Source organism: Globicephala melas, chromosome 8 (assembly GCF_963455315.2).
Source record: "Globicephala melas chromosome 8, mGloMel1.2, whole genome shotgun sequence".
NCBI lineage: Eukaryota > Metazoa > Chordata > Mammalia > Artiodactyla > Delphinidae > Globicephala > Globicephala melas.
Window position 1 is genome coordinate 98,307,789 of NC_083321.1, and position 55,703 is coordinate 98,363,491.

Below are 55,703 nucleotides of genomic sequence, written 5' to 3' on the forward strand. Positions count from 1 at the left end.
GGTGGAGAAGTCTGAAAGGATACTGTGGGTGAGAGTGAAAGGGAAAGAGGAAGCATTAATTCACTGTCCTGGTTCCACATGCCTGGGTTCCTGCTACTGGTGGGAAGAAATTATGTCTTCATTTCTCTGTTTATATAAAATGTCCTCTCTGATCCCCTGATACCATAGTTCCTTTTATTTATTTTTCTAGTTTTACTGAGATATGATTGACACACAGCGCTGTGTAAGCTTGAGGTGTACAGCATAATGACTCAACTTACATACATTGTGAGAAGATTAGCACAATAAGCATAGCTTCTTCCAGTAGGCTAATGGGAGTCCTGCATCCTTCACATATAATAGGCTGACAGGCAGAGAGTCCAGTCAATGAGCCCTTCCTTGGAGGAAGCAACTGAGAAAGGAATTTTCTTGGCTCCATTTCTTACTTAACTGGGCATTAATTAACATCTGTTCCACAGCTGCCCCATCCATAAGAGAGAGGGAGATCATCCCAGCTCAGCCACGTCCCACAATGTGTGTTCTAGTCCACAGCACATCAACACACAATGTACTTATGCGCCCCGAGGACTGGAATGGCAACAGGGAACTGGTAGTTACTCATTTTGCCCTTGGGTGAATTTGGCCTCTTGCCCCATAAACTTTCTGAACCTCAGTTTTTAAATTTTCACAATGGGGAGGTGGACGCTTCCCTCTTCAAGTGGTTGTTAAGGAGTACAGACAGATAGAGACATAAATAGATAATGAACAGAAGCAGAAATAGAAATCACTTAGCTCAGTGTCTGGTGTTTAGCAGCTGCTCAATTAAAGGAAGCTTTTTATGTCAGTGATTAATATCCTTTTTAGCTCATTTCTGAGTTTGCTCAAAGTGTATCTACCGCTAGTTTCCTCCCAGATCTGAGGGAGCAGAGTAGTTGATGGGGTGACTATAATTGGCATAACCCTGTGATGGGGGAGAAGGAAGAGGAGAAGGACTGAGCTTTGGGGTTCAGCAAAACTCAGCTGTATCACTGTGCTATCTGTTGACAACTAAGTGCCACAAGTACTCTACCATACACCATTGTCATTCTTAGTAATACCGCCAGAGTTTTGGGGTGCTTCCTCTGTGCCAGGCACTGTGCCAGGGGTTTGAGTGCACTATTTCCATCCAGCATCATTATGCTAATTTCATAAATGAAAGAACTGAGGCTTAAGAGGCTCAGCAATTTGCCTAATAAATATCCAACAGCTAGTGAGAAGCAGAGATGGGACTGGTACCCAAGGACTGTCTAGCTCAAAAGCCCACGTTCAAACCACTGCGCTCTATAGCCCAAGCAGCCTGGAAACTTGCTCTGAATCAAAGCAGGGAAGGAAGAACTGTGTCCTGATAGCTGTGATGAGTCTGTCCCGTTCCCCACGCCAAGCAAGTTGCTCAGGGAAGAGGGGACCCATGGCGACTCATGCCCCCTTCATCTGAGGATCGCATCTAGAAGACAAGCTCCTAGACCTCGAAAGGGGACTGACAAATGCCCAGGATGTGTTAACACTAGACTCTTCTCTGGAGGTCACACAAACAGAGCAGTCACATTGGTTGGTCGCATTTCCAGTGTTCATCATCGTGTTCCCTAAATCTGTGTGTTCGATCCCTAGTTCCCCAAATGCTTTATGAGAAAGGGTTTCCTGACTGACTGCATTGAACAAGTGAGGTGCACTATATCCCTTGGAAATTCACAATGCTCATAAACATAATAAAGGTTCTGAAAAGTCTGTCAGGAAAAACAAACAAACAAAATAAAACTTGGTTTACTTTCTTTAACCCATTATTTCTCAAACACACTTGACCATAGAACTCTTTTTTGGAGTGCCGCCTATCAGCATTCCAAGGAATTAGTGTTCATGCAACAGCTGGCAAGAACTGCTGTTCATGAAACAGTTTGCATAGTTCAAAGAGCACTGGCTAAGGAGGCAAGAAACCACCATCTTTAGCATTAAACTGTGTATAGATCAATTATCCACTCTGGGCTGTAAAATGAGAATGTCAACCAATATAATCTCTAGGTCTCCTTCTAGCTCAATGACTCTCTGACTATGGCTACATCTGTAGGAGGTGGTGAAAGATTAAAACACGTTCCCAGCTCCTGGGAATTTAAAATCATTCAAAAGAAATACACGCATGTCAGAGCAGAGCACAGTGCCTGGCGGCACGTAAGTGCTCAAGAAATTTTTGCTAAATAAATAAGGGGATGTGAGAAAAATGTAAACACATTTAAATGCAACAAAATTGGTATAACTAAAGAATGCATGAGATCATGAGTGACTGAGATGTGGTGGGAATGCTTCCAGGTAAAAATAAATTTTGAGCAGTTTCAAAAGGAAGCGAGGTAATTAACAACATATATTCAGCACTTACTATGTACCAGATAATATGCACGTGTTATATGAATCTTTGCTGTCCTATGAGGCTTAGAAAAGTTAACTTGTGCAGGATTACACATTTGGTTAACTGGAGATGAAGAGGCTGGAACGAATATATTATCTTGGATGTTCTTTATGTATCGGGTACCCTGCTAGGTGTTTGACGTGCATTATTTAATTTAATCCTCTAACAGTCCTACAAAGGACATGTAATTATCCCCATTTTGGAGATTAAGATAGCTTGGATTAAGAGAGAATCAGGGAGGGATTAAGCAACTTGGTCAGAGTTACCTAGCTAGTAAGTGTAAGTATGAGGTCGCTAAGAGGACTGTCTGGCCCTGAAAAGCAATATGAACAACATGAATAACAGCTAAGACGTATCACAATCCAGGCAGTGTGCATTCAGAATCTCATTTACTCCTGGGGCAAGGTTGGTTACTTTCTCCAGTTTTCATGTAGGGAAACTAAGGCTTAGAGAGGTTAAGTAAATTGTCCACGTTGACAAATCTGGTCAAGGGTGGTGCTGGGGTACCTACTCAGAGTTCACTCTTCCTCACTCTGCTACCTCCTTCTTAATGGCATTTGACAAAAGGACCCCTTCTTGATTTACAGTATAACTCCTGGGGAGGTTTCATTTTTCTCTGAGTTACCTCGGTGCACATACTTGTGAGATAGCTGTCATAACCTCCCCAAAGAGAGTATATGAATGCATCCAAAATATTGGACCCCACCTGGCCAGAAGTGGGAAGCCCTTCCAGAGGAGCTCTGTCATTGAGGTCGTGAAATGCCCGAGGGAAGGACATATGTGAGAAGACTCTGCCAGGCATAATAACATCTTCTGGGAAGGGAATTAATGCTATGACCCCCTCACCAGTCTTCCACTGAGAAAGCCCCTTTGATTTATAGGCTGATACTGCCAGGTAGTATTAGTGTAGGCGTAAGAAGTAGATGGGGAAAAATGTGTTTTCTTTTGTGTGTAATGTGTAAATATCTGTGTCAGAGAGTGATCAGAATGATGTGCAGGATGGAGAGGAAAGTGGAAAATATAAGTGGAAAATGGGGGTTTTAAAGCAGATCTTGTTAGCCGGGTCTCTGGAAGACGGCAATGAAGAAGGATTTGCCATTTCACTTTTTTGTGGGTTAAGCATTGCTGCTCCTTTGGTGCTTTTCCTTCTTCACAGCCTTCCTGGAAGACGGGGTGGCTTTAGAAGTGGTTCTGGTGAGAATGGAGTGTTAACCTGTAAATTGGCTAATTATGTTTTCTTCCTGGGCTCAGGTGAGCTCCCTGAGACACGGGTGCCCTGGGCAAGAGTGAGTGAAAGAGACTGACACTGTCCCTCTGGGGCCCCTCCACACCCAGACAGTTCTTTTTTAGGTACGGAAACGTGAATGCCCTGACAATCGCATTAACTAAAGGTCTCCACTTCCCTCGCCAGCTGTGTGACCCTGAGGCAGTCAATGCACCTCCTCTGAGCTTCAGTTTTCTCAGCTGCAAAATGAGGGCTTTGAACCCGATGACTCGTCAGGTCCTGTCCTGCTTTGCAGTACCCAGATTCCCACACCATCCATCCAGATTCCGCCCCATTCTGGAGACCCTGCAGGTCACCTGTGGACTCGTGCAAATCTCTGCCATTCGCCTTCCTCACATGCCTGCTCATAGCTTTGCGTGGAACGCGGCGATCTGGCTTTCAAACGGGCTAACATCTCCTCCCAGCCACGGGGAGCTGCACTTCTGGGCTTGGTTTCCGCACTAAATTTGATGGTCTGGTTTTAAAGGAACTGTCTGGTCGCGTGTCCCCGAGTTACACTGCAGTGCTAAATGTTGGAGCGAGGCAACACCGGGAAAATCCAGGCAGGCGGCCGGCTTCACCCGCGGAGGGAGGGGGAGGGGAGGAGGGAGAGAGTGAGGGGAGCGGAAACCACGGAGGTAGAGTCGGGGACGACTCGCAGAGCGGCGCAGAAGCGCCGGGCGCGGGCAAATATATATTTATAGAAAGCGGGAAGGCGACGCCGCGACACGTAGACGCCGAGCCAGCGGGAGCCTCGCGGCCCGCGGAGGGGGAGGGGGTTCCTCTTCCTCCGCCGGAGCCCCCGCCCCCCGCGCAGACGGCCGCCCGCCCGGGTGCCCCGCGGCCCCAGCCCAGCCGGGCTCCGCGTCCTCGGGCTCCGCGCCCTCCCCTTCCTCCCCCAGGTGGCACTGGCTCTCCTGTCCGCAGAGCCAGGCTCCCGGGGAGACGTGCTGAGCGGTTGCTGGCAGCCCAGAGTGCCTGGGACGCCGCCGACCGACGCGCCCGGCCCGCCAGGCCACATGAGTGCCTCTCCCAGCAGAGCCAGGTAAGAACTTCCTGACCTTCCTGAGCCCCACGAGGGGCACACCTGGATGCTGGGGGAGAGGCTGAGGGATCCCCGGGAACCTGGAGGCTGTGGGAACATAGGGTGGGGCGGGGGTGCCGTTCTCTTCTGAATTTTCTTAGAGCGACCTCAAAGTTACCGGAGGGCACAGTAAAGCTATTAACATGGATTGTGGCACGGCTGTGGTGTCCACGCCTGAGACTTGGTGTCCCCAGGAAACCCCTGGGAGCGACTGCTTCTTCATGAATTTCCAGAGAGAGCTAAGCTGGCTTCATGGTCCATTCAGTTCTGGAGACGTGCTCAGGCGGGTGGTGAGGGCAGGGCTGTGGGCACGGGGTTGTGTCTGCTCCTCTCCAGATTTCTGGCAAAAGTTTGAACTGGGGACACTGGCGTTCCTTGTTCTGGGCAGTGCCTCCCTGACCCCACCTGGCCACCCCCATCAGTCTGTGCCTGTTCCCCTCGCATGGTGAAAGTCCGAGATTTGGAAGAAAGACAAAGTAGACATCATGAGGTTTATCTGCTGGTACGTAATAAGACTAGGGAGAGGTTCTGCTTTTCCTAATTTCCTCGTAGGGTGGAGGTGGAGGTCTAGTAATTGGAGGAATTCCTGGTTTGGACCGAGGGATGCGTGGAGTCCCGTTCTAGAAGAAACGGAGTTACTCTTACGCAGTAGATGAAGGGATGAGAGGGTGTGGCCATTGGAATGAGGGTGATGGAGCCCAAACAACTTGTTTGCAACCATCAGACAGCCTTATGCGTGGAGAAACTTCATTCACCCCAGAAGTTCCTTAGCAGGTGCCTAGGCTCCGAGGCCTTGTGTGAACCAACAGCTGAGAGCGTACTCCCAGGCTCTGAGTGCTGGTGGACAGAGCAGCTTTGAGAGGCAGCTCCATCACACACCCAGAATTGGAGAGGGCTAGGTTGGGAGGACTGTGCACATCACATATACTTAGAAGATCCCTAGCTTTATCCAAGGAGGAAAAAAAAAAAAAAACTTGTAAAAAAAATAATAAAATGTTTTCATGACAGCAACAGATGTAAAACTCCCACCACTCTGGGTGAGAACGAAGACATTAGTGCAGAGGGCTGAGCTGTCTCCCCTGCCAGTGCCCACGTGGGCACATCACCTTTTGGAGCTACAGAAGGATGGCTTATGGATGAAGAGCCCTCTGCCTGGGGGCTTTTCAGGAGGGAGGTATCTCAGCTGGGGCTGTCCCTTTGAGCTCAGGAAACTAATGTTGGAAACAAGTTGGAAATGCTGCGTTTCTGTCCCACTTTGCCCCAATCTGATCTCGAGGCTTACTGTGGAACAGGTGCACTCAAAGAAGGGTGTCCACACTGTTCTGATGTGACCCATTCCTCTCTCTCTCTTTTTTCATTAAACAGCGTTTAGAAGGTTAGAGGGCAGCGTATAGACGTGTCTCTCTTGTGTGAGTTCAGTCTTGTGCTCTGGCTGAGGATAATGTTTATTCTGCCTGTTCAGCGGTGCCTCTGCCTCTGTTTCTTACTTGAAGATGAGGTCTCTTGCCCGTACCAGATGTCCCTATCCATGCCACCTTCGCTGCTTCTTGCAACTTGAACTGGCTGCCGTTGATGGTGTATAGTGAGGTCACCAGTGTTTGCCTGAGGCCCCTGCCCTAGACGCAGGTACTTTGTAACTTGCTCAGAAGGCCTTGTCCTCAACTTGCAACTTGGGCCAAGAGCTCTGCGGGGCATCTTTGGTGTTCAGGAGATCCAGGGTCTCCAGTGGACATGGGGAAGTTCTGGTTTCCCCTGTCCACGCTCAAAGGCTGCTAGGTTTTGGAGATTTGGGGCCAGGCTTTGGTGTTAGTGGTGGAAAGAAACCATTATGAGCAACTGATCGACACTTAGCCAAACTGGGGCGCTACTATAATACCCTGATGTGCCCTCGTCACCAAATGTGAGTGCCTTATTTGGTTCCTTGCTCAGTTGTTTTCAAGGATGATAGGCCGTGAATGAAATCTCGTCTGTATAAGGAGACCACATAATAAAGGGGGTCCCTGCCACCACCTTCCTGTCTTTGCTTTTGGACCGTCACAGTCACATGATGTCTTTGCAGTTCAGCTCACTGTTGACTCCCCCATCAGGGCTGTGCGGTCAGACACATCTGTAGTGTGTACATCTATAACTGAAACCACCAGCCCAGGGCTGCAGCTGCCGTCCAGAGGCATTTCCACTGCTCTGCTTCCACTGTCTGCTGCTTTCACGCAGGCGGCACGTCGTTTTCAGCTGTTTGTGGTTTGTGGCTGCTGTTTACAATTTTGCTAGGAATTATCACCCATTCCGATTGCCCGGCCAAGAGGGTGCTTCCTTTCTCTTGGGGTGCCTGCTGTCATTTATACTCTGTTTTAACTTTCATGGTCCTTTAACCCTGATCAGGAGCCTTTCTTTCTTCCTCTCCTTTCCCCCTTTTGCACCTGTGGATTGGTACCTCGGGAACCACATTTCATTTTCTGCCTAGGCATGATTATTCTTCAAATTGTGCTAAAATCATCATGTCCTTGACTTGGCCCAGAGCCCTAACAGGCACAAAGCAGAAACACCACATGTATCTCTGAGATGTCAGGGTTCCATACACCCTTTATGTTGGTGTATACAGGACTCTGGCTTCCAAGCGGTGCCCTTGTACCCACTCTGCTTTGTGGATACACGTTGCACATCTGCCTATCAATGAACATGGCCAGTAAAAGGCAGGAGGATGGAAACAGTGTTACAGCAGAGCCGGGTGTTTTAGGAAATGGGATATGCTGTTACGAGGGTCCCCCTGATTTACTGAAGCCTCATTTGGTGTGTGTGAAAATGAAGTTCTTTAGATAGGGGAACACTTGGCATTGGACTCGAGTACAGATCTGGAAGATAGCAGTAAAAATAGGAGTGCTTTTTCAGTGGGTTGACGTTGATGAATCTGTGAGTTAGTGATCCGCTAACCAGCTTTTCTGATAGGCTTTCCCCAGAGCAACTGTGAAGCTCTGTCGTCAGAGAGGAGGTTCCTGGCAACCCACCGTAGCAGAGAAAGATGGCTCCACAGGCGAGGGGCCCGTTCTGGGCACAGAGAAGGAGCTCCACTGCGTTGGTTCCATTAGCCGTCTTAACAGACTTGAAACAGCCTAATCCTTTGGTTTGAAACTAGGTCAAATAGTGGGACCATTCTGAGACCCCAGTGGGGGTGAACGGAGCAGGAAGCATGTCTCCCCTCTCAGCACCTATGTGGACTCTTCTGGCGCAGCTCTGGAGCCCCTGGTTAAAGAGAAGTTTCCCTTTCTGAGCCGGGATTGCGCTAAGGTTGATGTGGAGGTGGCTACGGGCTTCAGGGGCCCGAACTGGAGAGGGCAACTTGGGCATTTATTTTTAAAAACTTAATAAAAGTAAAAACTAATTTGTCCAGAACGCAAGACCAGCGAGGTACCTCCCGCCTGCCCACCTGCCAGGAGCTGCTGAGCTCCGTGAATAATAAACATATTTGTCTAGATGAGGGAGTATGAAAAAAGGCAGTCCCTGAAGCTCACCTGCCATCTGATCTAACTGGCCTCTGAAATTCCACCTTTCTAAACATTTTCAGTGTCTGGGACTTGGTGGAAGGGGTAGGGGATAAAGAGGGGAACAGAGTATAGGAGAGCAATTCCTAGAAAAGTTGATGAGACCCCGGGAGCCTGGCAGCCCGGGGAGGCAAGGGCAGCCCCCGTGAGGGTGTGGAGCATGGGGAGGAGAGCCAGTCCCCGGGAAGGAGAAAAAGAAATGACACGTAGAAATGATGAAGGAGGGGCAGGCGAGTGGGGCGACGGAGACAGGAAGCAAGCCAAGTGCGAGGAGAGAGAGGGAACAGATGGAGTAAAGAGGAAAATGTGGAGAAGCGCAAGAAAGGGGGCAAAGGGGGAAAAGAGCAGAATATCGTGAAAGCTGTACCTCGCTTTCAGGTTTCTTCTCTTCCCCTTTTTCCTCCGTCACGGGGAGGAAGCAGGCGACCCAGCAGAACAGCGTGGCTTTTGTGCTGTTGGAGCCTCTTCTCATTGAAGCTGTCAAGCCTCAACCCTTCATGGCAGCTCGTTCTATTTTTACATTGTGCAGAATTGAAATTAAACAAATGACCTGCGATGGCAGTTTCATGCAGATTTTATCCAGCACACCCACACAGCCAGTGCCGGGGTGGCTGAATATTTCGCATAATATTCCCTTTAATCAGATAAGAAGGCATCCTCAGGAGAAGCCTGGGCTTTCAGAAGAGCTGCTTGGAGGAGGGTGGACAGAAGCCGGAAAGGAACCTTGTCCACTGGCTCACTTGGGCTTCTTAGCAGGAGAAATTCCAGTTAACTGAATTCTGGAGGTGCCCAGTGTTTCCCCTCCCATACCTTTTTTTTTTTTTTGCACTGGCTTTGATTCCAGCCTTTGTGAGACTTGGTCCAATTCTCCTTGGAGATCTCATTGATGGCAGAAAAGGGTTCACTTTGGCTGATCTTGCCCTGAGTGGAAGCCTGGCTTAGAATTTGGGTGCTTGCCCTGTCTGTTGCTCAGGTCAGGGAAGCTCGTGTGTACTTTGCTGGTGTGACAGTGCTTAGGTGACAAGAATAACGATGTTGTACGTCTTGTTCCTGGTTAGAACACAGAGCAGATAATGCTTTGTTGGTTTAGACATGGTTGGTTTAGACTTACTTCCTTAAGTCCCGGGAGGTTGAGTAGCAATTAAATGCACGTCCCTTTGCACATAACCATTCTTTTTTTTTTTTTTTTTTTTTTTTGCGGTACGCGGGCCTCTCACTGTTGTGGCCTCTCCTGTTGCGGAGCACAGGCTCCGGACGAGCAGACTCAGCGGCCATGGCTCACGGGCCCAGCCGCTCCGCGGCATGTGGGATCTTCCCAGACCGGGGCACGAACCCGTGTCCCCTGCATTGGCAGGCAGACTCTCAACCACTGCGCCACCACGGAAGCCCCATAACCATTCTTTTGTAGGAAAAACAACAACAACAGCAGTGCGTGTTAAGGGGACTAGTTAATAAGACAAGGTTGGTTGGGCAGATGTGAAAATGACAGGCTATTCAAAAGACTTGTCCCTTCCCATGCACATGTTTGTATCTAATAGGGTATTTATGAGCTCTTTTGCCGTACGCATTGAATGTTTATATGATTCACCATCTATTAACCTCTAAAATGCTGTTTTGACAAGTCTAGCAGTCAAGAGCGGGTAACAGTAAAGACTGCGATTGAGTCAGTTCTGACTTCAGAAGGAAGGATGGATGGGACAGTGGGACTCAGAAAGGAACTCTTCTTCCTGCGGCTAGCCTTGTAGAGACTGATCTTTCCCTCCAGAACTGAACAGGCTTACTAGTCAGAGAATACTCCCTGCAGCGACCGTAAAAAGGTATCTTCGTCTCTGAAGCAGAGAGCAATTGAGAGCATTGACATGTGCCATATGGATGTATGTTCAAAGACCTGGGGAAACGAAGGATTGACAGTCCATTAAGAGAAAAGCAGAAGCCAGTTTCCTTCCTTTCTGTCTAATGGGGCGTCCATGTGTGTTTTCTCTCTGTATTCTTTTTTCTTGTCTATCTGGTTAGGGCAGTTTACTTGGCCGGGTTTTGAAGCCGAGGACACTTTTATGCATCTTGGGGAAAAGGGAAAAAAGATGAACTCAAGTCAGGACTTCTTTTATTACCATCAGGTTTAAAGTACGGCCTCCCAGATATAAAGCCCCTGTCTCTCAGTCAGGCCTCTCAGCTGCGTTGTGCTCACGGTTGAACACAATTCCACAGTGTCAGCCCCATAGCCATTGTAGCCGGACATGAGGGTCTCCATCATTGCTTTGTCTTATGTTTTCCCCAGACTTCTATGCTGGGACCCTGAGCTTTTCATGCTCAAGTCTTTATTCAATTGAATCCTCAGAACAAGTTCCTCAAGTTGTTTGGAAGTAGAGAGCTGATACAAAGTCTTTATCCAAAACTTTCCCCTTTCCTGGTGAGGTTGACATAGCCATCTCATGAGTGGAAGTAAACAAAGTACCTTGAACGCCTCATCCTTATTATTTTATTACAACTAAAATATCATTTGTATCATATATTATAGAGCTTTATTATTATTTTATTTAATCATCATGAGAACCTTATGTGGAATAAATTATTATTATCCACATTTTATAGTTGCAGAAACTGGGACATACAGACATGATGCCAGAGATCACATAGACAGGAAGTGGTAGAGCCAGGACTTAAACCAATGTTCTATTTTTAAACACTATAATCCATTCTTAAATACCATGATATCATTCTTTCGCTTGTGGATCCTACCCTAAATCGTCAATGCCATCTTTTTTCTCATAGCCTTTCTGATCAGCTTTCATTAGTTCTCTGTATCTCAGCAGGTAGGGGTATACAAGGGATTCCTTAAAATATGGACACCCATGCAAAACTAATTAAATGAATTCAGAACAGAGAGGCAGACTGTATTACTTTCCTTGACACCTACTGCCTTTCTTTTAGGTTTTGGTATGTTAACCCACTGCCAAGTTTTCTTGACATTTAAGTCAAAGAAAATACTGAATGGAAGTTGGCATTATACCTACTTCTCATAACTGTGTTATCCCTCCTTTCCTCCTAGATTATTCTGAAGGAAGAGCTCTACCCCGTGGGCTGCTCCAGCTAAACCAGTGGCTAAATAAATTTCCGTAAGGCAAAAAAGTGATAGAACTTGAGGGAAACTACCACTTCCAAAAGAGAGCCCTTAGGATTCAAGTCTCTAGTACTTGACCTTTTGAGGTCTTTCTTCATCTTTGCCAAGGCCATTCCTTCCATTTGAATTCAGTTGGCAGCAATCAATAGAGAATGTTCATTTCTGGTCCTGACTGCTCTTTTTCATGCATGAGCTCCCTGCTATTTGTCTGAGAAAGTACAAACCCAGGTAAATAAGGCTGTGCTGATGGCTTTATTTAGCAGTTAGCCTACCCCAATCTGAATGATCTATATTGGCTTGTCATGAAGCAAGAACAGGTAAGCAGGGACAACAGGTCTGTTTTCTTAGAGTGTTTGCCCAGTGGAGGATGAGATGAGAGGATTTATAAAATTGCTTTAAAATAATCTTACCTATTTATTTTCTCCCCAAGTATGATCACTCTTGACACATCTGGATGCCTCCTGCACCTGAGTTCAGCTCTAGGGCCAGGTTTTGACTCTTCTGTCTGAAGCCTGATATCTCCTAGCAACAGGCAAATTTAACTTAGGCATTGAGCCTTTGGGCATCTTTTTTTTTTTTTCGGCTGCGCTGCAGGGCATATGGGATACTAGTTCCCCAACCAGGGATCGAACCCGGGCCCCCTGCATTGGAAGCACGGAGTCTTAACCCCTGGACCACCAGGGAAGTCCCCAGCCTTTGGGCATCTTATGTACCTGCACTGATGACGTTACCATGATCAAGTTTGGACAACTGATCTTGGGAGAGGATAAAAAGTGGTACCCACAAGCCTGAAATCGGAGAGAGAAGAATACAGGCATTAACACTTTTTATGGATTTGATTCCTGTGTCGACGGTGGAAAGACATGAGTTGATGGACGAGAATGTAGGTTTTTCCAAGCACTGATGAAGTATCCTTCTCTCTCGTCCTTTTCTACCAGGGTATATTATCTTTACCAGTTGTGGACAGGATGTAACGTGTTCTCACCACCATTTTATTCTCTTCTTGTTTATTTCTGTCATATATTTTTAACTACATCCTCTCTTTATATTCTTGCAGCAAACATTTGTTAAGCAAGAAACCAAATGGGTATTGGGGATGCCGAGTTGCATATGATAATTCTTTCTTCAAAGAGCTCAGGGTCTAGTGAGGGAGGTAAGCAGCGTGAAGGAGTCAGGGACAACTTGTTAATGGCTACAAAGTGGTAAAGGATAAGGAGGCGTGTCTGACAAGGCTTTTTCAGAAGAGCTTATATTTGAGCGGGGGCTTTAACGGCGAGTAGGCAGGCTCCAGATGGGAAAGGGTGAAATCATATTTCAGTCAGATAGCCTGTGCAGAAAGCAGGAGTTGTGAGGTGTTTGACGTGTTCAGACCGTCAGGTGTGCTGTAGGAGAGGTGATGAGCCTGGAGCAGTGAACTGGAGTTGGATTCTGAAGGTGCAGTTACATAGCTGTACTTCAGAGAGGCACGTAGGAGCCCCAGACATTCTCCAGCAGGAGAGTGAGAAGAACAGATTCACGTGTTTAGGAAACTAACTATGGCAGCGATGTGGAGGATAACCAAAACAGGGAGAGTCTCAAGACCAGTTGCCATAAAGGGGCTGCTGAGTAGTGCAGGTGAGGTTTGGGAAAGTCACATGGCGTCTAAGCTCTGGCAAGAAAGGTTGGAATAGACTATCCAGATTTGAGAAGTAGTTTAAAAAAATAGTCATCAAAATTTGGTAGCAGAGGTGTGGTGGAGGCTGAGGGAGGGGAGAGGAGGAACCATGGCTTGCCTTAACGTTCTAGCTTGATGTTATCCTAACTAGGTCAGTAGCCATAAATTGAGATACAAAGTATCAGAAAAGAAGCAGAGTTGAAAGGGAGGGCAATGAGATCAAAATCTGAACAGGATGCGTATTGAAAACAGGCCATTGGAGTAGAGACGCAGGGCGTCCTTCGTAAACTCAGCTAAAATAGTTTTATTGAAGTTGTAAAGGAAGATGGATCAAGAACAAGAGGGTACCATTGCCCAGAGCTGAAGGCAGCAGAGAGTTTAGGAATACTGCTCTCAGTGTTTGAAAGAAAGGAGGGCCTTTGGAAGAGAAGTAAGAATAAAAACAAGATTTTTAAAGAGGGGGGAAGCACTTGAATATGTCTGTCCGTGAAAGAGGGGCAGCTAGACAGAAAGGGAGAGATTAAAGGTACAGGAAAGAGAAGAGACAGCTAAGAGAGTAGGGTCTCTAAGAACTCAAGAGGTAACAGAATCTAGTAAAAAAAAAAAAAGAAAGATAGGTAGATAGATAGGAGAGATTAAATTTGTAGAGGGAAGAATGGCTAAGACCCAATATTATAAACAGCAAGGTCCTACTGTATGGCACAGGGAACTATATTCAATATCCTGTGATAAACCGTAATGGAAAAGAATATGAAAAAGAATATATATATATATATGTGTATATGTATATATATATATATATAACTGAATCACTTTGCTGTATAACAGAAATTAAACACAACATTGGAAATCAGCTATACTTCAATAAAATATTTTTTTAAAAGAACCAATATTGGGCTTCCCTGGTGGCGCAGTGGTTGAGAGTCCTCCTGCCGATGCAGGGGACACGGGTTCGTGCCCTGGTCCGGGAAGATCCCACATGCCACGGAGCGGCTGGGCCCGTGAGCCGTGGCCGCTGAGCCTGCGCGTCCGGAGCCTGTGCTCCGCAACGGGAGAGGCCACAGCAGTGAGAGGCCCGCGTACCGCAAAAAAAAAAAGAACCGATATTATCTACACCCTGCTAAGCATTGTGCTAGGTATCTTACATTGATTGATTGATTGATTGAATTCTCATTAAAACCCTGTAAGGGTAGAGAAGGAATGCCCCTTTCTTGGAAAAAATAGGAAAGTAGCAAAAGATGAGTGCTGCTTTCAGAAGTGCAGATGTGAAGGACCACTGGATGTCACTTCAAGAGATAAGTTCGGGGGTAACTTTAAGAGGTAACTTCTGTGTCCTCTGTGAAGAAGAGGTGAAACCATCTTCTGAGAATAAAGTAGGAAGTGGGGTAGTGAGTTCAAGAAGAATGGAACAGTTTTAGTTCAAGATTATTGACTGTGGGCAAGCAAAAAATGTCCATACAGAGCTGATGCCTGGGCAGAGAGAGCAGTTGGTTGGACTTCTCTTGGGTAGGAGACGTACTGGGAAGGTTCGGCAAAACCACAAGGCGTTGAGGGTGCTGGTGAGACTGTTCTTGAGGAAAGTGACCTAGAGGAGAGTGAAGCCAGAAGATGACTGATAAACTGGGAGAATGATGAGACAGAAGAAGAGACTTAAGGGAGGAGTAGAATGAGAAATTTCAAAGGGTTTGAGTTTGAGATCCTGGTGACACATCTCAGAGGTCGTTTGAGATTCTAGGGTTGATATCTGGATAAAAGGTTGTTTCAGCAGGCTGCGTGCCAGTGACCGTCTCCCTTAAATCAGCGTCGCCTTAATTGTATAATCAAGAGATGGAGCTCCTTACTGTTGGGTGGGCGACCAAGAAAGGCTGTGAATTCAACATTGGGTAGTCCCCATCCGTCTGGGATTAGTTAGGGGTGGACCTCACTGGAAACAGAATGCTGTGCTGGATGACATCTCATGATCTATCTGCCACTAAGTCTTATGATGATGTACAGTTGCAGAGCCCAATGAACACGTATTTTGAAAAATTTCAAAAACACGTGATGGCAAGCTTTTTCCACCTGGACTTTTGAAAGTCCAAGCCACAGAATCATTTTTTTTTAAATGGGCTTTTAAATTCAATTTAATTTAATTTAATTTAATTTTACATCATCAATGCCTTAAAATAAATTTGTCCCTTCCAGAGAACAGTTCTTAGCTCTTACTTCATGAAATTTTAGGTTCGTGAAGTGAATTTTTTTTTTTTTTTTTTTTTTTTTTTGCAGTACGCGGGCCTCTCACTGCTGTGGCCTCTCCCGTTGTGGAGCACAGGCTCCGGACGCGCAGGCCCAGCGGCCGTGGCTCATGGGCCCAGCCGCTCCACGGCATGTGGGATCCTCCCGGACCGGGCACGAACCCGTGTCCCCTGCATCGGCAGGCGGACTCCCAACCACTGCGCCACCAGGGAAGCCCCATGAAGTGAATTTTTTAGACCATTCCCTATACCTCCATTCCAGGCAGGTAACATAATGGTTTCCATTTTCATCCAAGCTGGCCTATTCTGTAGGATTGATTCACTCCTGAGCCACATGCTTCCTACAAGTGTTGTCACCAGAAGCCAAGCAAATGATGGGCCTGCTGAGGCAGACAAAGGATCTTTCTGTCCTTCAGGGAACAGCAGCAGCAGGGCTGTCTGGCCCTTGCTGACTTGTTCTCTTAGAGTTCTCTGTGGCTTATCCATCCTCTGTCCCCGTCCCCTCCCCCTTCCCATTTCTAGGTGTCTTTTGCTGCATCATCACAACATCTGTAGTTTGGTGCGACTGTGTGTCTTTGTTCTACATGCAAATCAAAAGAACACAAGTCTCTAGGTATCTATAAACAGCTGATGTCATCCAAAAAGAGCTTTAAGGGGAAAAAGGGGGAAAAAATGTCTCAGCCCTGTTTCATCTGCCTGTTTATTTGTTTACTTCAATTACAGGGCACTGAAGCAAGGTTTTAAAGCATCCTTTCTTTGTCAGTCTGTTATCCTTTCTTCCAGGTAGTTCTCATTTCTTCCACTGCTGTTTCAGTAGGAGACTAAATGTAGGGCTTCAGTGTAGATGCAGACACATTACCCAGGAAACAATCTGTAACCCAGGAAACAATCTGTAAGAGTGTCCTTCTAAGTACTCGGTCATTACTTAGTTTTATGATGAATCCTGGATAAGAAATATTAAAAATTAAGATCTCAGTTGCCTTCTGTGGCTTCACTTTCATGTATTCCTGGCAATTTAGGAGCCTAGAATCATCTCATTTAACCTTTTACAGATGAGGAAAGTGAGGCTCAGAGAAAAGTCAGTCATCCAAGTCCATAAAGCTGGTTGGTGGCAGACCCTGGACCAGCGCCCCCATCTCCAGACACAGAGTTTAGAGTCATTAATGGAATCTCCCGTGAAGAAGGGTATTTTGAAGAAGGGTAGAATGGTGTTCCCATTTAAGGTGACAGCCTGTGGGGCAACCTGTTCAGTATTCTGGTCCTCAGTTTGCCCTCTACGTAGATTATCTTGTAAAGTTCTCATCCTGCGCTCCCTGAATCTGTCTCCTCTTCCCCTCGTTGTCTGTGGGTGTATGTTTAAGGCAGAGCAATTTGAACAGGTAGATTTTGTCTCACCACCACACATTTAAAAATCACATGCACACTAGCAGCAAGTAAAAATTAATCACCTATGGGAGGGAGGGAGACGCAAGAGGGAAGAGATACGGGAACATATGTATATGTATAACTGATTCACGTTGTTATAAAGCAGAAACTAACACACCATTGTAAAGCAATCATACTCCAATAAAGATGTAAAAAAAAATTAATCACCTGATTATTTATAACGTCACCCTCTGTTAACAGGCAGAGATCCATGTTGATAATTTGTGCTGATAATTGCGAGCTGACCCTTTCTACAACATTGTTAGTTTCTTACACAGCAGAGAGACTAGAGCCAGGCACGGCAGCAGTAAAGTTTGCCTGGTCTTATAGCCGGAAGGGTTTGGGGGTGTGGATGAATTTTCAATAGCGTGGGCACAGATTTCCCGGATGGCTAGTCATCAGTTACCCAGCTTCTGGCCTGCTAAAGTATGCACGGTCTCCCTGTATGACCTGCACTTGAAGGGGAATCTGAGTCAGTGCTTTCCCTTTCAGAAAAAGTGGAAATTCTCCCAGATCACTGCCTTGTCAGTCAGTTTGACGGATTACATACTTAGGGCTGCGGAAGCTGGCACTAAGCAAATGACTCTCGTCATTCCCCGGGAAAGGCATTATGCTGGAAAAGGGTGAATCATGCTTAGAAAGAAGGAACTCTCCAAGGTATACCTCTTACATATGTAGGTCGGAGAAGATCATTTGACCATAGATACGGAAACCCGTTAAACTGCTCATAAGAAAATTACGGAAGTCTGCTGAGAAAGTTTTCTGGTCTCCCATCCTTGTCTCCTTGGAACATGAGTTAATAACCTATATTGTGGAACCCTCAAAGAAATCATCCAGGCTCTTTTTGCCAGAGCTTGAGGTCCCTAAGAGTTTAGCTGTACAGAACTCACGGTCATTTGGAGAATTGTTTCCTATTTGCTGATTATTTTGTTCTCTGATTTGGTTTCCCCGGGGAGAATCCCATCTGGACAGAACGTCAGTTAACAGCCATGTAGCCATCCATGTTAATAGCTTTACTGAGTGTGTATTTAGACATGCTAGCCGTGAAGAGAAGTGTGAGATGTGGTAGGTGTTTCAATATATCGATGGTCTCTATGCTTTGACAGTTTTCCTGGTCTTGTTCAAATGCTATTAACTGCTTCCAAAATGTTATGAAGTATGTGTTTGTTATCTGGATTGACCCTGTGTTATCCGTGTTATTGTTTCCATCTGTTCTTAAATTACTCATTCAGTAATTTTGTGTTTTGTCTGCCCAATTACCCCCTGCCCCAGTCAAACTGAGTCTAGTTTTCCAAGGTAGACCATTTTGCTCTTGAGTCTCAGAGATGGAAAATGTGAACACAAAGTAAACATTACTCTACTACTTAGAGGCCCCTTTCTTATGATAAACCACTATCTCTGTTGACCTCTTAACTGAAACCACAGTTCAGAGTTTCAAGGAGCCGTCCTTCAAACGTGGGTATCGTTAAGGTCTAGAGATTTCCAACCACAGATTTACTATCTTTGGAATAAAAGCCGGAGAGCAGCCTAGCTCACGTCTAATGCAGGAAGGGCAAGGTAAAGATAGTCTCGGCCTCCTTCAGATCACTGACCCTACGGGTTGACAGCCTTCATGTCTTACTGTGGTAACAGCCTCCTGGTGCACTTGTCTGCCATTTGGTTAAAGTGTCACAAAGCAACTGACGGTGATCCTCTGCTTTTGTTTCCAGATCACCCAGTGTAGAGCTGATGGGCTGTCACTCTGTGCTGAGCGCTTAACGACAGATGTGGGAGAAGCAACCCTAGGAATGAGCTATATAAAACATCATTTAAAGCTCTGTTGCTTAGTTGCCACAGCTTAGGCGGGGCATGATGGCATCTGTCTTCCTCAGTGTCAGATAGAGCAAGGGAGTACTCCTCTTCTGTGAGTGAGCTTCCCTCAACGTAGTCACAGAGTTTTGATAAAAGGTATCCATTTGGCCTTGGCATTGATCTAGGTCTAATCTATATCTGAAGAATTATCATCCTTTTTGTCATCATCAACGATTTTTATTGAAACTTTTATCATGGGCCAAACCCTTCGCTAAGCACAGTGCATTCCTGGTCTCACTTAGCTCACAGTTCCACCATGAGTCACTACTATTAATTTCCCAATTTCACAGATAAGAAAAACCAAGATTTGGTGACTTCCTCAAGGTTCTTTGCCTACAATTCAGAGCTGAGATGCTAATCTAGGTCTGATTTCAAGCCTGAGCTTCCGACACAGCTGTGTTACATGAAACAAAGCTCTAGGAAACTACTTACTGGGCATTGCCTCTATCAAAAGTACGAAGTTATGCTTACGGAGGCACAGAGAAGCATAAGATACCCCCCATCCCCACGTGGCTCCAAAAGCTGTTGGGCAAGAAGTCATTTAAACATAATTAACAACACACTAAATGCCCAAAAGGTGAAACATAGTAAATATCGTATGGATAAGGAGGGGAGGTCTTGGAGAAAGTGAGATTCACACTGGGCCTTGAACAGTGGGCAAGGTTTACATAGGTGAGAAATCAATAGGAAAAGCATCTCATACAAGGGAGGTGATGTGAACAGATCTTAAGGATGAGCAAGTACAAGCCACGTTATATTGTTGAAGGGTGGAGAGTGATGGGGCTGGGGTAGATGATGTTGTCCATGCATGAAATATTTGTGTACTCATCTGTCTGGTCAAAGATATTTAACGAATGTCTACTCTGTGGAGGTGTTCTGGAGGGGAAGGTGAGAGATAAGGTTGAAAATGTAGATTAGAGCCTCACTGATACAAAGCTCAGGAGCTGGGACTTTCTCTTGTAGACTCAAGGTTTTCAGTCTGTAGTCTCGGAGTTATAGATGGATTTTAAAACCTCCTCTGACAAATTTTCAAACTGGTTGCCTCTGTCATGTCCCCCTTCCTTAGGTTTTTCTGGACTTCACATTGAGGGGTGGGCGTCCCTCTGACAAAGACATCCATTTATCTATATCGAGAATGGCCCTGTTTAAGGTGTGGGGGCAGAAGGAAAGCCTATTAAAGAGTCAGAGAAGGACCGGTTGGGGAATTAGGCTACTGTCAAGTCACCAAAGCTCAGAAGGAGAGAGTTTGAAGAAAGTATGGAGGGAAGCGGGTCATGGGTGTTAAGATGCAACAAGGGGAAGAAAAGGAGATTGCAGACCAAGAGAAGTTTGATGACTGACTTTGACGATTGGTCCATCAGTGATCTCGGAGAACACGTTTCAATAATGCAGTGGGGACAGTAGCCCTGTTGCAGAGGAATAATGAGCAAAAGGAGAGAACATGGTCACAGTAGTAGAGCCTGCCCGTTTTACAAGGTCAACGGCCAAAGCAGGAGAGCATGAAGATACTAAGAACAGGGTCACAGAATTAATCAAAGATTTTTTTTTTCTCAAAATGGACTAAACCAGTACATATTTGAAGATGTAGGATATAGACAGAAGAATAAACTGAAGAAATTGAAAACAAAAGATGTAACAACTTTTTGTTACAAAGATGGAAGGGAGCGCTTGCTTCCTGTCTGTGCACTGGGATTGTATAGCATTGTATTCTAATGATACCTGGATGAGTAGAACTTTTAAAAACCGGCTGATTTCATTGGTACCAGCTGTTAACCTCCTTCCCACATCCCCACTCAGTTCTCTGCCCTTAAATCATAAGTGCATATTATCCTTAAACTCGCCTGCTACTGGATGGGGACCATATGGCAATGATTGTTCATTTACCTTTGGAACCGTCTTTTTTCTCAAGCAAGTGAACTTCTTGTTGAGTGTGTTTGCAACACTCTAAAGAAATTTCTGTCTATTTGGCTGTTTGCGTCAGACTTTTATCTCCATGACTTAGCGCTGTTGGGTTACTGAAGCTCTTCTCTTTCGTAGAAGTGAATGAATGAATGAATGTTCGGCACAAAAATTCATCCACCCAGCAACATGTATGTATGTACGTGTGTATATACACACACCTGAAGCACAGTAGCAGCTCCTGTGTCCCAGACTCTGTGTTAAGTATTAGGGTTGCAAAGAAGAGTAAAGTTGTAGGCCCTGTTCTTAGAGAAATTCACTTTTTAGGGAAGAAGTTAAGATTTGTAAACAGACACTTTATCTCTAACATGAGTAGGGCAAAGATAGAAGTATGTCCAGGTGCTCTAGTAATAGAGAAGACACTCAGCCCTTCCTGGAGTATGGAGAAAAATTTCCTGGAGGAGGTGATACTTAAGCATTTATATTTTGACGGATAAGACAGAGTAGGCAAGGAAAAGTGGGGAGAACCATCTAGGCAGAGAAAACATAAGCAAAGTCATAGGGGCCAAAGAAAGTGTGGTTTTTATAGGAAGCATTCAGTTATTTTAGCCAGGAAGGAAGGGCAGTGGGGGCTTGGGTGCTATCAGCAAAGGTTGTGGCCTGGGTAACGACCTTCTCCCTGCTGAACCAGTACACATCTGGTTCATGCCCAGGTTGGTTGTTGAAAATTGACAAAATCCAGCTTTCCGCCATAGAATTGACTTCTCTTTACCTCTCTGCATGCCTCACTAGGCTTCAACAATTATTTATTCCGGTGCTGGAATGATGCTAGATACTGTTGAAGGATATGCAGGATGGAGTTAAGGATGTAACAGCAGAAGAATAAGGGCCACGTCCTTCCTCAGGTTGCTCCTGATCTCTGTATGGAACAATTTAAAACTCGTATAAGTGAAGATGGGAGCGAATGCTCAGCATAGTGTCAGCAACCAGGCCTGGGCCCACAGGTCTCTCACAGATTGGGTTTTAGTGGTTCAAGGTCGGGTGTCACCACTGGACCTCTCTCAGCACTACTTTGCAGAGTTGTCTGGCTGGTCTGCCTCATGCAAACATGTCAGGAATCAGTGTTTGGTCAGCAGCTCCCCATCCTCCCACCTTACCTTCACAGATACACACACACTTGCTGGAGTATACCCTGTCTCCAATCCCTCTTCCCTGGCCAACATGTCAGAAGGAAAGAGAAGAGCTCCGGCATATCCATTCAGTTGATTTCTTTCTCAACTTGAAAAAATATCAACGCCATAGGACAGCATTACAGAAATGTTTGGAAGAAATGGATAATCACCCGTAATCCTCCCTCCCTAATATAACTGAGGTGTAACCTCATGTAGTTTTTATCATGGAAGTCATGCTTTTCTGCGTGCTTGTCATGAGAAAGTGGGCACGGTTTTGCATCCTGCTTATTTACAGAGTTAGAGCTTGTAAAAATACATTGAGTCGCTGAATACTGATGCACAGTCTACGCAAGAACAAGGTGTGCTACCTCACTCCCGTTGTTGTTACTATAAAGTGTTTTCCGTTCTCTCTATTTAATTAGCAATGGGGGCTATGCAGATTTGGGGGCACACTGCTTCTGAGGTGTAGCTTTTGAGCTTTGACACAGACAATAGGAAATATCTTAGCATGGAATCAGGAGACTTGACAAGAATTGGAACCCTGATGGTTGGGAGTGAGATAAGGGTCACTGTGGTCCTCTCCAACCCTAAGACGAACCATTTGAAGTGCAAAGACAGTCTCTCTCATTCGTGACCATGGACATGATTCTCTCTTTCGTTTCTAGTTGCCCAAGTCTTGCCCTTTGGTCTGGTGGCTATTCAAGGAACAGGAACTTTCTGGGTTACGGGAAGCGAGGGACTTGGACCAAGTTCTTGGAATCGGAATTCTCTCCTCCCACAGGGATTGTGTCTGGGTTGCTATCCCTGCTCACTCTGTGATCCAAGTAGTTGCTCTGTTTTAGAATTACCATGGGATTTTGGAAACTCAGTAACTGCTGGTTAACTAAAGTAACACATGTGGAATTATTGTAGTCCACAATTCTTGTAGTTCAGTTCTGCAAGTCTTACACCCACAAAATTTACATGGGGTTCCACCTACCATATTAATCAGTATCATCCTTTTCCCTCCCACCCATTCCTACCTCTTAAATCATTCCCAAGAGCTGCTCTAAAAGAACACCAGTGTCTACTTTGACAAACAAACCTCACCTCCCTTTGACCATTCCTCTTCTCAGCTCCTGAATTCCTCCGACAGTAGAATAAATAGATCCAATAAGACAAGATTATTGCACTCATTTCCTTTAGGCTGATTTATCTTGGGAAACACCTCCTCTGTCTTGTCTATACATGTCGCACCAGGATGATAGCTGTTATGAAAATCTAAAGATAAATGCCTCAAAATGTCGGCAGCCAAATTCCAGAATTTATCTCACTCGTGCAAACTGAATGAGAAGTTCTGGGTGGACCAAGCATTAATGCTAAGAGGGCAGAGTGTGGGCCGGGTGCAGGAAAAAGGGAAGTTCCCTTGGAAGAACTGAGTCACAGAGTCTCTGGAGTGTGACATCGCGGCAGTAATGCCATCAGAAAAGAGGAGAAGGAGACTCTGTCACCAGGGAAGCTGGAACCAGGTCTGGGGGACATCAGAAGAAGCAGATGAGGAGGCAGGAAGCAAGCTGTAAGGGAAGGTGTGAGCTGTCCACATGCCCTGTTTAACTGTTCCTGGCTTTTATTAAGCTCCCACAGTGACAGATCTCTGAACTGGACGTGCGCCCTGCCCTGTGCCCACAACTGCCACCCAGAATAGCTGGAAGATAATATATACTTAAAAGTTTCAGTGGCTCTCTGTTATTCTCTATATGGGAGGTCCTAACGTAGGGACTTGAAGAGAAAGGTCAGATACCCAAAGAAAAGACTCACGAAAGATATTGAACTTGAATGAAGTGGATTTCCCTTCACGGCCACGTGCTCCCAGCTGAAAGAGGGCATCCGTGTGGATGGTACTTGTTCTGCCGCTTTGTATGTGGCTCCTCTGTGTTTTAGATTGAGAATGGAAAAGTGCTTAGCATATAGGAGGCGCTCGGGGTTGGTGTGTCCCCATCTTTTTTTTTTCCACGTATGGCACAGGCACAAAGCCAAGGGCCCTGTGTTGTAGTGGGCAGCGCACTGGACTTGGTAATAGTTATCAAAGCTACCTCTTACTGAGTGTATCCTGTGTGCTGGTGACTTGGTGGAAGGTATTATCTTTCCCATTCACTTCTGAAGACGCTGAGGCTCGGAGACCCTGATTAACTCGCCCAAGATCATGGCATTAGTCAGAGGAAGACTTGGCATTGGAACCCAGTTTCATGTGATTCCAAAAGCTGTGTTTTCTATTCCTGTGACATTCTGTCTCTCAGAGACCGGAAGAGCTAGTTTTGATTCCCAGCTCTGCTTCTTCCTAGCTGAGCATTTCCTCACTCTGGCCCTCAGTTTGTTCATCTGTCAAATGGAGGGGTTATGCTAGGTGTTTTCTGACATCTCTATTAACTCTCAAGTTCTATGCACTGTCTAATGTTTAGTCTTAAGCAAGACTTTCATCAGCAGCATCATAATCTTGATCAGTCTAGATGTAGGGGGAAGGATAAGAGAAATTCTTCATTCATTAAATTGCTAGCGATTGAGTGCCTCCCTGGGGATAGAGGCCAAGCTGCATGGTCTGGCCTTTGGAACTTACCAGTAGAGCAGGGAAGACAGACATGGAATATGTTACAAGCACTGAATGTTATGCAGAAAGATAACAGCATATGTAGACACGCCTGAGGCTAATTCAGGTGAACTCAATCCAGTCAGTTCCATGAAGGTCTGCATGTGTCTCAGAGCCAGCAAGTACTAGAGGTTTCACAGCAGGTACAACAGGCTCAGTATGCCACCTGAGTTCAATCTTTGGTCCCTACTATTCTTTTCTTTTTTCCCATTCTTTGTTTTCCTCACATCAACCAGTTTCAGTGGGGGGTGTCGGAGGAGCTTGAAGCACTGTACTGTGTCAGCCTCAAGACGCATGAGGGAAGGTGGCGACAGGGAGGAAGGGAGGGAGGAAGGAGGGCTGGAGAACAGAGTTAGAGGGATGCAATTAGGTCAAAACCATGGGTTATGGCTTAAGAACATCTTTCAAATGCTCGGTGCAGTAGAAAGCATATGAAAGGCTAGAAAGGAGAGAAGAAAAGAAACAGAGATTCATAGTGTCTCTGATTTGAAGGGACCCAGTAAGTCGTGAGCTCCGACCTCATCTAATTATTTACATCCCAAGCCTTACAACATCCCAGTAAGGCTAACTTGAAAGCTGTCTTTGCAGGTAACTGTCTCCCTCCCAAGGCAGGCCATCTGACTGCAGGACAGCTCAGGCTGGGGGAGGGGCCCTTCTTTCAGTCGAGGTGATTTATTTTTATTTATTTATTTATTTATTTTTGCGGTACGCAGGCCTCTCACTGTTTTGGCCTCTCCCGTTGCGGAGCACAGGCTCTGGATGCGCAGGCTCAGCGGCCATGGCTCACGGGCCCAGCCGCTCCGCGGCATGTGGGATCTTCCCAGACCGGGGCGCGAACCCGTGTCCCCGGCATCGGCAGGCGGACTCTCCACCACTGCACCACCAGGGAAGCCCTGAGCTGATTTTTTTTTTAAACTTCTGTTGTCTGGCTTTAGTTTGGACCTTCTGGGTTACATCAACTCGATTCCGTTGTTGTTTTTGTTTTCCTTTATTTGAGTCCTTCAGATAGTTCAAAGTAGCCATCATGTTCCACTCATGGCTTCACTACTGCACAGGAAAGACCTAACCTTGATTTTTTTTTATTAAACATGTTCTGTAATCTTTTGATTCTCTACTCCAGCCTCACTGTCCTCTGGAAGCACTTCACTTGGTTGGTGTCCCCTTAAAAAGTAGAACCCCCAGAAATGAGCGCAGTATTCCTGGGAAATCAGTTGGAGAGTAGAGCAGGCACTAGGACATTTGGACATGGCTGTAGCCCAAGGTCCACTTAAATTTTTTCTGCAGCTGCTGTATGCTTTTGATATACAGTGAGCTTATAGTGAACTAAATTTGCATACCATCAATCAGATGGCTACCACTCTTCTGAATATGCAATCATCTCACCTACATTTCTTTATCTTGTTAGCAATGATGTAAAGGTACTGCTGCATGCATTATTGAAGGCTAACTATTCACTGTTTTGCAATTCCCTAATCTATTATTGTAGTCTAATAACTGTGTCAAAAAAGGCAGTGAGGTTCATTTGACATTCCTCGGTTTTAGCGAAACCTTCCTGGCTGCTATTGGAAACAGCTACGCTTTCTGAATGTTTATAAACTCGTCTTGTGAAATAATGTAGTTTTGGAATTCTGCTAGAGATCCAGTTCATGCTCGCTGGTCTATACTTGTAGAATGTGCTTTCTTGGCTTCTCATTATTTAAAAATTGGGGTAGTTGCCCACTTTCAGTTTTATATAATCGTTTTTATTCTGCATAATTACACACACACACGTACATATGCACACGTAAAGTCAGTGGGAGAAAGTGTATATGAAGGAGCAGCAAAAGGGCGTCAGGAGGGTTAATGGTGAAGCATGCATCTGACAACTCAGGTTGGGAGGCAGAGGGAGAAAACTGAGGAATGTGGAAGGAAGCCTCCAACAGACCCCTCTGGGGATCAGAAAAGGCTCTTTAAAGGATGATGTCTTTGCTACCACACCCAGTTCAGGGCTGCGCTAGGGTGATGCAAGTGAAGCACTGGCCTCGAGCACAAAATCTAAGAAGGTAACAAAAAAACTCAGGTATCAAGATAAAATATTAGTGCAATATATTTTTTGAAACAATAATGATGCAAAAAAATCCTGAATATCAAAACCCTAAATGACAAGATCAGTATATTACAGTTTCTCCTGGTCTGTTTTTCTTATAACAGCTTTATTGAACTCTAATTCACAGACCATACAATTAACCCATTTAAAGTGTAGACTCCAGTGGTTTTTAGTATATTGACTGAGTTGTGCAACCGTCACCACAATCAATTTTAGAACGTTTCATCACCCCTAAAAGAAGCCCTGTACCCATTAACTGTCACTCCCTATTTCCCCCCAATCTCCCCAGTCCTAGACAGCCACTACTTTACCTTCTGTCTCTATGGACTGAATTTGCTTATTCTGGGCATTTCTTATAAATGGAATCATACAATATGTGGTCATTTGTGTTGGCTTCTTTCACTTGACATAATGTGTTCAAGGTTCATCCACATTGTGGCATGTGTATCGGTACTTCATTCCTTTTTATGGCTGGATAATGTTCTATTGTATGGTTATGCCGCATTTTACTTATCTGCTCTTCAGTTGGTAAACATTTGGGTTGTTTCTGCTTTTTGGCTGTTATGAAGTTTTGGTGCGGATATATTTTCATTTCTCTTGGGTATATACTTGGGTAGTTGGTGGATCATATGGTAACTATGTAGAAGCTCTTTAGGAACTGCTAGACTGTTTTCTAAAGTGGCTGCATCGTTTTATGTTCCCACCAGGAATGTATGAGGGTTCCAATTTCTCCACATTCTTACCAATACTTGCTATCATCATTTTTATTATAACTATCATCCTAGTGGGTATGAAGTGATACCTCATTGTGTTGTTGTTTTTTTAAAATAAATTCACTTATTTATTTATTTATTTATGGCTGTGTTGGGTCTTCGTTGCTGCGCATGGGCTTTCTCTAGTTGCAGTGAGCGGGGGCTACTCTTCATTGTGGTGCGTGGGCTTCTCATTGCAGTGGCTTCTCTTTGTTGCAGAGCACGAGTTCTAGGCGTATGGGCTTCAATAGTTGTGGCACTTGGGCTCAGTAGTTGTGGCTTGCGGACTCTAGAGCGCAGGCTCAGTAGTTGTGGCGCACGGGCTCAGTTGCTCCACAGCATGTGGGATCTTCCCGGACCAGGGCTCGAACCCATGTCCCCCGCATTGGCAGGCGGGTTCTTAACCACTGCGCCACCAGGGAAGTCCTGCTCATTGTGTTTTTGATTTGTATTTCCCTGATGGCTTATGATGTTGAGTACTTTTTAATGTAATTATTGGCCTTTTGTATATCTTCTTTGGAGATATGTCTGTTCAGATCCTTTGCTTATTTTAAAATTATTGAGTTGTAGGAGCTCTTTCTATATATATTCTAGATACAAGTCCCTTGTCAGACATATGATTTATAAAAATTTTCTCAAGTTCTTTGAGTTGTCCTTTTACTTTCTTGAGAGTGTCCTTTAAAGCACAAAAGTTTTAAATTTTTATGGTGCCCAATTTATTTGTCTTTTATTGCTCGTGCTTTTGGTGTCATGTTTAAGAAACCATTGCCTAGTTCAGTGTAACAAAGATTTATGCCTATTTATGTTTTCTTCTGAGAGTTTAAAAGTTTTAGCTATTACATTGATTTCTTTGCTCTTCATGATCTATTTATTTTATTTTTTTGTGTGGTACGCGGGCCTCTCACTGTTGTGGCCTTTCCGGTTGTGGAGCACAGGCTCTGGACGCGCAGGCTCAGCGGCCATGGCTCACGGGCCCAGGCACTCCGCGGCACGTGGGATCTTCCCGGACTGGGGCACAAACCCGCGTCCCCTGCATCGGCAGGCGGACTCTCAACCACTGCGCCACCAGGGAAGCCCATGGTCTATTTTTAAAAAACAAATTGCATGACATTTAAGACTCAGAGACTCCCTCCTCACTCAAATTTCGTCTTAAAATCAAGATTAGGAGAAAAAGAGTTTAACAGAGTTCTTCTTTACAAGTGACCCAAAGCATTGCAATTTTATAAGACAAAGATGTACAGAACACCTCCAGACACTTTATTATTATTTTAAGGTGTTCAAACATGGAAATTAGGGTGCTAGACTGATTGACTCTGCAGGTGGCCCGAGGTGATGAAGAGTATAGGAGGCTGCTGTCTGTCACCATCTAAACATACCACCGGCTCTGCTCTCCGCTTGCTGTCCTGTCCTTCCTCCTCTGGAAAGAACCTTTGGCCTGAGATCCTTCGTGAGTTGACTCTCAGTCCCCCCCTTTCCTTGTAGTTACTTTCACATGTTAGTGCTCCCCCCCCAACCTCCTAGTGCCTCATACCTACTTGTCTACCCCACCTCCCTCCTGATTCTGTGACCGAAAGGCAGCCTGGTTTTCACAGAGCCTTTTTTATGTATCAGGATAATGATCAGCTCTGCTTCTTCCCACGTGAACCCCCCACTCCCTCCTCCTCTGCCTGCCTTCCTTGGAGCTAATTCATACATACCTCAGGACGCTGCTTCTTTTTAATTTTTTTCTTTTCCTATAGATAGGACTTACAAGGTTTCCATGGAAACTCCTGGCCAGAGGTAGGGGACTTTTGAACAGGGGTGAGATGATAGAGCTTTACTCCTTTCTGTGGGGCTCTGAGAATGTCTCCCTCACTCCTCTCTCCTCTCCCTCCCCAACTCTTCCCTGGGCAGCTCTTGGATCTGTTTTTGTATGATGCTCTGGGAGCCCGGAGACTTGTTTCTTAGGACTGAGCAGATGGTGCTGACAATGGCCCTGAAAGTTGCAGCTCTAGGAGGAGGCTGCTGCTGGTGGTTGTCTGGCAGCTTCAGAAAAACTTGAATCTGGGCTTCCCTGGTGTCGCAGTGGTTTAGAATCCGCCTGCCAATGCAGGGGACACAGGTTCGAGCCCTGGGCCGGGAAGATCCCACATGCCGCGGGGCAACTTGAGTAGATTAGGTCTGCCTCTAACTAGAGACTTGCATGCCTGAGATGTAGGGCCATTCCTTTTAGTGTCCTGGGCCAAGCCTGGCACGGAAAGATGTTGAGATTCTCGAGTGCCAGCTCTTTATATGAATGCCAAGTCTTAGGCATTCACAAAAAACCCAGTGTGCTGGAACTGGAGGAGATTTTGGAGTTCAGAGGTTCTAACGTGTGGCTAAGATGTGTTAAACATGTATTAAGTGTTCCCAGAGGGCTGTGGAATTACTACAAAGCCATGCCCGCACTGGACCTGCAGACCAGGCCCATAAACGCAGCCACCATCTCTCTATTTCTTTAATGATAAAAAGCAACCCTCCATACTTGAAAAAATCTGTGAACTACTGAATTAATGTAAACCTGTTAGTTTACAAATGAAGTACCGGGGGCTCAGAGAGAAAGAAAGAGTGAAATGGTGACTGGACTGAAGTCACAAGCTAGACCTGGAGGCTTGGGGCAGGGTCAGTGCTGGTGTCAGGAGCCACTGCTCTGCACGCCCACACTGTGGGAGGTGCAGTCCCTGGTGCAAAGGGGGCTCCTCTGACCAGCCTGGCAGTGCTCGCTCAGAGCCCAAGAAGGAAACGACACATTGAAAGTAAAGCTTGGGGACTTCCCTCGTGGTGCAGTGGTTAAGAATCCGCCTGCCAATGCAGGGGACACAGGTTCGAGCCCTGGGCCGGGAAGATCCCACGTGCCGCGGGGCAACTAAGCCCGTGTGCCACAACTACTGAGCTTGTGCTCTAGAGCCCACAAGCCACAACTACTGAGCCCGCGTGCCGCAACTACTGAAGCCTGCGTGCCTAGAGCCCATGCTCCGCAACAAGAGTAGCCACTGCAATGAGAAGCCCGTGCACCACAGCGAAGAGTAGCCCCCGCTCGCCGCAACTAGAGAAAGACTGTGCGCAGCAACGAAGACCCAAGGCAGTCAAAAATAAATAAACAATAAATTTATTAAAAAAATTAAAAAGTAAAGCTTGAGTGGTTTCACCTTCCCAGAATAAGTGAATGACATCAATAAAAAAACTAAGGGTCTTTTTTTTTTTTGCTGGTGGTGGTGGGGGAAGAGAGGGGTGGGCAAAGAAGCAGCAGTTCTGAGGGCATCCAGTTTTTCATTACCCTTTTGAAAAGCAAATTAATATTTTTTTCTTTTCTTTTTAAACTTTTTATTTTATATTGGAGTATAGTTGATTAACAATGTTGTGATAATTTCAGGTGTACAGCAAAGTGATTCAGTTATACATACACATGTATCTATTCTTCAAATTCTTTTCCCATTTAGGTTGTTACATAACATTGAGCAGAGTTCTGTGTGCTATACAGTAGGTCCTTGTTGGTTATCCATTTTATTTTTTTATTATTTTTAAAAAATATTTATTTATTTATTTATTTAGGCTGCGCCGGGTCTTAGTTGCGGCACACGGTTGTTCGTTGCCGTGTGCGGGATCTTAGTTGCGGCATGTGGGATCTAGTTCCCCAGCCAGGGATGGCACCTGGGCCCCCTGCATTGGGAGCATGGAGTCTTAACCACTGGACCACCAGGGAAGTCCCAGGTTCTCCATTTTAAATACAGCAGTGTGTACATGTCAGTCCCAAACTCCCTAACTATCCCTTCCCACCTGCCTTTGCCCCTGCTAACCGTAAATTTGCTAAGTCTGTTTCTGTTTTGTAAATAAGTTCATTTGTATCATTTCTTTTTAGATTCCGCATGTTAAGTGTTATCATACAATATTTCTCTTTGACTTACTTCACTCAGCATGACGCAAATTAATGTTTTAAATTACGTTTCTATCACAGAGTGTGAATCGTAGAGAAAGACTGGCTGGCCTCCCTTTCAAGGCCAGAACTGGGAAGAGCTTTGAACTTGAATCTAATTGTAGCTTCAGATCTGGTGCATTTCTCTCCGCTTCAGAACCTGAGTCAGTCAAATCCAGGATTCGTTTCTTTAGGGGATTTTTAGAGGTGTTGAGAATACTAAGATCCATGATTAAACATCATTGGTTCTTAAATCGTTTGGGGTGTGAATTTTAAAGTGATATTGAGCTCCAAGGTTCAGCTTATATTGTGAAAAATGTCTCAATTTTTCCATTCTGAAGGCCTTGCAGTTGGTTGATGTACACATATGAACGTGATGTTTAAGTGTGTGGGAAACGGATGCATGTCAGGGTGCCTGCATTATCCACTGTGAGGGAGCATCCGGGAGTGTATGTGACCCGGTGGTTTGTCAGGGCTCAGCAGGATGGAGATGGCGCACTTGGACAGGGTAATGGCGGAGAGTTTAATAAAGAGATTCTTTTAGACGTGTAGGGGGAGTGGGGAGTTAAGGGAAATTGGCAAAGGATAATAAAGCACCCTGAAGGGTGGCAACCGCTGTAGCAGAGGGCTGCCTGACCAGAGCTGTGGCCTTTAGTACAAGGATGTGGTCAACCCCTGGTGACATGGCAAGGAGGAAGCTGGGGTCCAATGCATGTCGCCATCCCCTGTTCTCCTGTCTCCAGCCATTGCCCTCCCTTGGCAGGACCCAATCAGAAAAGCCAGAAGGCAAGGGAGCCAGTTATATTGTTCCTAAAAGTCAGCCTCCAGGGTCACAGAGCAAGATGGTGAGACAGAGACAGTAGATCTGGGGTGCACATGGAAAATTTCCAGCACTTGGCCAGAGTCAAGTGTGTAATTGCAGGTAAGGTGAGATTGTTTTCTGAGAACACTGAGGTGTCCACCGAGGCTCGCCTGGATTTGCACTGAGGAGTGTTTCTACACTCAAAGACTTAGAGAATGAACTTATGGTTACTAGGGGGAAGCGGGGGCAGGGATAGATTGGGAGTTTGGGATTGACATCTACACACTACTGTATGTAAAATAGATAACCAACAAGGACCTACTGTATCGCACAGGGAACTCGGCTCCATTATCTGTAATAACCTAAATGGGAAAAGAATTTGAAAAAGAATGGATACTTGTATGAGTATAACTGAATCACTTTGCTATACACCTGTAACTAACACATCATTGTTACTCAACTATAGTCCAATATAAAAGAAAAACTTTTTAAAAAGTGTTTCTATTTCAGAATCTCTCTTTTCACCCATTCTGTTTCTTTCCTCCCGTGGCAGGGAGGAACCTTGTTTCCAAAATGTGGCATCTCGATTGAGTGGAAAGTACATGGACTCAAGAGCTAAATAATAGTAGCTTGAGATCCCAGCTCTGCTCCTTACTAAACGTGGGCTTTGGGAGAGTTTCTAAACTTCCAGTTTCCTCATCTGTACAAGTGGGTAATACTAAACTTTCATGGTTGATCTGAGATCTAAAGACTACTTATCTCTTAGTTATCTGTATCAGTATCTAGATCTCCCAGTGTGGTGGTTGGCTCATGCTAAGTGTCCAATAAATGCTGGCTGTTTTCCTCATAAATCCTCTGCCTGAGCTCTGGGTGATGAATTATTTCCTAAATCTTCCATCTCTTGCTCTTTAGTGCTTCTTTCCTCTTTATAAATATACTCACAGAGAAACCTCTCTCTCACATTTAATGCCTCTCTAACCTGCCATAGCTTGGCTACTATTCTCTCCTTCTATTCTGATTTTCTTTAAAAATCATCACACACTCATTTCCCCAAGTCCCTCACTGCCCTCTTGACTTAACTCCTTGCAGACTTGTTTGTTTTCCACCATTGTGCCAAAAATCGTCTCAGAACTCTCTAATTACCTCCCAAAGGGCAAATCCAACGGGCTCTTTCTTGACCTCGGTCTACAGCATCTGACATGCCCAGTCCCATTTTTCCTCTTGAAAGATGCTTTGTCTTTGGTTTCTGTGCTGATTGGTGTATGTTCTTGGTTTCCTGCTGCCCTATCTCGGTAGTCCTGCCCAGATGTGTTCCCTCCCATTCACTTCTCTTTTTCTTTCTCACCCGCAAAATATAGATGTCGGTTATTAAAATAACGAATAACTTGTTGCTATCTGATTGTTTCCTCCTGTTGCTTCTCTTGTAAAGTTCAGGGGGGTGGGGGCCTTGTGTGTCTTGCTTGTTGTGTTAGTCCCATCACCTTAGCCCAGTGTCCCAGTGCTGGATCTAGAGTAAGTGATCAACAAACACTTATTTGTTAAGGACCTGCTGTAGAGCACAGGGAACTCTACTCAATACTCTGTAATGACCTACATGGGAAAAGAATCTAAAAAAGAGTGGATATATGTATATGTATAACTGATTCACTTTGCTGTACAGAGAAACTAACATAATATTTGTAAATCAACTATACTCCAATAAAAAATTTTTCAAAAATACTATTTGAATGGAGAATGGATTATAATATTCCTCCAGTGTTTCTTTCTTAGCCTTCTTCTCAACTACATGCTCCCCAAATAAACATTTCTGACCTCTTTTTTTTAACTCTAGATCAGAGGTCAGCAAACTTTTTCTTAAAGGGCTTGATAGTAAACATTTCAGGCTTTCAGGCCACCCAGTCTCTGTCATGACTACTCAGCTCCGCTGTTGTAGAGCGAAAGTGGCCACAGGCAGTAAACCTATGGGTGTGGCTGTGTTCCGGTAAAACTTTATTTACAAAAACACGTTGCTCCCGGGCCAGAACTGGCAGACCCTTTCACTAGCTCGTGTTTCCAGTCAGTGGGTATTGTCACATGATTGACTTAACGGCACCTCAAATTCAATTTGTCTGACCTGAAATTACTACCCTCTCTTTCTTCATTCTCCAGAAGCCCCTCCACTTGCTGTGATACTTCCGCTCAGTTTCTATCATCTCTACTTTTCTGGTCATCCAGGATGGAAACCCAAGTTAGCTTCATCTTTACCCTTTCTTTCCCCCAAGCCAATCAACAACTAAATTCTGACCCTTTTATTTGTGTAATTTTTCTCTCAGTCACCGCTGTTGCTCCAGCTCTCATTAACTCTGCCTTGATGACTGCATTGCCTCCTAATCCCTGATCCCTATTGTTCTGGAACAGGTCTGACTGAGCCATTTGACTCACTCCTCTCATACCTTTCCCAGTTTGCTGTTACCTGCCAACTGCAGTTTAAATTCCTTTTTTTAAAAAAAATAATTTATCAGGTTTGCTTGTGCTTTTGTCAGTTTTAATTTTTAAAAATAATTATTGGGCTTCCCTGGTGGCACAGTGGTTAAGAATCCGCCTATCAATGCAGGAGACAGGAGTTCGAGCTCTGGTCCTGGAAGATCCCACGTGCCACGGAGCAACTAAGCCCATGCGCCACAACTACTGAGCCTGCGCTCTAGAGCCCGCGAGCCACGACTACTGACCCCACGTGCCACAACTACTGAACCCTGCATGCCTAGAGCCCGAGCTCTGCAACAAGAGAAGCCACCGCAATGAGAAGCCCGCACACCGCAACAAAGAGTAGCCCTCACTCGCCACAACTAGAGAAAGCCCGTGCGCAGCAACAAAGACCCAACGCAGCTGAAAATAAAATAAAATAAATTTTAAAAATATTGATTGATTGATTGATTTGATTTGGTTGCACCAGGTCTTAGTTGCAGCAGGCAGGCTCCTTAGTTGCAGTTTGCTGGCTCCTTATATGCAACACGTGGGTTCCTTAGTTGCGGCTCATGGGCTCCCTAGTTGTGGCATGCAAACTCTTAGTTGTGGCATGCATGTGGGATCTAGTTCCCTGACCAGTGATCAAAGCCAGGACCCCTGCATTGGGAGCACAGAGTCTTAACCACTGCACCACCAGGGAAGTCCCCAGCTTAAATCCTTTAACAGAGTTTCCAGCCTCTTCACCCTCTCCTTGGCTTCCATTCATTTCTTCATGCCTTTGTTCTTTCTCTCCTTTCATTCTGGAATACCCTTCCTGTCTCCACCTACACGAAAATCTTTGTGCTTTAGGACCCAGATCAAATCCTACCTACGTGGGAGGCCCTCCCCAGCCTCCCAAGCCTGAGTGAATCACATGTTTTGCTGATCCCATTCTGCCTTGTGGTGTGGTTGGTTGCTTGTTTACACCTCTCTTCCCCTCCTTAGTTTTGGTTTCTGGGCTGGTGTACTTTCTTGCTTTTCTAGTGGCCTATCTCAATATTCCTGCCCAGGAGTTTTTTTGGCAATATTCCTTAGTGTGGCAAGCTTCTCGAGGGCAGGGCTATTCATCCTTATAGATTCACATTTAATTTTAGGCCTTGCACCTGGAGGTATTGTTTGTTGAACTGAATACATTTTTAACCAAAAGACCCTTTACTGGGGTTGTGGGATGAGTCCCATTGGTTGGTGGAGATCCTTGGTCCTTGACTGTATCACTGTACGTCTGTGTCCTTGTGCAATTACACTTCTTCCTGCATCTGCCTCTTTTGGTTCCTTCCTGGGATTCACCATTATGCTTTGTAACGGGGCCAAAGTAGGTTTGGGAAAATACTGTCTCGGTTTCTTGGTCCACCTCTGTCAGGAAAACATCCTGAAATATCAGAAAAGTATATAGGCTTTGAAGTTTGACAGACCTGAGTTGGAATTCTAGTTTTTGACCTAGTTTTGGAGTTCTAGTTTCTGACCTAGCTGTTGACCTTGGACAGGTTATTAAACCTCTCTGCTTCTAAGTGTTCCCATCTGTTAAGTGAGATCCTAATACCAACTTTATAGGGTTGCTATGAGGATGAAATTAGGTTTTATATACATATTTTCCCCATCCCTATCTGCCTTCCCTCTGTCATATTTTTTTCTGTTACTTCTTAAGAGTTTTAGACTCGTCACTTCTAGCATTCTATACAGGAGACTCCTGAGTGGAATCCAGGGGCCTTCTATCCCAAAGGGAATCCCTCTCTTTGTGCTTTCAAGGCACTCAACTTCCTCCAACCCCAGATTCTTAGAATTTCACTTTGAATGTGACTCACAACGTACTTCTGTCTTAAAACACAGAAAGCTGCCCAGTGTCTCCTGGCCTGGACGGATGGGAAGTAGCAGCAGCTAGCCAGAAAATGTTCACCAGACGAACCCCTTGCATCGGCTGCAAGATGTTTAGCAGATCTTTTAAGCCCTCTGGCTCATCTGTAAGTGGAGGTGGTAACATCAGCCCCCGTCTTAGATGTGTGGGAAGGGAGCAGAAAGGGATGCCTAGTCCATTTTACGTGCAGCGAATGAGTGCACCGTGCATTTGCTGAGTGCCGGCTGACCAAGGTTGTAGGCATTTGTTTGCTCAGAGGGCCTTTTGGCAGTGGTTTGTGTTTGGGTTCCTTTTAGGAGGCAGGTGGGATGAGAGAGTCCCAGGCGGCCAGAGGCAGTCTCTGTGCCTCTCAGAAGAATTGCAGGTCACCCCAGTTGGGGTGTGCGAATCTGTTGAGTACCAAGATGCTGGCATTTTAGGAGGCATCGTCTGGTTTCATGAGTAATGACTGGATGCGAAGTACCCCTGGGAGGATTTTTCAGAGAAGGACTCATTTGTCACAGTCCTCTGGTGAGTGGAGTCACGGCTCACAGCGGCCTGCCCCGCCTTTCAGAAAGGCAGCATGTTTGCTGACACACAGGCCTACGCACACGCACATGAGACCCACTGTTTATCATCACAGACAGACGATTTGGAAGGAAAGGAGGAACCAAAAAGTCCCCGAAGACACTGAATTAGCATTCTTTGGCAAATTAAAGGTGGTCATTTCGGGGGGTGTGAGGTCTTGTACCAATGTGAGTGGGTTTCGAAGGCTTCGAAGGACAGAGCACCCACGCCAGCTTCCGCTCTCCAATTAGGGTTCCACAAAGCACAGGATGACAGAGGCCTTGACTCCTTAGACTCAGGCTCTAGAATCCCCAGAGGTCTCAGAGTTTTGTTTTCTGGCTCTCAGTATGCATACAAACAAGCATCAGTCTGCTCAGACCCCCAAAGTACCCTATGTGGCCTCGTGCTGTAGGTGGAATACATGCATTTCCCCCCCCACCCCCATTCACATGCTGAAACCTAATCCCCAGTGTAATGGTGTTTGGAGGTGGGACCTTTGGGAGGAGATTAGGTCATGAAGGCAAAGCCCTCATGAATGGGATTAGTGTCCTTATAAAAAAGACCCCAGAGAGCTCCCATGCCCCTTCTACCTTGTGAGGACACAGGGAGAAGGCAGCCATCTATGACCTAGGAAGGACGCTCTCACTAGACACTGAACCTTTAGGCGCCTTGACCTTGGACTTCCCAGCCCCCAGAACCATGAGAAATAAATTTCTGTTGTTCGTAAGCCACCCCGTCTATGGTATTTTTGTTTTAGCAGCCCGGATGGATTAAGACGACTTGGCAGCAGGAATGGGGCATGTGGAGATGTCCCTTCTAAGATGAAGGGTGAGTTGCTGCATCAGGTTCCTCCTCCAGCGAGAAAGAGGCACAAGGCCTAGTGGCCTCTTTGGATTTTAGAGGCAACATATTCCTCAGCTGAGTGTATTGCTCCGGCCCATTGACTGAGTGACCTGAAAAGCTGCTAGTGTTGAGTGGGGCCCAGAACAAGAGAAGGTTCTACAACAGGTCCAGGCTGCTCTGCCACTTGGGCCTCATGATCCAGCAGATCTAGTGGTGCCTGAAGTGTCAGAGGCAGATAAGGGTGCTGTGGGGAGCCTTTGGCAGGTTTCTGTAGGTGAATTGCAACACACGTCCTTGAGATTTTGGAGCAAGACCCCACCATCCTCTACCGATAACCGCTCTCCTTTTAAGAAACAGTTCTTCACTTTCTACTGGTCCTTAGCAGAGGCTGAATACTTGACCATGGGCCACCAACTTATCATGAGACCCGGGCTGGTCTTCACAAAATGCGTATTATCTGACGCATCAAGCCGTAAAGGTGGGCACGCGTGGCCATTCTCCATCATCAAATGGAAGCGGAAGTGATTGGGCCAGAGCAGGCCCTAAGGCGCAAATAAGTTACACGAAGAAGTGGCCCAAAGGGCCGCTAGACTGCCTTCTCTCCCCAACCCCCTTCACGTGTGGCCTCGTGAGGAGTTACCTGTGATCAGTTGACAGAGGAAGAAAAGACTCAGGCCTGGTTTACAGATGGTTCTTCCATCTACAAGCTGGAGAACCAGGAAAGCTGGTTGTGTAATTCAGTCCTCATCTGAAGGCATGAGAACGAGGGGAGCCGATGATGTAACTCCTGGTTGACGTCAAAAGACCTAAGAATCAGGAGCGCCCATGTCCAAGGGCAGTGAAAGGTGGGTGTCCCAGCTCAGGGCGAGAGCGGATTCACCCTTCTTCTGCGTTTTGTTCTATTCAGCCAGTAAACTGACTGGATGATGGTCACTCACATGGGAGAAGGTGATCTTTATTTACTCAGCGTACTCATTCAAACGCTGATCTCCCTCAGAAGCACCCTCCCAGACACACCCAGAACTAATGTTTTAACCAGCTGTTTGGGCATCTGTTAGTCCAGTCAAGTTGACACATAAAAATTAACTATCACAGGACTTCCCTGGTCCAGTGGTTGACTCCACGCTTCCACCGCAGAGGGCACGATTTCGATCCCTGGTCAGGGAACTAAGATCCTGCATGCTGTGAGGTATGGCCAAAAAAAAAAAAAAAAATTAACCATCACAACCTGCAACGTTTTTTCTTTGAAATATCCAACCTCACAAATGCAGATCGTACATGATAAAAACAAAACAAAACAACAACAACAAAAACTATGGTTTGCGTGGAAAGGGGGAAAAACAGTAGCTTTACAGTGGAGAAAGCTGACAAACTGTACCTCAATCAGATGATCAAGGGCAACATCAACAGTAAAAAGTCATGTTGATAGTGTGTCTTCTTGGTATGATGTGTGGAGAACGGTGCTTTACCTCCGTGGTCTTCCTCCCTGAAACCCATAACACCAGTCGAACCATGAGAAGAATATCAGTGAAAGATCCCAGTTGAGAGACATGCTACAAGGCACCTGACCAGGACTCCTCAAAACTGTCAAGGTCATCAAAAATAAGGAACATCTAAGAAACTCTCAGTCAAGAGGAGCCTAAGGAAACATGACGAATAAGTGTAATATGGTGTCCTAGATGGAATCCTGGAATGGAAAAAGGACATGAGATAAAAACTAAGGCAACCTGAATGAAGTATGGGTTTTAGTTAATAATCATAATGTATCAATATTGGTAACTGTGACAAGTATGCCCTGTGGATGTAAGCAGTTAATAAAGTGGGGTGGGCAGCGGGGGAAGTGGGGGAATTCCCTGGCGGTCCAGTGGTTGGGACTCGATACTTTCACTGCTGAGGGCCTGGGTTCCATCCCTGGTTGGGGAACTAAGATCCCACAGGCCTTGTGGGGAGGCCAGAAAAAAAAAAATGGGAGGAAGTGGGTATGGAGTTTATAAGAACTCTCTGTATTATCTTTACAATTTTTCTGTAAATATAAAACTATTCTAAAATTTAAAAGTTTATTTAAATAATAGCTATGCTCAAATCAATTCATTAAACTAAGTGAGGTCTCTAGTCCAATGCTTTTTAATACTTATTTACACAAAACAGTTTATTTAAACAAAATATTAGGTGATGTTCAATTATATATGAGTAAATGTTGATTTGCTCTGGCTGAAGTGGAGCAGAGTTGATTTGCTCTGGCTGAAGTGGTGAGCCCCAGCCCTCACCTGCTTGTACCTGCTGGGCCCGCTTCCTCCCCACCTGCCTGCCTCTGAGGCAGCCCCAAGGATCGCCAGCCTCTCCGTGGCATCATCTGCTCTCCTTGGGTCCTCCCTCCCCATAACATCCTAATCTGTCCTTGAACACCTCTAGAAATGAGTATCCCCCCACCCGAAAGACAGCCTTTATCTTTTTATGACTTTTTACTGACTGCTATGATTCTCAGCATTTTTTTTTCCACATTGGGTCAAATGTATTTATAATTTCTATCTGTCGGCTTTAGTCCCATGCAGAATTCATGTCAAATACAGTTTTTCCATGGTGGTTTTTCCATTTTTTCAAGACAGGTGCTTTTTCCTCTCCCCCACCCCATGGCTTATTTCTTGACAGGACAGATACTCCCTGTCCCTTCAACTGGTTGTTAGTGACAGGGTGGCCATTGTTCTTTGACCCCATAGAGGCCAGTCTCTTGACCACTTTGTATGCCCCCATCTATAAACTCCCTCCTGGCTTCACCTCCTTCCCCACTTAATTCTATGAGCCTTTACTCGGCCACTGTCTTCCCATGCTCATTGCCCTTTTATTGAACCCACCTTGCCACCTGGCTTCTCTCACAGTGAATATTTCAAATTTCCTTTACTCCACTTTCCTCAAACCCATGGTCCCACCGCTTGCCCCGCTTTATCTCAGTGGATGAATCCTTAATACTACTTTAAAACAAAACAACAGTCATGAAGTGAGGAATCCTTCACCTTCTTAACCCCATACCAAGGAACTGTACTCATCCTTTTTTTCCTCCCCTCTTAAGGTTCCCATCTCCCATCTCAGGCTAATTCCACTGTCAGTATTTCATATCTCATCTCCTCCTGCTTTCTCAGGCCTTGTTTAATCTATTATCCCTTATATATCTGACCTTTTGTTCCTGCACTGAAATTGTTCTTGTCAAGATTACCGGAGTCCTCCTTGGCATCTTGATTTTACTTAATTCTCTTATCAAATATTCACAAAACGCCTACAGTGTACCAGACACTGTATGTACTGTGCAGTGGGGATCCGCCAGGGAAAGAGGCAGGTGGAATCAACGTGTATATATGGGGCCGGGGAGATGAGGAGATAATAAATAAAGGAGCAAGCAAATTTATAAAATGTTAGGAGGTGAGTGATAAATGCTGAGAAGAGAAATGAATCAGGGTGAGACACAGGGTAAGATAGAATCAGGGTCAGCCCTCTGAGGAGGTGGCATCTGAGCTGAGATCTGAATGAAGTGAGAGACTGGACCATTCTTGGATCTGGGGGAAGAACATGTCAAACAGTGGGAACGGCAAAGACAACAAGTGACCCAGAGTTAGGAAAGAGTGTGGGGTATTTGAGAACCAAGTGGAAGACCCATGTGGTTGGGCTAGAATGAATGAGTTACAAGGGTAGAAGAGGAGACTGGATGAAGAGGCAAGCACCAGATCACATGCCTGTGACCTTGGAAACACATTTTTGTTTTAGCTTCCAGATTTTTCTCCTACTTCTCTTGCTGCTCCTACGCAGCCCCTTGCAGATCCTCCTCTTCTGCGTGTCCTTTATGTATTGGCGATCGGCAAGATTCTATCCTAAGCCACCCTTTCTTCTCTCTGGACAGACTGTCCCTGGACAGGACACACAGAGCAGCCACTGGATAAAGGTTGTTTGATTCTGATTTCTTTGAGTTCCATGTCCATTCTGGTTAACTCTTCTCAGACCAAACTCTGATTTTTCTATAGATCAAATATGATCTGACCAAGCAAGGATGAGCATAGGGTTCCCTTCTCCCTTATGTTTAGGTTCTGTAATTCTATAAATGTAGTCTAAATTTGTGTCTTAGTCATTGCTGTAGCCCTAATGCCTAGTACCGTGCCTGGATGATTATTGAATAAATTCAGCAAAAGAAAGGCATATTCATTCCTTGGCAACCAGTTCACATGATTGACTGAGAGTGAATGTTACTCTTACCACACTCTTAGGCTCCTAGGGATGAATTTTCAGACCTTCACAGGCTGTCTGTGAGTCTGTTACGTCTTTGTGTCTTGTTATGCTTGGTTCATTGTTCCTGAATTTCAAATTTTTTAAGCATGTTGCTTCAGCAGAGTGATCGCTTTCCCTCAGAGCTTCCCATCATCTTTGATTTTGACGAGAATGCCTTTTGTATTTTCAATTCAGTTGTTGATAAGATGGTCGAACAGGATGAGGTCAGAGACATGGAGAGCCCTCCAGATAATGGGATAATTTCTAATCCCTGCTCGACGACTAATAAGGGTGCTTTTAGAATAATGGGATCATTTAATTTGGATGCTGGAAGGGACACTGAAGGTAATTGATCAGGCCTGCTTATTTTGCAGATGAGGAAACCAAGACTCTTCTATGTGAAGTAACTTCACCAACATCACACAGTTAATTGAAGGAGGAACTGGGGGGAGGACTCACATGCCAGTTACTCTAGGTTTCCATAGGCAATTCAAGTTTACCCTTTCCTTTTTATTTTTACGATCTAGTGTTTGTTGCTGCATAACAAATTACCCAAAACCTAGCAGGTTAGAATGGTAGCAAACATTTTTTATCTCAGAGTTTCTGTGGGTCGGGAAATCAGGAGCAGCTTGGCAGGGTAGTTTGGCTGAGGACCTCTCGTGAGTTTGTACTTAGATGGCACCTGGGGCCGTAGTCATCTGAAGTGTTGGCTGGGGCTGGAGGGTTCAGTTCCAAGCTGGCTCACACAGAGGGCTGGCAGATTTGTGACGTTGTGCTGGAGGTGACAGATCTCAGTTCCTTCTCACATGAACCTTTCATGGGGCTGTTGGAGGGTCTTTACAGCATGGCAGCTGGCTTCTCCCAGACGAAGGGATCCAAGAAGGAGAGAACAGGAAGGAAGCCACAGTGTCTTTTATGAGCTGGCCTCTGAAGTCATACTCCGTCATTTCTGTGCTACCCTGTTAGTTACACAGGTCAGCCCTATGCAGGCAGAAGGATGGGGCTCACTGGGGCTAGCTCAGAGGCTGCCTTCCACATTTGGCCACCGCCTCAGTTGAGGCTCTTTTAACTTTTGCGTAGAATAAAGCTATTGCCTCTGAATGATCGTCGCATCCCTATCTTATTTCTTTCCCTACTGAGCATAAATCCCATAGAAGTGCCTGGTGAGTCTTGGTAAAATACAACTCTGATAATATCATCCCTATTCAACTCCTTTGCCCTCTGTTTTTTGTTGTTGTTTGTGTTTTTTTAAATTTAATTTATTTTTTATACCGCAGGTTCTTATTAGTTATCTATTTTATACATATTAGTGTATATATGTCAATCCCAATATCCCAATTCATCCCACCACCACCACGCCCCCCCGCCATTTCCCCCCTTGGTGTCCATACGTTTGTTCTCTACGTCTGTGTCTCTATTTCTGCCCTGCAGACTGGTTCATCTGTACCATTTTTCCAGGTTCCACATATATGCGTTAATATACGATATTTGTTTTTCTCTTTCTGACTGACTTCACTCTGTATAACAGTCTCTAGATCCATCCACGTTTCTACAAATGACCCAATTTCGTTCCTTTTTATGGCTGAGTAATATTCCATTGTATATATGTACCACATCTTCTTTATCCATTTGTCTGTTGATGGGCATTTAGGTTGCTTCTATGACCTGGCTATTGTAAATAGTGCTGCAATGAACATTGGGATGCATGTGTCTTTTTGAATTATGGTTTTCTCTGAGTATATGCCCAGTAGTGAGTGGGATTGCTGGGTCATATGGTAATTCTATTTTTAGTTTTTTAAGGACCCTCCATACTGTTCTCCATAGTGGCTGTGTCAATTTACATTCCCACCAACAGTACAAGAGGGTTCCCTTTTCTCCACACCCTCTCCAGCATTTGTTGTTTGTAGATTTTCTGATGATGCTCATTCTAACTAGTATGAGATGTTACCTCATTGTAGTTTGGATTTGCATTTCTCTAATAATTAGTGATGTTGAGCAGCTTTTCATGTGCTTCTAGGCCATCTGTGTGTCTTCTTTGGAGAAATGTCTGTTTAGGTCTTCTGCTCATTTCTGGATTGGGCTGTTTGTTTTTTTAATATTGAGCTGCATGAGCTGTTTCTATATTTTGGAGATTAATCCTTTGTCCGTTGATTCGTTTGCAAATATTTTCTCCCATTCTGAGGGCTCTCTTTTCGTCTTGTTTGTAGTTTCCTTTGCTTTGCAAAAGCTTTTAAGTTTCACTAGGTCCCATTTGTTTATTTTTGTTTTTATTTCCATTACTCTAGGAGGTGGATCAAAAAAGATCTTGCTGTGATTTATATCATAGAGTGTTCTTCCTATGTTTTCCTCTGAGTTTTATAGTGTCCGGTCTTATATTTAGGTCTCTAATCCATTTTGAGTTTATTTTTGTGTATGGTGTTAGGGAGTGTTCTAATTTCATTCTTTAACATGTAACTGTCCAGTTTTCCCAGCACCACCTATTGAAGAGACTGTCTTTTCTCCATTGTATATCCTTGCCTCCTTTGTCATAGATTAGTTGATCACAGGTGCGTGGGTTTATCTCTGGGCTTTCTATCCTGTTCCATTGATCTATATTTCTTTTTTTTTTTGCCAGTACCATACTGTCTTGATTACTATAGCTTTGTAGTATAGTCTGAAGTCAGGGAGTCTGATTCCTCCAGCTCCTTTTTTTCCCTCAAGACTGCTTTGGCTATTCAGGGTCTTTTGTGTCTCCATACAAATTTTAAGATTTTTTTGTTCTAGTTCTGTAAAAATTGCCACTGGTAATTTGATAGGGATTGCACTGAATCTGTAGATTGCTTTGGGTAGTAGAGTCATCTTCACAATAGTGATTCTTCCAATCCAAGAACATGGTATATCTCTCCATCTGTTTGTATCATCTTTGATTTCTTTCATCAGTGTCTTATAGTTTTCTGAGTACAGGTCTTTTACCTCATTAGGTAGGTTTATTCCTAGGTATTTTATTCTTTTTCTTGCATTGGTTAATGGGATTGTTTCCTTAATTTCTCTTTCTGATCTTTCGTTGTTAGTGTATAGGAATGCAGGAGATTTCTGTGCATTAATTTCGTATCCTGCAACTTTACCAAATTCATTGATTAGCTCAAGTAGTTTTCTGGTGGCATCTTTAGGATTCTCTACGTATAGTATCATGTCATCTGCAAACAGTGACTGTTTTACTTCTTCTTTTCCAATTTGTATTCCTTTCATTTCTTTTTCTTCTCTGATTGCTGTGACCAGGACTTCCAAAACTATGTTGAATAATAATGGCGAGAGTGGACATCCTTGTCTTGTTCCTGATCTTAGAGGAAATGCTTTCAGTTTTTCACCATTGAGAATGATATATGCTGTGGGTTTGTTGTATATCGTCTTAATTATGTTGAGTTAGGTTCCCTCTTTGCCCACCTTTTCTTCTAGAGAAAGAAGAGCTGGGTGTTGCTCTGGTGAGCAGAGCTCAGTAAAACTTTAATCTGCATGTGTGCTGATAGGTGGGCCTGGGTTCCCTCTCCATTGGTTGTTTGGCCTGAGGCAACCCAGCACTGGAGGCTGCCCGGCTCTTTGGTGGGGCTAATGGTGGACTCTGGGTGGGCTCCCGCCTAGGAGTACTTCCCAGAACTTCTGCTGCCAGTGTCCCTGTCCCCACGGTGAGCCACAGCCACCCCTGCCTCTGCAGGAGACCCTCCAACACCAGCAGGCAGGTCTGGCTCAGTCTCCCCTGGGGTCACTGCTCCTTCCCTTGGGTCCCAATGCTCACACTACCCTGTGTGTGCCCTCCAAGTGTGGAGTCTCTGCCTCCCGCAGTCCTGTCGAAGTCCTGCAATCAAATCCCACCAGCCCCCAAGTCTGGCTCTCTAGGAACTCCTCCTGTCGCCAGACCCCCAGGTTGGGCAGCCCGACGTGGAGCTCAGAACCTTCACTCCAGTGGGTGCACTTCTGTGGTATGTGTTCTCCAGTGTGTGAGCCACCCACCCAGCAGTCGTGGGACTCGATTTTATTGTGATTGCGTCCCTCCTACCATCCCACCGTGGCCTCTCCCTTGTCCCTGGACACGGGGTATCCTCTCTGGTGAGTTCCAGTGTCTTCCCATCAATGACTGTCCAGCATTCAGTTGTGATTCTGGTGCTCTCGCAAGAGGGAGCAAGTACACGCCCCTCCACTCTGCCATCTTGAACCAATCTCTCTGCCCTCTGTTTTTTAAAGGAGCTTAAAGGTTTCTTGTTGCTAAGATGATCATATAATTTATTATCCAAACCACAGCACTTTTGAGAGTGAAGCAGGGTGTTCTTAGTAATTATGCATGAACCAGAGATGTAAATGAATACTGTCTTGAGAAAACCAGGACTTGCTCTCATCCCGTTGCCTCCCAGTTAGGAATAAGAACCTTATTCTGTCCATTGCTTTCATACCGGCAACAGCTTTCTCTTTCACCACTTTCTCTCTTACTCTCAGTGTTGATATTTCTTCTGCTCTCTCCAGTCATACCATTTTGTGTTTCCCAAACATAGTCATGCCTTCCTTCCCTGGTGGTCCAGTGCTTAAGGTTCCACGCTCCCAATGCAGGGGGCCTGGGTTCGATCACTGGTCAGGGAACTGGATCCCGTGTGCTGCAACTAAGACCCAGCACAGCCAAATAAATAAATATTTAAAAAAACCAAAAACAAAAACACAGTCGTGCCTTTGCACATTCCTGTTTTTGTGTGTACTGTTCCCTCCGAATGGAATTGCCTCTCCACTTCCAAACCTCGTGACTCCAGCCTCTTCTCAAAGCTGCCATTGCAACCCCCTCCCAACACATTATGGACTTTCATCTCAAAAAATCCATAGTAAATTTTTACTTCTCCCGTCCTTCCAGTCCTTCTTCCCACCTCTCTTCTTTTCTCCTTGTCTTCTTTTTTTTAAAATTTATTTTTATTGGTGTATAGTTACTTTTCAATGTTGTGTTAGTTTCTGCTGTACTGCAAAGTGAATCAGCTATACGTTTATATGTATCCCCTCTTTTTTGGATCTCCTTCCCATTTAGGTCACCACGAAGCATTGAGCAGAGTTCCCTGTGCTATACAGTAGGTTCTCATTAGTTGTCTATTTTATACATAGTATCAATAGTGTATATATGTGAATCCCAATCTCCCAATTCCTCCCACCACCCCTCCTGTTCTTCTTTTCCCATATAAAGACTGAGCACCTTATGTGTGATAAGCGCTGTCCTAATTACTTCCATGCACTTGGCATAACTTTCTGCTGGTAGTTATCTGTGTACCTTTCCTGTCCTCCCTACAAGTTTATTATCCCTTGAGTATAGATCTATGTCACACTCATTTAGCAAAATCTCAATAAGTGTGGCATGAGCCATTGAACATTGTAGATCCTTAATAAATTTTAGTTTATTGAAATCAAACAGGTTCTGGAAAAGAAAGTTTATGGAAAGATAATCTTGATTTTCATACGAAGGAAGGGCTATTCTATTAAAAGTGGTTTTCTTTTTCAGCTGAAACACAAATGAAATTAAGTAGTAAAATTTTGGAAATGTATAGAGGGAAACAGTGGACCCTTCCCTCCTTTGAAGTTTTCAGATGCACCACCCCTCTTGGTAGATAACCAAAAGATGCCTGGATTCATTTTTCAAGGAAGGAATTAATTTTTACATTGTTTCTTTTCCCTATCTGCCTGCCTTACCCAAAAGGACAGAGGAGATATCAGAGCTGCCCTGGGTGAAGTGTGGATTTGACTTATTATCCACGAAATCACATATGTTCAAGTAGTAATTTTCATCCTTGTCTGTGCATTAGAACTGAATGAGGAGTGTCTAGAAATCCCAATGTCCAGACCGAATACATCAAACCAAATTCATCAGAATCTCCGTCAGGGAGACCCGGGCACCAGTACTTGTCAGAGCTTCTCAGGTGGTTTCAACGAGTAGCCCAGGATGAGAACACCTGTGCTCAGCCAGAGAGCGCTGGGTAACGGGTGAAGAGACCCAAGTTGTTTCTGACCTTGGATAAGTTTCTCTCTCTCTTCTGCCTGCAGTCCATCTGTGAAATAGGGTTTCCCGCTCACATTTTTTTTCTGTCCTGCTGAACTGTTGAGAGATGAAGTATCAGAACGAAAAGGCAACTAGAGATCAAGACTCTGAGAATCCTGTTACCCCAGTAGGCTCTAGCTGCTGTTTCTCAGTAATGATGGTTCGGTCGTTCTTTGGAACAATGAGGCTGGGTTGATGAATGCACCTCATATGGTAGAAAGGAAGCCTCTCTCCTCTTTGCCGTGCCCTCCTCCTCCCTTTACTCACCATCCTTCTGTGGAAAAATCTGCTTGCTGGTTCCCCTTTATCCACCCCCTTTTCCTGTGGCTTAGAGGTGCCACACCATGTGTCTCACTGCTCTACTGTCCCCCGAGATGGGATGGATCCTGAGAGACCTGCCTATCCTTGATCCCAGCAGTGCCATTTCGTGGTGTGCGAGAATATCTCAGTGCCCGGAGATGAGGACTTTGCTTTGGAGGATCTCTACCCAGTACCTTGTTGGAGTATTTTGTGCATTTTGCTCTCTTTGGATAGCGAGGAAAAAACAAAACTTTGCTTATTATCTGGTATTATAGGGATAATAATATCTAATGTTTATTAAATATTTTGTGTAAGCCAGGATCTTTTTTGCATTATCTATTTCATATTCACGCCAATCCAGCAAGCATGGCACTATTATTATCCCCATTTGATAGATGAACAAGCAGAGACGTGGAGAAGCGAGGCAACTTCTCGAGTGTCATTGAACTAATAAGGGAAAGAGCTTGTACTTGAATCCAGAAAACTGTGAAACGGAGCCTTTTTTTTAACAGACCACGTGCCAGGCATTGTTTAAAGCAATTTGTCTTTTTTAATTCAGTTACTCTCCATGACAACCGTATGAAGCAGATTCTCTTATGTAGATTTTATAGATGAAGAAATGGGGGCACAGTGAGGTTAAATAACTTGCCCATGGTCTCACAGGTAAGAGGAAATTGCCTGAATAATAACGTGAAGGAAGACTGACTACGCCTAGCCCCAAATGGCACAGGAATCTATTACTTTCCCTGCCCAGGAAGTTAAAGTAAGGAGAGCAGGAGACATCTGGCCATTCTGATGCCAGAGGCATCACAGCAATTCCTGACAAGGGTCTGGTGCTCCCCAGATTCCAAAGGCTGTGTGTGTCCACTCAGAACTTCATCCTTAAGGTAACCCGGGGGCGGGTGTGGGTCATCAGCCCTGTGCAGAGCTCATGCCCGTAGCCACCAGGCTCTCCTGCCTCTCATGGTGTTTGCTTGTCCCGGAGGCTTCCTCACACAAAGTGGCTCCAGTGACTAATGGACGCGGTGAGTGGTGCCCTGGGGTTTCCGCACCCCCTGGAGAGCAGCAAGAACAGGAAGCCATCAGACTGATGAGCGTGGCTTCTGATGAGAGTGGCTTCGAGTGGAAGCCTGGTTGAGTGCTTAATGGGGAAGAGGATGAGTGAATCAAGGAGGGAGCATGTCCAATGGGGACACGTCACATTGGGGAGAGCCAGCGGAAGGCTAGCAAAGCTGCACCTTCTACAACCGCCCCGGTCACTAGTGTCCCAAAGGGGCCATGTTCTCATATTCCCTTTTTGAAGGAGAAATCCACCTTCTGGTTTACTTCTGTCCACATTAGGGGCATCCTAATAATCAGATAGATAATAACAATAGTAGTAGTAGTACTAGTAATAATAATAATAATAGGATGATCGTATTGAGTACTTCCTGTGCGCCAGATTCTGCGCTATGAGTGCTGATGAGTTATCTTATTTGATTGTCATAATGACAAGGCAAGAACTATTATCTCTACTTAGTAGATGAGGAAAATGAGATGAGAGAGGTTAGCTGAGTTTTCTGGTGTCCCAGCCAGGAAGTGGCAGTCAGGAGTCAAGGCCAAGTCTCCGCAGCTCTGCAGCCAGGACATCCTTGGCCTTCCTGCCCCCCCACCCCCCCGCCGCCTCCTGCCGCTTAGCAGTCCCACAGCCAACCTCGTCATCACGACACCTGTCACTTTCCAGATTTAGAATTCCAGAACCCAGCCTTCTAGCTCTGTCAGGAAGTAAAGGTGGTTTTTCTACTCTCTCATTTAAGAAAATCACCTTATTATGAATTAAAATACAAATGCAGGGGAGGACAGCCAAGCAATAGAACTCCATCAGCCCCCTCAGTGCTGTCTCCTGATCCAACCATAGACTCTCCCCGCCCTGAAAGTAATCGCCCTGCTGACTCCTGTTGTCATAATTTTCTGGTGTTTCCTTTTAGTTTTATCGTTTGACCACAATTCTCTCGACATGCTAGTGTAGTCTTTTCCATTTTAAAAAGTCGACATGTCTTCTGAGTCCCTGTTCCTCTCCAGGTTCACTTTTCGTCAGTTTCTTTTCCTTACACTTTATTTTGAGAGGAACTCGGGGCACATGGCCTGTGGAGTTCCTCGCAGTCTGGAATGTGCTGCCTGCACACTCGCAATGCAGTTCAACAGTTCTCTGTCCACTTTTTTGCCTGCAAATTTCTTGCTGGACCCAGAAGTTTGACCTGATTAGGTTTGATCTGAGTAGATCTTTTCGGCAAGTTCGTGGGTGGGAAGCACATAACATCTGTCTCTCTTTTATTGACCTTAGTAATCATTGATGCTCGTTGTCTAGATTCATCAATTCATCAGAGGTTGCAAAATGGTGATTTCCCATCATTTATTTTTTATGTATTTGTTGGAATACTTTAAAAAGGAGGTGCTTCCCCTTGGCAACGATTTGATTATCTAGTGTTGTAGTTGATATAGGGGGAAAAAACCCCAACAAATGTTGACTGTTTCATTTATTTGCTAGTTTTCAAGATAATGAATTAATTCCCTGAACTACTGCAGGGACCATTGAAGGTGACCAATTAATTTTTGTTGTTTTAAAAATTGAATCTCTCTAAAAACAGATACTGTATATTAACGCATGTATGTGGAATCTAGAAAAATGGTACAGATGAACCAGTTTGCAAGGCAGAAATAGAGACACAGACGTGGAGAACAAATGTATGGACACCAAGGAGGGAAAGTGGCAGGGGGGTGGTGGTGGTGGGATGCACTGGGAGATTGGGATTGACATATATACACTAATATGTATAAAATAGATAACTAATAAGAACCTGCTGTATAAAAAATATATGAAATAAAATTCAAAAAAAAATTGAATCTCTCCAAATTAGGAGTTTGGGATTAACATATACACGCTATTATATATAAAATAGATAAACAGCAAGGACCTACTGTATAGCACAGGGAACTATACTCGATATGTTGTAACAACCTATAATGGAAAAAAATCTGAAAAAGAATATACGTATAGGAGTCCGGAGACCCCGGCCTTGGGCGCCTTCACGCTGTCTCGGAGTGCATAATGCTGTGAGCAGGCAGGCGCCGCGCCGGCTGACCCGGCTGGAGCTGCGCGTGGCGGGCAGGGACCGCGTGCGCCCTCGGGGACTGTTGGTGCCGGGCGCCCGGCCCCGGGGTCAGCGGCTGGGATCCTTGGCGCCGCTGGTTTCTCCGTGCTGTGGAAGGGACTGGCGGATGTAACCGGCTCTCCAGAAACCCCTGCTTGGCTGTAAGTCCAGGAAGGCCTCTTAGACCTCCATCTCGTTTCAGAGCCACTTCAGAAGCTACTTGAGAAAAATGATGTGACCGCTCCTATCAACAAGGATATTGGGAAACCTGTAACATCTGTGAAGAAAGTGGCCCTTCTTCCCTTTTGCAAAATCGACATCTTCAAACTCCAAAATGCCAGCCAAGACCCCAATGTACCTGAAAGCTGCCAATAACAAGAAAGGAAAGAAATTTAAACTGAGGGACATCTTGTCTCCGGATACGATCAGCCCTTCCCTTGGAGACCTCCGCCACACCGTTCACATCGGCAAAGAGGGCCAGCACGACGTCTTTGGAGACATTTCCTTTCTTCAAGGAAATGAGCTTCTGCTGTCTTTGGAGACATTTCCTTTCTTCGAGGAAATGAGCTTCTACCTGGAAACGAGGAGAAAGCATGCACGGGCCAGTTCCCTGGGCATAACGAGTTCTTCCGGGCCAACGGTACCTCCGACTCCATGTTCACAGAAATGCCCTCCCCGGTGCTCAAAAACGCCATCTCCCTTCCAACCGTCAGAGGGCCCCAAGCGCTCATGTTGCCCTTGTTGTCACCGGTGACATTCAGTTCCAAACAGGAGTCCTTAGGGCCGGGAAGGCTGCCCCGGCTTAGCTGTGAGCAGGTCATGGAGGAGAAGGCTCCGGAGAAAAGCAGTCTGTTGGAGAACGGGACGGTCCACCAGGGGGACATCTCGTGGGGGTCCAGCGGGTCCGCATCGCAGTCCAGCCAGGGCAGGGGCAGCCTCTCCGAACAGTACCCGACTGGGCGGCGGAGGACATGTTTGACCGTTCCGCCCCGTGCGAGCTCCTCAAGGAAAAGACTAAATCAGAGGAGTCCCTCTCTGATCTCATGGGTTCCCTCCTCTCCTTGCAGCTCGATCTTGGGCCCTCATTTCTGGATGAGGTGCTGAATGTCATGGATAAAAGTAAGTAACAGGACACCGCCGGCTCTTTTCCTTTGGGATAAAAGGTATCAAAAACCAGAACAAAACAAAACTAACCACAGTCAAAGAGAAGAGCGTCGCTGGCTGTACTTGCTGTCACGTGATGGGTTTTCTAAAATGACGTTCCTACAGAATATGTTTTTACCTGATATGCCCTGTTTGCAAAAACAGTGAAGGAAACAAAAACACCTATCCTGGCAAAGAGAGGAAGTGAGTCAGAACCCATTTTCGGCGGGCACTGCTGACGTACAGCTCACATTTTTTGTTTTCAGGCCTTCAGACATGTAAGAAATCTGGCTTGGCCAGGACTGGCACTACTTATGAAGGGCTGTGCCAGTCACATGAAGGACCTTTACAGTACTCTGGCATTTTCTGAGCACGAGGAAGTCAAAATTTATTTAACACCCACGCCTTTTTTCTAGGCTGTTTTCTATATTATATTGTTTGGGCTCACCGTAGCAAATTCTTCCGTGTTAGAACTTTTCTCTGTTTTCACATTTGAACAACTTTATGGGTTTCGGGGATTTGCTTGTAGCTCTTAGATATCCCTATATAGTATATCTATATTGCAAAATTTTGACTGTCAGCTACATGTTGGTAAGACACAAGCAAAGTATTACTGTAACTAAGTTATTTTTAAAGTTAAAGTATACTTTTATGTGCCTTTGGCTTTTTATTGCAGAGTCTGCATTTTATAGGTACTACATCAGATCTGGTCATTTGACTTTCCATTGGGGTTCCATTGTAAGCTGTGTATGTGTATGTTTGGAAAATGTATTCATACTTAGCTTTATTTTTTTTTTCTTCATCTGTTATCATACTTTGCACAGCAGCCAGCAATGGATTGATTGTAAAGTGTAAAGGCACAGGTTACTCACAATGCTTCTGCAGAGGCCGTGGGCTACACCACATAATGTTATTTGGAAATACGGGTGTTTTAGTACAGTACATACTTGCATTAGGTGGTACTTCATACAACACCATAAAGAGTAAATGTTAAAATAGAAAAAAAGAATATACGTATATATGTGTGTGTGTTTATATAAATATATATAATTGAATCACTTCTGTAACCTGAAACTAAACAACATTGTAAATTAACTAGACTTCAGTTTTTTAAAAAATGGTTAAATTAAAAAAATCTCATTTGGGGGGAAAATGTCCAATTCCAGAAACAGACTTCTAATTACGTTGTACTTATTTTGGTAAAGATGCATGTCTTCATTGTGAATCTGGGATTTGTATACTATGAGAGTGATGATACAATTTTATTTAAGCATAGCAATATAATAAGGAAATGTTGAGAAGTCGTTTTTTAGAAAACTGAATCTCTCATGTTAAAAATGAGGTAACTGAGAGCCAGAGAGGTTAAGTAACTGACTTAACATCACACAGCACATTGATGGCAGAGCTGGGTAGTGCTCTGCTGCCTCCCAGTTCATTCTAATCTTCCCCTTTCACGAGCAGAACTCAAGACCTGGAGCCGTAGACTCCAAAGCTGTCTGAGGATATCTGAAAGGGCCAATAAATATTCGAAGTATTGTCCAGCACCGTTCCTGGCTCATTGCCTTCACTACTGGGCGGCCCGAAGCCAGGTTGAGACTCACTGGAAAGGGAGGGGGGGTAGCCTACAGCTTGTGCGCTGCTTCTGAGAGGGGGTGAGTTGCCAGCCCTGGAAATTCCACCTGTGTCAGGGAGTCATGGGACTGTGCCCAGGTTGCTATGGGAAGGCTTTCTGCCCTGGCTGCTGCAAAGCAGCCCCCTGCCAAATCCCGTCTTGCTGACTCTCAGCGGGAAAGTGGGAAGTCAGAGGAGAAAGTTCCAACCTGTCAGTTAGAAGGGAAATAGCTGAGAAGCCATCTCCCCACCATGTGAACGATCTTAGCATCTTAGTGTGTGTGTGAGAGAGAGAGAGAGAGAGAGGGAGAATATTTGGTAGAGGACGTCAGGGGAAGAGATGGGGGGAAACGATCAAATGGGCTTAGGAGAAGGAGGCTCTGTGGAACCGTGTGCGCGGGTGGGGGCAGGCTGCCTGGCTCCTGGAGATTGTTTAGCAGTCCGTCTGTTCACACCTACTTACGTAGCTGATGACCTCAGACCCACCTACTTGTCCTGCGCTTCCCCTTCCGGGCTCCTCTTATTCCTGCTCCCCTCTCCGCCCCCTCCCCCCAGGCTCCTAGGCTAGGGGAGAGTGACGGCAGCAGAGATAAGGACATGCTCTTTTATGTAAGGACGCAAATCCCTGCTAACTTGTGGGTTAGAGAGCTAGTCAAGGACAAGGACAAAGCTGCTACCAATGGCCCTGGTCTGTATCCTGAAACACAGTAGTGTGGTTACTCACCCTGACTGGAGAGCAGGGTTGCTTGGACTGCATTCTTGGAAGTGAAATGAAACTTGACGATGGGAGATACTACTGCCTCTACTGAGTCATAAAACTGGGATCTTTGGGCCAAGGAGTCCCAAGAAGCTGATCACTCTAGTTCTTTTCTCCTTGGAAGAAGATTCTGGAGGACTTCAGCCTGAGAGGTTATAATGTTTTAAAATTTTAAGTTGTGAAATTAATTTAGTGAGTTGTGATCAGAATATTATTAAAAAAAATGAAATAGAGTAGACAGTAGACCAGGGTACGTTATTACAGGGAGAAGGTGAGTATTGTTTCAGGAAACTATTTTTAGTGTTGTGTGTGTGTAATCGTGTGGGTGTGTACTGGGTCACAATGTATTTCTTACTGTAAGTCACAGCCAAAAACTTTGAACATCATTGCTCTTTTAGAAAGTGTCAGGAATGAAGACTTGGAGTCACTGTAGGGTCTGCCATGTAATTGCTGTGTGACCTATGGTGAGTTGTTTAACCTCTCTGACCTTCATTTTCCTCATCTGTGAAGTGAATGAATGAAACCAAATGAGGAAATTAAACTGATGATATTTCTAAGGTTCCTTCCAGTGTCAGATTCTATAATTTTTAAGGTAAATGAGAATTCAACCTGTTTTTAAAGATTCTCAAGGAAAGAGATGACATCCTCTCCAACAAGCAATAATTTCCATTAAAAAACAGCTCTTTCTCTTTAGGCTTCATTCATTCATTCATTCACCAAATATGTATTGATGAGTCAGACAGTGCTCTAGGTCCTGGCGAGGCAACAAGTGGGATAAAACACAAAACTCCCTGCACATGTGATGCTGCCTTAGAAACCTCTGTAGCAGTTTATGTTTTGTTTTGTTTTTTTTTTCACTTACCATACATTTAAAATAAAACAAAATAAAACTGAAAAC

The 55,703-nt window shown here is 45.1% G+C and overlaps 1 pseudogene; it reads left to right on the forward strand.

Annotated features, from left to right (window-relative positions):
* Nucleotides 1-4,686: 4,686 nt before the first annotated feature.
* LOC115841415 (cdc42 effector protein 3-like) lies at nt 4,687-53,326 on the forward strand (annotated as a pseudogene).
* The last annotated feature ends 2,377 nt before the right edge of the window (nt 53,327-55,703 follow it).